This window comes from Gymnodraco acuticeps, unplaced genomic scaffold (assembly GCF_902827175.1).
Source record: "Gymnodraco acuticeps unplaced genomic scaffold, fGymAcu1.1, whole genome shotgun sequence".
NCBI classification, from domain to species: domain Eukaryota; kingdom Metazoa; phylum Chordata; class Actinopteri; order Perciformes; family Bathydraconidae; genus Gymnodraco; species Gymnodraco acuticeps.
This window is the reverse complement of record NW_022991435.1, coordinates 1,363,362-1,423,304: the sequence shown is the minus strand read 5'-3', so window position 1 is coordinate 1,423,304 and position 59,943 is coordinate 1,363,362. Positions and strand designations below refer to the sequence as shown.

General features: G+C 41.4%; 1 protein-coding gene across 2 annotated transcripts; it reads right to left on the bottom strand.

Annotated features, from left to right (window-relative positions):
• Window positions 1–1,033: 1,033 nt before the first annotated feature.
• Window positions 1,034–52,360, bottom strand: LOC117532669 (leucine-rich repeat and immunoglobulin-like domain-containing nogo receptor-interacting protein 3). 2 transcript variants are annotated; one of them, XM_034196075.1, is made up of 4 exons: window positions 52,215–52,360; window positions 9,616–10,225; window positions 8,562–9,305; window positions 1,034–8,393 (listed from the first exon to the last, which is right to left on the bottom strand). In XM_034196075.1, exons 2-4 carry the CDS (start codon window positions 10,168–10,170, stop codon window positions 7,824–7,826), a joined length of 1,869 nt encoding a protein of 622 aa, XP_034051966.1. In that variant the 5' UTR covers window positions 10,171–10,225; window positions 52,215–52,360; the 3' UTR covers window positions 1,034–7,823. The 2 variants fall into 2 exon arrangements, with proteins under 2 accessions (XP_034051966.1, XP_034051965.1); XM_034196074.1 differs by lacking the exon at window positions 52,215–52,360 and adding an exon at window positions 41,069–41,724.
• Between the last annotated feature and the right edge of the window lie 7,583 nt (window positions 52,361–59,943).

The window sequence follows — 59,943 nt, the reverse complement described above, 5'->3', positions numbered from 1 at the left end:
AATAATACAAGGAAGACAAGAGACCACATTGCGGAGACATTTATAATGTCTAATTATATTTTTAAATTTGAAAGGTGATGACAGATGATGGACTTTTTTTTGTTGAAGATATTTTTACTTTAATCTAAATTACATTTGTGATTGACAATCTTTGTTGTGATACTTTTATGAGCATAAACATTTATGTCATCAACATTTGGTTGAAAACAAAATAGGCCACCACAAACGTGAGCAAAAATAGAAAAATAAAATGTATTTCCCATGAAGGCTAAAAATTGTGTATTATTTCAGTCAACAAAGTTTGCCATCTTATTTAAATTGAAACATATTTTAAAATAAATTGTACAGTACATTTCGCTCTGGTAATCCACCCCTCTGGTGGGATCAGGATAATCCAGTGTTTTGGGATCAAATTGATCCCAATCCTGTGTTGTCGGTTTGAACTCGTTTTGAAGATTTGATCCAGATTAAAGCTTGGATTGGATTTCCTGATCTGATTGGATATCAAAGTGATCCTAATCCTGTTTTTTGGTTTTGAACTCCCCAAAATCCAAATCTGATCTGATCAGATAGGGATACAAAGTTTTGAACTCCTGGGCCCTGGTGAGGAATACTAATTCCTGTATGCCTTTAATGTTTGTATGTTGACCTAAAATAAGTAAAATACAACACTGCAAAGACCCAGTGTTTTTTCTCACTTATGTTTCTTAATTTTGAACACCCCAAGGGTTTCTTAAACCTCTCAGAAATAAATAAAACGAAATGACCTCAGTGGAAGGCCATGTTCAGTATACGATAGTGTGCTTCAAATGTAGCAGTAAAAGCACAGATGGAATGATGATATCAACGTCATGGTAGCCATGGTACTATTCTTACATTTTAGTTTTCCCAAGATGTTTTTGGACTGTTTTCCAATTTTTTTGATATGGTAAACCATCATATTTCTCATGTAGTGTAGCTTGCGTGAGAGTTTCTATGTTTTTTACGACACAAATGCTAACAAAAGCAGGAAACAAGAAGAGACACAGGACACTTTTGACAGAGTCACATCATGCTTTTATGACGAAAAGGAGTTAATTTACAAGACGGACAGTATATAAAACAAACATTAAAATAAAAAAAGGACTTATATGTTTGTTTTTTTATAGACAAGTACATTATTGTCTCATCCTTCCCTTTGAGACCAAGCAGCCATGGGACTGAGCAAAACATGGAGGATCCCTGGAGAAAAGAAGCAGCAATTAAATCGTATATTACTATTCCTACACTATTTACAGTTCAACAGTCATTGTCCTCTGTCAGACATGGCAAAGAGGTCTACAGATTTGATGACATGATATGGCTAAAAGATCTAATATGTACAGTTTCTGTTCTTCCCATCCAAGGATCCACTCATCGCAGGGCAAAATCTAAATGTTATGAATCAGTACAGTCACACGCTCTTGCAACAAGAGTCCACATTTGAGTTACAGCTTCTATTATGAGGCCGTCATAGCTTTAATGATTGATCAGTTGACACCGTTCAATGTGACAAGCTGAACAACTTGTAGGCCTACTTATGTTAGCTCTGCATTTAATTGGAGCGCTCAGCACCCATTCCTAGGTTTCAGGAGTCAGTAACGACCGTGTCAACAGGGAACACATATGCATTCGCTTAAAAACTAGGAGTGATTGATGAAAAGTGTTCTGAAATGTTTAACGAGGTCGGTGCCAAGTAAGTTGATAGAGAGAGAAAAGACAGAGTGAGACAGAAGAGAGAAAAGAGAGAAGGAAGAGAAAACGTTTTACCGTGCCAAATTGAGAAAGAGACTATATATTTTATTAGAGGGTTCCGACAAATGCAGAGCTATACGTTCGTGACAGATTCCTCTGAAGAGTGGAAGAGGTAAGACAGCGTTACATCAGCTAAGACCTGGGAGGAAAAGTTGAAAAGTTGAAATCTAGCACCATCTCGTTCTTTAAAGAGGGACATCATCTTAAAAGGTAATGAGGAAACTTAGGAATGGGTGCCAACCAGGTCTGTAAGAGCTGTGAACACCTCTTCCTTCTCCAGAGGGATTCTGGGAGAGTGGCAAGGTTCAAGATAGATCAATGAAAGTATGCCATTAATAATCCTATCCCCAGACAGCATTGATCAGTCCCACCATCCTGCTTGGAATATCAATCGTTTTATCTACAGCTTACACATCCCCTGTGTGGATAGATATGTGTAAAAGTACAATCATCCCGAGTAAACAAATGCTTATTCTGTAAGACGCACACTTCTTTAATGTGTCTCTGAATGCAGGTGCAAGTTATCATTAGCTCCTTTGCTTTGTTGTACCAGATTAAAAACACTAATGGTCCCACCTGCTCTTGCAGTAAGTCGGTTTCAACCAGTCCCATGGCCAGCAACATGGCACCCATAGCTCTCCGTACAGGTGTAGGGGAGAGTTTGGCAAGAGCAATCACTGTATACAAAAGGCATGCATAGATTAAACCTGCTAAGACCACAAGAAAGAACGCTTTTTTTTTTCTCTAGACAGGAATCGACCATTTTTCTGATTGGTCATATACAGAGCAAAATTGGTGATGTCTTATCTTTGTTTGTTACTGATCTCTGTGAAGGGGGTGAGACTGGCGGGGTCTGAAAGTACTCTTCTAATCTACAGATTGAGTGCCAGCTAACCAGGTCAGAACAATTGCTTCTGATTTCAGGTGGAGGCCTCTCCTCATAACTCTCAGCATACATCGCCCGCAAAGGGGGTCACACTATGGCTATAATAAAAAAAATCAGTGAAGTACTGACTTTTGAATCTAACAGTCAATTTGCTCTCGTTAGTTTTTCACTGCATGAGACGCATAGCTGTTTTTTTGTTTTCCCCACCACATACAATGACGCTGGTACATCAGCAGGATAATGGTCCCATTAGGTGCTCTTACTCACATTGACCACGTGGGGTCAGTATTGCCACATAGAAAATGGGGGAGGGGGCAGTTGCAATTGTTTGGTCAAGGTTATGATGAAGCAGTTGTGCTGTTCAAGGTGCTTTTAGACAATCCTTCAGTAATGCTCTACCACACGTCTAATTAAACCTGAATCTGTTTACGATGACTGCTCTGTAAAACCATATTTTTTGTCCAATTAAAGGAAAGTACCATTTTAATATTTCTATCTCACAAATTTGTAAAAAAGAAGAAGATGCAATTACACCATGAATTGAGCCTCCAGGCTTTAAGTGGCACACTGCTCTGAGAGGTCTGTTATGGAAATGGGACTAATAAGCCAAGTAATGACCCAATCAGCCGAGCTCACTTCTTCGTCATCCCATTACTGCTCCTCTCAGCTCCGATAATTCAACTCAAGTCTAATCCAATCAAAACAGCAGCTGTAAGATCTGGAGGAGGAGATGGATTTATTTAGAGCTAATATGGAGTAAGAAGTAACAGGAGAATCAAAGGAATGGAATGCAGTCTCCTCGGATAATAGTGATAGCAAAGCTAAGACTGCTCTTTCAGTTGAGAAATATAGGAATTTCTTCATTAGATTGTCAAAAATGGAATATTGGAAATATTGCATTGGAAACTGTTACATAAATAAAAAACTGAATAACTAATCTGGTAATGACGGCATGACTTTTGACGTTAGGTTATTTTAGTCTGCGTCTTTGACAAGTTCCCCTGTGAAAGGTATCCTAAAAGTGAGGTTGCTGCTGCTTTACATGGGGGTGTCTAGACTAAAGTACACCAGGGGTGTACAAGGGTGAGGCGGGGGAGGAAACGGGGGATTGCTCAGCCCACTTTCTCAAGTATCACGGCAGAGGAGATGAATCAAGCTCAAGCTTCACTACAAACACTGAGAGTCTGTCAACCAGAGAGAGGCGATGACTTGGCTGCAAAGCCGTGTGTACTGGCACTTTGGCGAAGGGTCCATCAATTAAAATGTTAAATGTGTTTCTGAAGCCTGTGGTACTAGATCTAATTGAAGCTAGTTTTCAAGGATTTGTGGGGCTTGAATAGTTACAAGCACTTACTGTATTTTCAACCCTGACCAACATGAACTATTTTCAGTGAATGAACTGTGTCCTTGACAAAAAGTGAACCACAGTTGGCAGAAAGTGAGTGTAGGCAGAGAGTCACTGTATTAAAACAACACATACCCCCTTTCAACACTTTTGTAAGTGTGGCGAGATATCAGAGAAAATACATACAGTACAGTCCGTTTGGTTCATATCCGGACAAAGGTCCCAGAACGGGAAAGTTCCAGAAGTGTTTTTTCAGGAATGAGTAGGGCGTGAAATGAGAACCAATGGTTATTTTTCTTATTTTTCGGGAACCTGGGTCACCCCTTTCATCTTTTGCCTCCACTGATCCAATCAATGCTGCTCCGTGCTTGATGATATCATGAGGAGCAACTAATCATAACACGACAACACTGAGTCACCGACCACATGTACGTGTCTACTACCACACACCCATAATCCAGCCTAATACTGTGAACAGGGACAACGAGGGGTGGACATGTTAAGAAGACAGGGAACAGGAAGAGGGGAGGAGCACAGTAAAGGGGAAGATAATAAAACGAAACTCACCCTCATCTACGCTTACAGTTGTGATTGATGATTGCACAATAACATCATCAACGGTCACTACAGACATTCTCACTGTCATCCAAACCCTATGTTCTACTAAGAAATACCGGGACATGGAAACAAAAAAGGGTTGGCTGGGGGAGAGGAAAGGTCCATGATGAAACGTCCTGTTCTCAACACTCAAATGGGCTGCGACTGTAAAATAAAAAATAAAAGAGGCTGAGACAATTTGTTTCTTCAATTCTCGTTCGAAATCATTAATCTTTAACAGCTGCTGAGTTATTCATCCTGAAACAGAAACTGTGGTTTCATCACCCCTCACAAGGGACAAAAATTGAGTTTCAGAATTTATTTTGCAAAAGTTTGAAGAGTTTATGGTTCTCTCTACCTGGGGCAAACTACACATTTGTCTAAATAGGTTCTACATTTGCTGTAGGTATAGTTTGGATTAGTTATTCCAGTAACTATAACAAAAGGACTCCTAAAACTGAAGGAATTTGTTCCACACACGTCAATCACACAGCTTTTCATAAATCAGTCCCTACATTTGTGTGCAGTGTCCTTCATAAACTCTTATTCACTAGCAGCTAGTTTCAAAAGAGTGATTTGGGAAACAAGGTTGCCATTTCATGTGAGTAAGGTGTAAATGGACTTTTTGAAAATATTGTTAAGTAAATAGTGTCCAATGAATAGTGTATACAGAGTGTAGGCTACAGTTTACACCACCAGTAAAATGGCTTAAAAATGACATCATAAAAAAGAAAATAATTTTTGGTCCAAACTATATCAAGTTCAACTGCTGGTCCTTTGTAAATGCATGTTAAGTTCAACATACACAGACATTAGTTAATTTACATTAGGTGAGTAACATTTACGAAGTTTTAAATGATGCGTAATATCTTGTAATGCTCGCGTTATGTCTCAGCTTTGAGTATTTCAGTCACCTCTTTTACTCTTCACTGTGAGTAAGTCATATATAAGCGAGCTAGCATTAGTGTTCTGTCTGTAGTAATACATACCTTTAACTATAGGTTAGGTTATAAAGAGGCTAAGTTAAAAAGAAAACCAGAAGATGTAAAACTTAGTATTTTAACCATTTCAATTATTCCCTAGATAATCAGAAAAATAGACCATCTTGATTTTTCTTCTTTCTTTTTTTGTCGACCATCTGGTGACTCGCCAATTTACCCTGTGACTCTTGGTTAGTGTACGACGCTTTAGATCCTGTCTCATTTCTTGATGTCTGCTTCCCAATATGCACTCTGAGATGCAAACAGACACAAGCACTGTCCAGTGTGTGGAGACTTCATTAGGTGTTGAGAACAGAACAGTCCCACATGGAGGACGGGGAACATTAAAACGGTAAACAGCCAAAAGGTCACGGAGAACAACAACTGAGTAAAATAAAAATGGAGGACAAAAAGAACACTTCAAATTAAGTTTTTTGTTGTTTTTTGTTTTTAAAACCACAGTACTACTCTCCACTATACGACGCACATGGCGTGGGTAGGGTTAACACGACTTCATTTACATTTTATAATCCTCGGTCTCCAGCCAGGGACCCCTCCCAAAGGAGGACCCAGTGGGGGTGTGTGGGGGTGTTAGGGGTGAGTAGGGGGGATGCACTGGGCTAGGGGGGCAGAGACATTCGCACACTGACCGTCTCAGAGGCAAACAGAGAGCAGACGCGTCACACTTTGCTGTGGCACTTCATCAATCTGTATGTTTATGCATGTGTAAGTAAATGCACATGATTGTGTGATTGTTCTTCCTATCAATCCAAGGAACCTTGATGAGGTTTCAGCACTCCTGTGTGTGGTGTGGTGTGATGTGTGTGTGTGTGTTATGGGCTTGCAGGGTGCAACTTTTTGCAAGCCCAGCGACAGCAGATGGTCTTGTGATCATCACACCAACTTGTAAAATGGTAGTAGCAATAATTATTATCATTTAACAGAATCATGCACAAGCTACCGTATAGAAAAACCACCTAAACATACTATGGCTTTGTTTCTTCACTCAAACATTTACATTAATGTTGGCTTTATGGCTCTACTTACAGTATTGCTGGAATGTAATATTTAAAAAGAGCATGTGTGTCACTCTGTAGGATAGTTATTTCACTTTTCCTGAGAAAAGGTGCTATGAAAGTGTATGTTTTCGATGTGAAGACCACAACAGTGTTCCTGTGTGTCCTCCGTTTGCCTCTGAGTTTGACCTAACGCTCCGGGCTGCTCCCCCCGGGCAGCGCTGGGAAGGTCAGGCGTCCACCAACGCAGCAGAGGGCGGGACAAAGGGCGGAGGCCGGCAGGTTGACCCTCTCCTGTTGATGAAAGAGCATGATCGGGGCTTGTGATGTACCCAGCTAGCCTCCTGCGGTCATCAGCCCCAGTCCCCATTGCTCTCTACCGTGTTGGTTGCTGTGGTTACAGTGGCTGCCCGCGTCCGATGGTTTTGACTTCCTAACCAAACCCTCCGGGCCGCGGGCAGCCACGGCAACCCTCGGTCAGAGCGCTCGTCCCAAACTCACACAGCTTATGTTGTTGCAAAATCTCACAAAGAAGAGAAGGCCAAGTGTTTTTGTAATTTATATGAATGGTCCAAATCTAGAGCTTGTTAAGAATAAAGGAATCTGTCTTTATAGAAAAACATATTCAATTTAAAACAATTTGTTTTATTCTGTGAATTTACAACTTAACTTCTAATTGCATTTGAACATGCGTGATTCTTATCCAGGCACACTTTAGAAGAGCATAAATACAGGTTCTATAAATGGATGGTAGCCAGGTCTCTGATCATCACATTTATTTTAAAATCCCTGACTGCACAAAATACAGTAAAGGGACATTTTAATTAAAGAGGAATTATTTTTCATTATCTCATAATTGTAAGAGAGAGAGAGAGAGAGAGAGAGAGAGAGAGAGGGCTACCGGTGTCCCACAGCTCAGTTTACATGCCAATTCACAAAACTAGCTTTAAAACAAATTTTACAGTATTATTCAGACATGATTTTCACAATAAGCTGAATAAAACCACTGACAGTGAGATCAGGGTCATTTTATTTTCATTCACAAACCAAATTGAGTAATAGCTTCAGTTTTGAAGTGGGCGCTTAATTTGTAATAGAGCCATAGACAGAAACGTATTGTGCTTTCAACCTTCTTTGCGAGTCAGTAGCTGTGTGTGTTTGCGTGTGTCAAACACGTTTTTGGGACGTGCTCATGCCTCCCCCAAGGGACCCCTGGCTGCGTTGTTTCATATCATTTTCATGTTGAACTTCCTGGTCCCTCCTGAGGAGCTACCAGTGACAGGTTCAGATTTCCGGAAGGAGTACTCCACTGTGAAGTTGTTCTTGCGTTGGCCGCGTCCCCGGCTCCACACGAACAACAGCAGGAAACAGAAGAGCACTACCCCCAGGAAGGTGATGCAGCCCATGGCCGTGGAGACCAAGATGGTCGTCAGGTCCAACGTGAACTTGAGGAAAACACGCGTGCTGTTCAGATTTGTGTCGTTGAAGAACTCGCCGCCGTACAGTGAGCGGTTGAGAAAGAAGGCTGAGGCAGAATCTAGCGGGTGGCCGCGCACTGTGAGTGTGGCAAAGTAGGTGTCATTGCCTCCGGCGTTACTGGCGATGCAGATGTATGTACCGCTGTCAGTGAGCTGGGCGTAGCGGATCTCTAAGGTGCCACTCGGGAGGACAGTAATGCGCCCTGAATTCTTAGCTGTGATCCGCCGGCGCTGTGGGGAAATCCAGATAATAGCAGGTGCAGGTTCTCCTTCAGCTCGACACAGAAAGCTCACAGGTTGGCCTTCACGAGCAACGACCTGGGGGAGTGGGAGGAAAGGAATGTACAGACCAATGAAAATACAGAAGAATAGATGGACAATAAATCTGTCGGTAAAACATGTTGTGCTTGTAGAATAAATTACAGTTACCCTAGTTATCAATACATCGGCATTTATACATTTTTGCTAGTGTATCATCTTCTTTACCTGCTGCATCTTACGGTTGCGAATCTTAGGTTTCTGGCATGTAAAGTGATCGAAGAGTGCAGAATCGGTGAAGGTGTTCAGGCTGACCCCTTGCACCTCCACCGGCCCCGCACACACCGGCACTCTGCCGTCAAAGTTGAGGGTCTTGCGTCTTTGCAGGATCCACAACAGACGGCAGTCACACATCAGGGGGTTCCCGTCCACTCTGAGGGTCTCCAGACTGTTCACAGAGTGGAAGGAGCCCTCTTCCAAAGTCTGCAGGTCGTTGGAGGAGAAGTTGAGGACCCGGATCTGTCGAAGACCTCCGAAGGCATGGAGCTCCACTGTCACCAACCCTGTGCTTACCATGATGAGGTCCTTCAGCCTCAGCAGGTCCTTGAAGGCCCAGGGCTCCAGTGTGGTGATGGGATTGTAGGACAGGTTGAGGTGGGTGAGGTGCACCTGGTTCTTGAAGGAAGCGGAGGGGACAGAGGTGATGTTGGTATTGGTGATGGAGAGCCAGCGGAGGTCCAGGCCCTGGAAACTAAAAGGGGAGATGTACTCCAGGTACTGCCAGTGATCGATGTCCAGGCCCCGCAGGTTGGAGAGCTTGCGGAAGTTCTGGTCCTCCAGGGCAATGATGCTGAGGTGACGGAGGCGAAGCGTCACCAGGCTGCGCAGGTACGACAGCGTCTGGCCAGATATGGATGTCAGGTTGCAGCGCTCTATTATGAGATCTTCCAGACCCAGCAGCCCTGAGAATGCCTAGGAATCAGGAAAATAAAAGGTTAAATAACATAACATTTGTATTTATTTTACATATATGCATGATGACTAGCAGTGGGTGTTTGATTATGATGTTAAACAAAAACACACTGATGCTGTCGTAAGTACTGGGAAAAGTGCTCAACATATATTTTAAGTGTATACAAAATAATATATTTCTGAAGTTTAAGCTTAATTTATTTCATGATAAACATTATCTTCATTTGTTAAAGGAATAGTTCAACATCCAAATATCCCGTTCTTCATTAGTAACACAGTCATGATACAGACAAGCTGCTGGAGAGCTTACCTTGTGGGAGATATAAACCAGGTCGTTGTCTCCCACCTCCAAATGTTTCAGACTCCTCAGATCTTGGAAGGTGTAGTCCAATAAAATCACCATCTTGTTCTCGCTCAGGTCCAAGCTGGTCAGATTGCCCAGTTTGGCGAAAGCCCCCATGGGAACTAGCTTCAGCTGGTTCCCCCTCAACTTCAGCACTTTAAGACTCGGGAGGCTGGCGAAGGCATTGGGCTCTAATGTGGCGATGAGGTTCTCGCTGAGGTCCACTTCCTCGAGCCGTGGGTACGGTGCCAGGTCGCCTGCTTGCACCCAGCGGAGCCGGTTCTTGCTGAGGTCCAGGAGTTGTGTCTCTGTGGGGATGCCTTCTGGGATGTTGGTGAGCCGCCGGCGCTGACACGACACCGACCTCAGCTGAGCCGAACACTCGCACCGTGGCGGACAGGCCTGGCTACTTCCTGGAAGTGTCAAGGTTATTATGGCAACCAGAGAAGAAACCAGGACCCATCCCCACACCCTCGGCCATGGCACTAAGGCACGCACACCAGGGCCAGGGGAGCCAATCATGGCCCTGGTCCTCCGACTCCTCGCCTGTCACAGGCAGGGTCAGTGCACCATACACCTAAAAGAGAGTGGAGAAATAGAAAAAAAATATACGGAGATTGATTAGAGACATCATACTAGAGAAAGGGGATGTGAAGAAGATTATCTCTCTGGCTCATAAACATCCACATGGCTGTAAATGATCTGTTCCTGTTGTTTAAGTAATATTATACCAAAAGAGAATTGAGGAATACCATGACAGGGCACTAAAATACAGCTGATGACACCCCATTACAGGAGCTCATTCATTTATAGTTTCCAGTTAGGAAACTGCCACCCTGGGAGCTGTTTCTACAGCAAGGGAACTTCAGCTGAATTCATGCATGTTGCATCTCCTCGGCTCTCTTTGCAGCTCTGAGACCGTCTGCTTCATTTTGACAAACACAATGAATTTATTATCACCACGCATAAATACAGACTGAGCTACTCAGCAATCACATTCTGCCTGGAAGCCACACACGCTACTGCTATAAATCGTGAGGCAAAATGGGCGTTTGAATCACTGTGTGCTTAAGTCATATTATATGTTTGATTTGCTATGTGTTGATGTATGTATGCGTAGGACTTGGCATTTTGGTGGGTATGAATTAAAAATCGTTTTGGTCCTCCTTGCGCCGAGATGAGATGAATCACTCATGCTCGAACATTGCTTCAGGCAACCTGTCATCTCTCCCACACACAGTTTTCAACTTAGAGACAGTCAAAGAGCACCTGGCATTAGATCTGAAACACAGCTCAGTGTCCATCTAGTTAGCAGTAAGTGGTACTACTTTAATACTTTTATACTCTAAACTTGAGCAGAGTCTTTTGCTCTCATGCTATAAATGCTCACCAAAACCCCCAGAATTTGGACTCTTCACAGTTGTTTGTTTTCAGATGAAGTGGAAAAAGAGTGAATATGTCATCAGCACCACCAGGGAGAATAATGTGTAAATGCACTCTGATGGTGGAGGAAAACAGAGACAAAAAGATGTATTATATATGGGCTGGTTTGTGTTTAATAGGCAGTGATCAGAGGGCGAGTCTCAGCTAAAAAAAAACAGCCAAAAGTCACCATTCTCTCCCTTCGCTACGGGCTTTGCCTCGAGTCTCTTTCTAGTAAGATGGATTTGGGAAAACAGCCTCTTGAACGGCTAATCATATCTGACTGTTTCAATGCTTTGGCATCAATAGGATCAAACAGGATGAAATGGAATTTAAAGCTCAATTTAAATGATGGCAGACATAAAATCTTCGCACAACACTCATATTTTCATACATGGTCACACACACAAACTGCAGCAAAACCCCCGGAGATTGTGTCTCATCTACTAAGCCTCGGGTGGATAAGTCCCAAATGTTTTTAAAAACCCTCTGTTTACAGATCTCATATCTGAAAAATCTGGTTAAAACCTGGCACAATTTGTATATTCGCCAAGAGTGACAAACCCAGGCAGAGAGAGGCTGCTGACCCACTTCTCAGCAGCAACTTAGCCTTGCACTATCAACCAGCAGCAACTTACCATGACCACAACAACAGAGCGGCTAACCACAGCTTCTCAGAGGAGAAAAGCCCAGGAGAGAAGCTAAAAACAAACACAGCAAGTGGACAGATGTTCCCAAATAACTAGCTATTTATATGACCAAATCAAACAAATGAGTTCCCCTGCAAGAGAATGCCTGTAACTGACATGATATTTGCTATTCTTGCACCTTTTACTTCTTTACTCCCCAAAGGATGAATCCTCTGTCTTTGGTAAGCCCCTGATTCTGCATCATATCTCAATGTCTATTGTTTAGTTTGGCACAAAATATTATGCACATTCATGATACAAAGATGATGAATCATACTGGCTTTGGAGACAACCTGGCCATTTCTCTAGTGCAACCATGAGGAATTATATATACTGTATATCATTTTATTAAGACATTAGGGAGTTAAATATCTCTTTACAGACATCCAAGGGCCTCCTGAGGATCTACATTAAGCCCCTGACCTTTCATCCAGCACTATCTTTAGGTCAATATTCTTCAGGAGTATTTTCTAAATTCCAAGGGTCAGAATTGTTTCCCACATAGGACCAACCAGGTTTATTAACGGCTGCAAAAGTATAATTGCCGTTAATTATTTGAACCATCTGCCCTCTCTTTTATTGGACAGTCAAGAGGGATGCCATTAATGTCAAGCTCATAACTCATACTGTATAATTTAATATATTTCCGAACATTTCTTGTGTGAACATCATCCACATCTTACATATATATATATAATCTCTACTCAGTTTACCGTCATACTAAATGTGAAAAATACATTATGTGATTACAAACAGTGGCTGTGTCTTATATTCTGAGTGTATGTCGTTTCTGTGTGTGTGTCAGTGCACATGTGCCCAGCTCTTAGGCAGTGTGATTGATGCAGCCTGTCTCAACGCCCCCCCCGAGAGTCATCCTACGGATCAGTGGCAGAGTCGCAGCATGAATCAGTGAGCTGACATTGTGGAGACACACAAGGTCCACACTGCTGGACTCAAGGGCGGGCAGGAATCTTTGAAACACACACACACTTCATCAAACACACGGACCCTGAGGAGTCTGGTGTGCAGCAGACAAATAAATAAATACACTTTCTCTCACTCACATGGCATGGTGGTTGTTATATTGTTGCAGCAGGTGGTTTTATCTGCAGCCTGTCTCTTTATACGGTTTCAGAAGAGTTCAGAGTTGTCTTACATCTTGTTCCTGCATCTGGACATTCAACACACATGAAATCACACCATAGTCCCCAAATCTACTCCACAAAATGTAAATTAACATTTGCCAGATGTTAAGTCTCCACAAGTGGCAAATCCAATAAGTATCCAGACAGATTTTTCTGCAACCGGACAGCTGTCCAGGGAGAAAGGCAAAGAAAAAAGGCCCTAAAAATAACAAATTTTAGGGACCTGACCTAGTGAACAGATGTTGGGGAAAAACATCCCCGTGCAATCACACATGCATTATCACATTCACAGGCACAACACTGAAGACCATAGCCAGATGTTTCACACATAGGTGCTTTTCACACACAGGATAGCATAATTCAAACACTAAGTTGCCAGTAGAATTTCATTATCACTGGCCCCACCATTGTAACCACTGGCCCAATAGCATTCGTCCAAAGTATCGACTAATAATGAAGAAAATGAACACATTTGTTGCAATAGTAATTTAAGCACAAACTACATTACTACTTGTACTACAACATTTGAATAATCAGTTCTTCCTCATTTTCCTCAATTGTTCATATTTGGTTTATTAACATTACATTGCATTTAGCTGCATTTATTAAAATTATTATATTGTGGTCATTGTTGAAAGAAAAAAAGGAGGGTGACATTTCTGCTATGAGTATTTTTATTTTTATAATACACTTTCTGCCTTCCTGTCATTATCAGGAGTTAGAAATGTAATGGCTATGTAATAGAGTAGAACCTTCATTATCCTAAACTGCTGGGACATTTCCCTGTAGCGAATATACCTTTATATTTTCTACTCTTCACTTACTTATCAGCATAGGTCGGCAATGATGTACAGAGCTGACAAAAGATCTTGTTTATATCATCATATTGAAGCCAACTCCATCGATCAAGCCGGTGTGGCTGAAACTTTCTCTCCCTCTTCTTCTCATACATTGTTACTCTCCTTTAACTCCTCTGGTGACTTTCTTTTATTTGAGCCAGGCGCTTGGCCGGTTATCGCTGGTATTAAAAACATTTTCGTGAATGGTTAGGTGGCGCGAAAGTCTGTAGTGAAGGAGCGCGCTCCCGCGAAATAATTTAACAAAATTGCTTGTCAAAATACCAATACCACAGGACAATGTAATTATATGTCTTACTATTTTTTTTGAATGGCCCGAACGGGCAAGTGGAAAGTACGTTATGCTGGCCCGGGGTGTCTAAATAGTGCTTCCGGGCCAGCGGGCCATTTATAATGTCTAGAACTTTCTCCAATTAAACAAAGACAAAACTGAGGTAATGGTTTTTGGAGCCAAGGCAGAACGTACAAAACTTAGCGCTGAGCTTCAGCCTGCAATGTTCAAAACAACAGATAAAGCCAGAAATCTAGGTGTTGTCATGGACTCTGACCTGAGTTTCAACAGTCACATTAAAACAGTTACTAAATCAGCCTACTATCACCTAAAGAACATATCTAGGATTAAAAGACTAATGTCACAGCAGGATTTGGAACAACTTGTCCATGCTTTTATCTTCAGTAGACTCGACTACTGTAATGGTGTCTTCACAGGTCTCACTAAAATATCTATTAGAAAGCTGCAGCTAATTCAGAACGCTGCTGCTCGAGTCCTCACTAACACTAAGAAAGTGGATCACATCACTCCAGTTCTGAAGTCTTTACACTGGCTTCCTGTGTGTCAAAGAATAGATTTAAAAAATACTGCTGCTGGTTTATAAAGCACTGAATGGTTTAGGCCCAAAATACATTTCTGACCTCCTGCTAAATTATGAACCATCCAGATCTCTCAGGTCTTCAGGGACTGGTCAGCTTTCTGTCCCCAGAGTCAGAACTAAACATGGTAAAACAGCGTTCAGTTATTATGCTCCAAATATCTGGAACAAACTCCCAGAAACCTGCAGGTCCGCTGCAACTCTTACTACTTTTAAATCCAGGCTGAAGACTTTTCTTTTTGTCGCTGCTTTTAATTGAAACTGAGCCGTTGTGTTCATCAGTAAAGTGGAACTTCTGTGTGAACTATTCATATCTTAAACTGCACTGTAACTTTTTATTCATGTACTTTTTATTCATGTATTTTTTCTTTTAATGTTTCTTTTATTATCTTTTACTGTTTTGAAATGCCTTTGTCTGAATGTCTTTCATTTTTGTAAAGCACCTTGAATTGCCTTGTGTTGAAAGGTGCTATATAAATAAACTTGCCTTGCCTAGCCCTGAGATGCTTCCGCTTCGGGCTTGGCCTGCTTCCACCGGTCGTGTGCTGCTGTGCGGAGGAGGATTTTACCACCGCTGGGGCCTGCTTTCCACCTGTCCTGGTTCTGCTGTTGCAGAGGCCTGCTTTCATCCCGGGGATACCACGGAGGGACCGGAGCACTTCCACGCTGCTGTTTTCGCCTGTCCTTTGCTGCTGTGCTGATTTTGCTCCAGGAACATCGCGGATACTGTGTGCTGGTCTGGGAAAATGGCCCATATCGGGATTCTGCTGTGCCTGTTAACTGTTTTGGACTATGAGAAGATCTCTATTCATTCTGAGAAGACTACTGGATTCAGGTCTGTTCTGCCACCTGCAGTGGGCATCCCCTGCAAAGGTTCGGATGTGTTGCTCAAACAATTACCGGTTGCCTTGTCACAGACAATCTGCTCGACAAAATATGTTTGTCTTTTTTATTTTCCTGCGATGATGGTTCTTCAGGACTGCTTCTTAAGCTCTAATCACACTCTCGCAGACTTTTCCGGTGTTTCTAAATTAGATGACAATGTATTTGTGTCAGTTTAAGAGGAAAAGATGCCTGTTTTTGTTGTTGTTATTACTGTCAGGAAATGTACAACCTAACCCTGGTCCGCCCAGTAGTAGTAGTCAGATCGCTACTCCTGCTGATTTTAAAGCTAGGTCTGGGTTGGGTTTCATCCACTTGAATGTGCGCAGTCTGTTAGGTAAACTAGATTTTGTCCGTATCTGGGCAAAATCGACTGACACTGACGTCATTGTTTTATCAGAAACATGGCTAAACAAATCTATTTTGGCCTCTGACATTGCCTTAAATGGTTTTAATGTGTATCGTACCGACCGGCCTAATAAAGGTGGTGGCGTTGCCATTTATGTTAAGAATAAGTTCAGTGTAACCACATTAGTTTCCAAATCGATCAGTAAGCAATTTGAATTTTTAGCCATAAATATAGAAGTGGCAAAGGGTCAACAGGTCATGGTAGTGAGTTGTTACAGACCCCCCTCAGCTGTCAAAGACTCCTTGTCTTCACTAGCAAATCTTTTATCACAACTAGACTACAAGGAAATAGTGCTACTTGGAGATTTTAACTGGGATTGGTTAACTGCAGTGTCAGAGGATTTTAAAATTCTTTGTATCTCTTTGAATGTTACTCAGATTGTTGACAGTCCTACTCGCCCAAATATTAAGTCCCCTAATAAATCCTCCCTAATTGATCTCATTTTAACTAATGTTCCCCATAAATATTCATCTGTGGGAGTATTTGCAAATGATCTGAGCGATCACTGTGTTGTAGCCACAATTAGGGACACTAAGGTCCAAAAGGTTAAACCTCGCATTATCATTAAGAGAGACAAAAAACATTTTGTGGAGCAGGGTTTTGTGCATGATCTGTTTGATTTTGATTGGGGTAAAATCGATCTGTGTGCTGATGTGGAAACCGCATGGTCTTATTTTTATCTTGGTTTTATGGAGATCATTGATAGACATGCACCCCTGCGTGAATTTAGAGTAAAGGGACGAAACAATCCTTGGTTTTCTGCTGAGCTGTCTAGTCTCCTTCATGAGAGAAACAAGGCCTGGGCAAAGGCTAGGCAATCAGGCTCAGAGGTAGAGTGGCTGCGTTTTAGGCAGCTAAGGAATAGCTTCACTTCAAATGTCAAAAGTGCAAAGTCGAAGTACTACTTGTCAGTTACCACAGAAAACCTAAATAATCCTAGGATATTTTGGAAAGCAATAAAATCGATATCCACCGGTGAGATCCGTAATGAGCTACCTCCGTGCCTTACCACAGCATCTGGCACTATATCGGACAGGGCCACTATGTTAAATTGCTTTAATGAGCATTTTGTGTCCTGCGGTTCTATGTTTGATTCTGTGACTAACTCTGCTTCTGTGAACACCCCAATCCGTGACTCTGAACAATGTGGTCTGGAAAACCCTTTCAGTTTTACTCCTTTTACTGTCAATGTTGTTCATGAAGCCTTATCTAAGCTAGATCCTAAGAAACCGGCTGGCCCGGACAACGTAGAACCTTTCTTTTTAAAGATAGCTGCAGATTTTATTGCTCTTCCTCTTACTACTCTTTTTAACCTCTCCCTCAGCACAAATGCAATTCCAAAAGTATGGAAGTCAGCTTATGTCTTGCCTTTACTAAAAGGAGGGGAGGCAACTATTTTAAATAACTATAGGCCAATCTCTAAATTGTCAGTTCTGGCGAAGGTGCTCGAACGCCTAGTGAGTGAACAGGTAAAGGAGTTTTTATGTAAAAATGATATCCCGTCTAAACATCAGTCAGGCTTCAGAAAACAACATAGCACCATCACTGCCACAATGAAAGTGGTGAATGACATTACGAGTATTTTAGACAATAAGCAGAGTTGTGCAGCTCTATTTATTGACCTTTCCAAAGCGTTTGATACCGTCGATCATCGCATTTTGAAGCAGAGGCTGGTCAGTATTGGCATGTCCAGCCAATGCAGTGGTTTGTGAACTACCTCTCTGAAAGGTCCCAATGTGTTCACTTTGATGGGCTGTCTTCTGAGTGGTTAAACATTGCTAATGGTGTTCCTCAAGGTTCTGTTTTAGGTCCACTTTTATTCTCCATATATATCAACAGTTTAGGTGAAAATGTGGATGAAGCTACTTTACATTTTATGCTGATGATACCGTGATGTATTGTGCAGGTCCCTCCATTAAGGAGGCTGGTGTTAAATTACAGGCTGTTTTTAACATTATTCAGACTCAGCTTGCTGAACTTAAGCTTATTTTAAATGTTGATAAAACCAAGGTAATGCTATTTTCAAAAGCTAAAAAGACACCAGAGCCTGTTTTGGATATTGTTACTATGCAAGGACAAGTACTTGAAGTGGTTACCAGTTATAAATACCTAGGTATCTGGCTTGATGATTGTCTTACTTTTAAACGTCATGTCAATAACCTGCTTAAAAAGCTGAGGGTTGAACTAGGTTTCTTTTTCAGAAACAAGTCCTGTTTCTCATTTGAAGCCAGGAAAAGGCTAGTCACTGTGACCTTTTTACCTGTGCTGGACTATGGTGATCTGATCTATATCAATGCACCTGCCCATTGCCTGGAAAAGTTAGATGCCGCCTATCACAGTGCCCTGAGATTTGTTACTAACTATAAAGCACTTACTCATCACTGTACCCTGTATGCCAAGGCAGGTCTGCCTTCACTAACTGTACGGAGGCTCAGTCATTGGTACATGTTCATTTACAAAGCCATGTTGGGTAAACTACCTTTTTATATCTGCTCTCTGATCTCTCGACGAATTGAAAGTACATATTGCCTGAGATCTCATGATGTTGTTTTATTAAATGTGCCAAGTGCTAGGACTGTCTTAGGGAAGAAAGCTTTTAGTTGTGCAGCTCCACTAAATTGGAACAGTCTGCAAACATGTTTAAAACTGAGCACTTTGGTTCCCCTGCATCATTTTAAAACTCAGCTGGGTGACATGCTGTTTGATACTCATGGTACCTGTCACTGTAAATAGAGTTTGTAAACTGTACCCTGTACATTATGTTGTATGTCATCCTTATTGTTGTTCTGTTGTTTTTATGTTACATGTGTAACTAATGTCCTGCAGGTCACCCTTGAAAAAGAGATCTTTTGATCTCAAGGGGCTTCACCTGGTTAAATAAAGGCTACATACAAACAAACAAATGACTTGTAAGGCTTCTATCTGTATACCATCTGGCTGGGGTCCAACCCTCTGATCTGAAGCAAGCTCTTCATTGTTCATGATAAAACATTATGGTGCTCATATTGTAACGTTTCACACAAACTGAAACATGTGCCATTTTAAAAACACATCACAGCCACTCTGCTTGAATCTGAACTGAAAACATTTTTTTTTTATTTATGCATTGTTCAGCGAAAGGAAATGGGCTCTGTAGTTGCTCCAACCTGCTCACTAATGAGGCAAAGTCCCATGATGGATAACAGGATGTGTATCAACTGCCATGCTGTAACTAGTGATTGCAGATGAATGTTAAAATATGTAAAACATTCTTTACTTTACTTTCAAGCCACATCACAGACAAATGTTCATCTATTTGTGATGGACAATTACGTATTCTCTCTAACTTTGACCTGCCCAAAGCTTGTCCATGCTGTGCGTGTGTTTGTTCATACGAGTCATAGCTACCTGTTACATAAGGCAGTATATGTTTGGAGCGTAGTGATAATGTGTGGGTGACTTGTGTTGAGTTGTAAACCAATATGTTCCCCTTTTAGCCCTGGCATTTCACCAATATCTGCTGACTTAGTTGAAATGGAGTTTTATGATTACGCCGTAACCCCTGAACCTCCAGATTACATGACTTAATGAAGAGTTGGAGGGGAAAAAGTGATGTTGGATGGTAGAAATAGTGTTTGCGGGTGCCCTAAGAAGGAAACCAATAGACGTAACACCTGAGCAGACACCATGTGGTTGCAGGCAAGGTTATCCATCTAATAAGCTCGATTCCCGGGCCGCCCTCTGTTGTTTGTTTACTACACTATATGAATCTGCCTGAGTGTGTGTGTGAGTGCGTGTGTATTTCTGTGTCTGTTTTCCCAGTATGTGTAGCCATGTGCTCGGGTTTGAGCCAGAGAAAAGCAGGTCAAAACCCTGCAGGGTGTCAGAATCATCAAAATAGCTACTGCTAATTAAATGTGCCAGTTCTCGAGTAAAACAAAAAGAATCCTTGTTGTGATCCCCTAAATGTGAGGGCTGCCTGGTTTGTTTTCAACATTTTACAACCTAAGATGGCCAGAGAAACTATTTACCCCTTCTCAGATTAATTGCAGACAATTTTTTTTACAGACCTACATGATCCCCTGAGGAAAAATGCTCATGACCTTGGTGTCCCTCTGACCTTTTTTTAGTGCCACCATGAGGTTCACATTTGTAAAACTTAGTGAAATGTATAAACAGCACAAAATGTTTATCTGCCAAAAATGAATATGTCCTTCAGCATCCATTGAACTTCATGTTTAGTGATGAACTAAGATGGTAAACAATTGCATGGTAAACATTATACCTGCTAAACTTCATCTTGTTAATGTGTCACATATGTGAATGTTAGCACTTAGATAAAAACACCACTATATAGCCTTACAGAGCCGTTAGTATAAAGCTTTTTGAATTGATATTACAGTTTTCAATGCAAATAATGCAGGTTTAAATATTTTTTTAAAGCATGCTTATAGGACAGGGTGTGTGTGTGTGTGTGTGTGTGCGTGTGTGTGTGTGTGTGTGTGTGTGTGTGTGTGTGTGATCAAATACTATTTGATTATATATCTTGATGCATGAATGACTTGGAAAATTACAATATACAGGTCTAAATATTGAATTTATTACGTGTCAAATAATATACATTTTAATTTATGTAAATGCATGTTTGTTCCATAACGGTCAGTAATGCAAGGTTGCCATAGAAATGCAACAGATGGTACACACAGGACTATGGATAAAACCATACATGTTTGTTCTAGTTTTGAAGAGAGCAAACGTCGTTTGAAGTGATTCATTGGATGCTGCAGTGTTCTGTTTTTGTTCTTCCCTTTAATCCCACCATCCCTCTGTGTATATTCATCACAACTGTCAAACACAGGACTCTCTTCAGCTGTCAGATTACACCCAGAAGAAACGCATTAACAAAGAAAGAGAAAGAAAGAGAGAGAGAGATTGTGTGTGTGTGAAGCTTTACTTGTAGGGTTACAGTTTCTTCTATTTTGGTTGTCCAGGGGATTCCACGTAAAGGTTTAAATACCAATGCTGTGAAATCTGAGACACTGAAAACTATCTAGCGCGTGGTTCGTGATGGGAATACTTTCGACCAATTTAAATGTTTCAGTTATTACTGTAATCTGACCCACTAGATGGGCTCAACTGTAACAGAATAAATGGTCAGGCGTTCTGCCGGGTGGATGGTTTAGAAAATTATTCACATAATTTCTCTTTAATGGGAGAAACACGGAGAAAATAATTAAAGCGTGGAAAAATGAATATGAAGATACAATCACTTCAGAGGATTGAAACATGCCTACACAAAAACACACACGCACACTTCATCTGTCATGGATTGGATGCTCTGGGCTGCACAGTACTGTTGCTCATTATGGCAGAGGACAATGCAAAGCCAGTTTTGAGTGGGAGCAAAATCTAGCAAGGAACAAAGTCACACAACATCAAAGAAGTTAAGCAAAAATATTTCTCAATGTGACACAATTTATACAACACCCTATCTGCTCAAGTAAGATATATACCGTGAGAAAAAACAAGTCTAGTTTAAGAAACAAAGAGTGAAAGGGTCATCCGCACCGAGACATTCAAAACCAATGAGGAAGTTGTTATACTGTCTTATAGTTCATTCATTGTAAAGGTTGTTCTCTCCAAAGTATCAACTTTGCATTCTTTAATTTTATAATCCATTGCTGTCAGCTTATTACATTTATTTTATTACATCTCTTAGCACAAAAAACTTCATTTTACAGCAAGATAAGCACTTTATTTATGTGTACATGTACATAGCAATCTAACTCAGGAAAGGCTACTAATGCACGGTTCATATTTACATACATTTACATTAAAGTCATGACCCTTTAATAAGTAAACTGGGATGGATAGGTAGATGGATAATTTGATAGATTTCAAAGGTCCTGTCCCCCAATGATACAAATCTGTAAATAGATCCTAATTGCACTAAATCTTACTGGTTCTTCGGTACATGGTCTTCTCTTGTAAATTTGTAACACGGTCGGGGGACCTGGTAAGTAGGTATCTGGATTGGATGAGAAGTATATGAGTACAGAAAGGCATGCTTTATATGATTTAGTCCATGTGACTAATCACTTTGAGTATGTTTGCTCCTGAAGTGAAACTGATACGCACCAAAGGGATCAGAAATCTGATCTAGTCTGATTTACCATTCAGACTCCCTGCTGTGCCAGCCACCCCTCACTCAGGTCTAGGTGTTGGTAAAGTTCAAAATGAAACATGTGACACACACACACACACACACACACACACACACACACACACAGGAAATCAACCTTTTGGGCTCATCTCCCTTATATTCAACTGTCTACCTTTAGCCCACACAGACGGCTTCTGTCTGAATGCAATAAACATTTATAGTGTGTGTTGTGGTAAATACATTTTTTTCACCAGTGACATTTAGCTCTGGAATAAAGGTGATGATGATTCAGAGATGAAGCGGACACGACTATGGCACGTGATTCCAACACAGGTGCCGCTGTGCTGCATGAACGTGTTTGTTTAAAAATCAAATGAAAGAACACGGCAGTTATGGAAAGTTATTTCTGTCTCAGAGAGAAAGATCAGCAACACGCGGTTTCTAAGACCCGTTTCATAGTGGAGACGTAATCACCTCTGTTTTCCAGAACTGTGCTGCATGCATCGTGTGTACGGTTTATACATAAGTGTAGTTGGTCAATTTGTTTTGTCCCAGTCATGGTATTAGTCTTTATTTTTGGAGATATAAGAAAAAAAAGGTCTTACAAGTTTTTTTTATCTTTGTACAGAAAACATTGAAGACACCCTGGTGGACATTTTTTACTTTTAGCAAGAGGAAAGTAAATAGTTGTGGGAGTGTGTGAGGTTTTTGCAGAAGTTATTTGAGGACTGGGAGAGACTCTTTCCCCTTAATGAACAAGCAGCACATAGACTTTTATTGTTTGTCTTGTGGGGTTTTATCTAAGCTTGTTTTAGCTTTTGTTTGTGTTGTTGTTCCTCTGTGGCTGTCAGGCGTTGTTGTTGATGCACTGTGCATCCTCTGCTAATGTTCCGTTTCAGTGCAGTTTTTGGCTGACTTTTAAGTTGGATGGGTCTGGAGTTTGGCTTCCTCAGCAAGTGCTCCTTCTCACTAACTAACTCTCTGCATTGGTGGCTTGTCACTTTTCTGTGCTTCTCAAGAAAAATGCAGACATGCTAACATCAGCTCAGAGAAATCACAGACCTGTGAAGTATTTTGGGACCACCTGGTTGGAGGGGAAACAGTACAGTAGGATGAGTCAGAAAGCATCTCTGGTTTTGTGAAACATCATCCCCTGTACGAGGAGACAGTCAGCTGCAGAGGGGTGATGCTTCCCTAAAGGATGGTGTGTGTGTGTGTGTGTGTGTGTGTGTGTGTGTGTGTGTGTGTGTGTGTGTGTGTGTGTGTGTGTGTGTGTGGTAAGCCTCTTGTGGCAGACTCATGTTCTCAGGAGTGAATGAGAGGATTGGGACTGACATTGTGGATATGTAACCTAGCATCCTCAGCTCAGCAGCCCGTCTACTCAGTGTACACCAACCCGTTCTCAGATGATTGGTTAGGACCCCTTGGCGTCACTTTTTCAACAGACTGGGAAGCCCTGCCTGTCAAACCACGACTCTTCACTACGGTCGCAGTTTTAAACCCATGTTTAACGTTGTAAGTTCAATGAACTACTAAGTTGGGTCAAAGAAAACATCCTGTTTTAGGTTAGAATACGTTTGTTATGTAAGTTATGTTGCGTATGTAGGTTAAGCAGTAAAAAAAAAACGAAGTATTTGAATATTTGTTTCAGACTGGACACAAACTGCGATCTTGTGGGTGAAAGTCATGCTTTTGTTTGACCCATCCATCCAACCCATACTCCTACATGCCGTTTGTCGCACTTTATACTAACTCACTTCCACAAGCAGTTGCTCTGAGCATCTAATATTGCTGTGAACAGGTAGATATACTTTAGAGTTGGTTGAGAGCCAGAGTTGAGAGTTCAGGCGATTGTTCTATAAATGATTGTTTAAGTATCCTGTCCAATGAAACTGCAGCAGTCAAGGCAAGGCTTGTTCCTGTTTTGGCTATATCAGCTTAAGGTCAAAGTAGACATCATGTCAGTGTCATTTAGTTCACACTTGCTTCCCCAGTGACTCAGAGTTCTTACTGGAAGAAGAAGCTGCTACGGTATGATTGCATGGCACAGAGCGCCATCGTCATCATCGCCCCTCATTGCAAAAAAAAAAAAAAAACTATAGCACACTGCAGCCCACTGAACTCAGATTGATGAAAAATGCTGTGGTTTATTGTCCTTGATGTAGATGATGTAAACAAGCGACCAATACTTTGTGAATGTTGACTGTGTGTTTGTATTCTGTTGATTCTTTTTTGTTCTTTCTGTTCTAGTTTTTTATTCATATTTTATCTTGATGTTCCCACCCCAAGTATTGTACGCTTCGTCAATGAGGGCATCCTGCTCTGTGAGCGACTACCAAAGGCTTCTATTTTTCCTGCCTAATTATAAAGTGATAAAACATTTTCTTTGTGTTCGTCGAGGGTCTAAGTTTGGGCGTTGTTGTTTTCTTTCTGTTTTTACTGACTTCATTATAATGCAGGCATTCTGAAAACTTTTGGAGAAAACAGGGGACAAACTAACTTGATTTCAATGTGCAGACTAAAAAAGGTTATTTCATTTAACCTGCTCAAGTTGATATTGCTTGTTGATTAATATGACTAAACAGAAAATTCCAGACTTGAATGAAAACCTTTATGAGCTTTTAAGAAATCAACCTCAGTTGTCTTTCCTCATAGTGTTCAAATGTTCCTTCTTTTTCCCATTCAGTGCGACTGTGTTAAGAAGCTGCTATTCACAGTTCACTTGGGCTTATAATGGAGTGACTAAGCACAGATTTAATATTGGACTTATAGCTACTTAGCAACGACGAGCATAAACTGTCAGCTTTTCTCTGAAAAGTGAAATCTTGTCAAGTTTGCACCCTGGTTTGTTTGCGACATTAAAATGTAAAAGCTGTCTCTAATAACCTGCTGACTGCTAGATGACAAATCATAAGAAAAAGAGATACCAGGGTTGGGGAAATCTACGCTCTGCTGACTGAATATAAAAGGCTCAGTCAACATGGATGACCTATTTACAGTCAGACACACTGCCACACAAAGACACACCACTGCTGAAGCTACTCAAATTGTGCACACACGCGTTTAAGCCTGTGTTCACATGGCTTTCTTAAAAGTGTATTCAGGAAATGCATTTAGTGTGCCAATTGTTTATCCTGGGATGTAATTAACCAGCAAGTCAGAGATTATTACAGTATTAACAAGAGGGCAAGTTAGAGATAAAGATAAGAATAGCAGGGAGATGAAATCATTTAATTAAACCTGACCCTTTTCTAGGGGAAAAACATTCACACATGCAGACAGCAATCATTTTGAGTGACACACAGTCTGACAAGTGACTGGAGAGCCTAGAATTAGTCTTCCCTTTGGGGATCTGTGGCCTTAATACTGATGTGGATTGAAATGACTCATTAATTATCTCAAACAAGATTCCAAAAAGCTTGGTCATCTCCTTGGGCTTTATTTGATGTTATTTTCTCAAGTTTATTCAATACTCACAGAATATTTATTCGTCTTATTTGTCCATGGCAGTGCAGAATTGTGTGGGTCATGCTGATGAACGAGGTCTCATATTGTTGCCAAAGAAGAATATCCTCTCCATTAAAAGCCAGCCATCACAGTTCTGATTACGGGGCTCCAGACAAAACACGAAGGGAGTTCATTTCTAGTGTCATTTCCTTTCTAAAGGCTAATGACTTTCCAGATAACAAATATGGTGGGGTTATCCCAAGGGCTGGTCATTGAGAAGTTAAATCACGTCTTCATTTCAGCGCCAACAGAGGATCCGCAGATTGTAATGATAGCAGGCGATTGCTGCTAAGTAAACACATTTCCCTGGAGACATCTCACCTGAAATGTAACAGCTCAGTGTGTGTGTGTGCGTATATAAGTTGGAAGTATGTTTTTATATCCCTTTGGTTTGGAGAAGAAGATAAATTGATTACATTCTCTGAACTGTTAGGTAGGTGAAAGCCAAACAGTGAATTTAAAACAAAGACAGTTGACGCCCCTAAATATACCACCGCGTATAAGAAGACCACAAGAAGAAGTGTGATGAAAAGAAATTGAATGGAGGAGATTGAAATGGATAAGCGCAGAGCTGCATAATATTCCCACAGTGTGAGCAACTGATATGAGATGGAGGAGATGGACATTGAGAAAAGGAAGTGGAGGAGTGAAAGAGGAGTGAAAGAGGAGTGAACACAGCGGAGGGAGGGGATAAGAGGGACACTGTCACTAATCATGGAGGAAGGTCAAAGCTATTCCACAGTTGAGAGAATCTAATGATGCAAATCAGGTCCGACTCTCAGGCAGATGCCAGAAGAGACGCCCAGAAATCCTGATGTTGCTTGATAACATATAGAGAGAAATTCTGCATTTAAAATATTCTCAGTCTGTAACAAGCAAGATGTCAGCGCCATTTTACTGAGTGAAAAGGCCACATCTGTCCAAAGAAGAAAGAAGGGGAATCTTGTGTAATTTGCACAGCTGAATGCATTCTGGCTGACTGACTGGTACAAATATATAACCGTCGATGTGGCAAGTAAACAGCGAGAAAAGAAATGAGTTGGAGAATAAAGGGGGAGGGGGAGAGTGTGACAGCTTTCCATCCCCAGTCTTTGAAGAGCAGCATGGTGCCAGAATGACATGGGGGAGAACAGTTCAAATGAATATGAACATAGCTTTGACCTGAATGCATGAACTGATTGCAAATTTACCATAAATCGCATACATTTCTAATTCTATTTCTAAAATTGCATCTGGTCTAAAAATGCACAAAATAAAATATGGAATACATTGACAAATATTCCCACAGCATGTAAGATGACTCTCTGTCGAGCTGTTGTTAATAAACCATATCGCCAAGAAGGATGTTCATGTAAAGGGAAGTGCAGTATAGGTACAAGGACGGCGAATACATTACATATGCATACATGGCAGGGATGTAGATGGCAGAGTAATTGCAGTGCTTCATGGATAATGATGACCCTGTTAGCCCGAAAGCGTATTGGCTGCCCGTTTCTCTGATTCCGTCGGCGCAACCAATGGGAGCCGTCGCTACCGTTTCAGATGTGGGGATGAAGGGGCAGAAAGAGGGGGGTGTGAAACACAGAAAAATAGAGGTGAAGGCAGAAAAAAAATGGGAATGTATGACGTGGGGAGAGAAATGGAGAGTGACAAGGATGTAGATGCAGAATAAAAGAAAGCAGGAGAGAGCTGAATCCTTTGTACTAACTAAACAAAGGTGACAATCCCGGAGCACTGATAAAACCGTTCAGCTTGTGGATGTTCAACACCAACAGAGCATGTGTGTGTGCGTGTGTGTGTTAGGGCTGTAGCGATACACTAATCTCACGATACGATACACGATATTCAGCTCACAATACGATATATATCACGATATTCAGCCAACGATACGATTCGATATAATTCGATACACTTATATCATTTTCTGAAAGATTTTAAAGAGACAGTGTGATTTTGGTGACATCTTGTGAGTGTTCCATTGACTTGGATTGAATTAATTCAACTGAAAACTGAAAGCATCAATTATATAATATATGGCAGAGAGTCTACAGCTTGCAAATGCTGGACAAAATGAATCAAAAGATGTGGTGAGAAAATGAGTTTCATTTATTGAAACAGTGCAAACTGTAGCTTACAAGCCTTTGAAACGTAAGTACATAAAGTGCAGTATCACAATGGACAATGGAGAATTAAAAGGTGCAGCAGGTGGCGGAACACGGGGGATTTGAATGGGACTTGTTAGAAATTAAAATCAATGTTTTGATGGCATAAAGTACCTTAAACATACCGTCAGTTTAAATGCTGTTTTATACTGAAAAAACAGAAGTTCTTGTGCACAACCAGTTGTTAAGCTTTTATTCTGAAAATCCTTCATCTCCGGTTAGCATTTAGCATGTGGCTAATATACCATTTACTATAGAGGTGAATTTAGTAGCGATATGACACGGAGTGTTGCACACCGAAACCTACTGATTTCAACACTACAACTATAGACGTCGAGATATTATTATTGCTGAATATTAAATTAAGGTACAGTTTATTTGAATACGTTTGTTTACAGACGTGGGTAGCATGAGACAACATCCGGAACTACCGGAAATGATACCAGCCGTGAGGTATTTTTGGAGTATTGATTACAGCGTTTAAAATGTATTAAATGAAAAGTCATGAAAGAGATAAGGAGGAGAAAATGCGTGTTTAGTTATATATTTAATGTACAATGTCTGAATCCTCTGTAATGCGCAACAACGAACATTAGAGACGTGGAGGGCCGGCCCCCAGTAGCGCCAACCGGCCCACAGGGAGGAACCAGCAGAGGATATTTAACAGCTGGAAAGGTGGAGCTCGCTCTCTTCCCTTCGCTCACGAGAGCCAGAACACAGCTGTTTTTCTGACTGAACCATCTTCTGCTTGTAACATTACCGCGCTTTTTATTAATTAAAGTATACATTTGAACCTTCTCAGAGACTCAATTAGTCTCCTTTTTAAAGCTTCTCTCCTGGACGCGAGAATAACGAACACAGTTATCAGACTTAATGTATCGATACCCGCGGCTGAAATATCGATACTTTCTCGGAAAACTAAATATCGATATATATATATATATCGCAGGATCGATTAAATTGCACAGCCCGTGTGTGTGTGTGTGTGTGTGTGTGTGTGTGTGTGTGTGTGTGTGTGTGTGTGTGTGTGTGTGTGTGTGTGTGTGTGTGTGTGTGTGTGTGTGTGTGTGTGTGTGTGTTGTTCAGCTCTGTGTATGTAAGAAGATGGTGCTTCACAGGACATACTGTAAGGCAATCATCACATTTCCAGGATGCTCTTCTCACTATAAACCCCAGAGGAGGATACAAAAACCCCCATATACACACGCATGTATACACACATACATGTGGCTCTGTAAACACTGTAGAGCAAGGTCATGATAAGAAACAGATCATTGTGAGGAGGAAGAGGAGGAGTGGGATCACAAGGTAGGACGTTTCTGGAAAGGTCATATAGCTGAAAAAGAAGTGTGTGTGAAAGCTAGAAATTATGAAAACAGGCAAATTCACAATAGCTGGCTGCAATTGATTATGCGCATGTACAACAAAGTAATGCATTCCCACAACAGTCCTTCACAATCACTTGACCTCCATGCCAAATGTTACTAGGGGAAAACAGTGGTCGTCTAAGGGTGGGGAGGGTTTTAAGACCAACCAACAGACTGATAAAAAACAGCACTATGGGAACATTTAATGTCAAGAATGAATTTATCATACAATCGAAATTATGTGAACAGCTACCAATGAAATTGCTTTGTCAACTGCTGCTTCCAATGTCAATAATTATCTCTCAATCTCAATATCTGTGTCTTGTATAAGGGAATATTGGAAAACTCAAAATATAGTGAGTGTTTGCTCCAATCCCTAAAGTTACAGGAGCTCCCACTACACAGCTAGTGTCAAGTAATGCGTCTGGAGAAGAGTTTAACTTACTGGGGCTCAGACAAGGCCCACCGGACGCCTTGATACTGTATATGTTAAAGCACACATGTCCTGTAATACCTGGTGAAGCCCCAAGCCTCAATTTGTTAATTTATTTACAACCTTTCTTCAACATAGCAATGTTGCTGTCTTCTCTGACCTCATTAAGTCCCCTGTTTATGCCAAGGACAGCTAGAACTACAAAAATAAAATTGCAAAAATATCCCTTTAAAAAACCCACACACTACCATAGGGATAATGTAGTTGAAACAGTGATCGCATTACTGATAACCAATAGTGAAATTTCTCCTCTGGTACCTCCTCTGCTCTGAAAGAATTGGCTAACGCAGGACGAATGTCATTATCCAGTGCTAGAACCGGATAAGAGAAACACTTTTCCACTGATTCATCAAAGGTTTTTTGTCCCGAAAAGCAGCTCAAAAGTGTGCGATAGCAGACGAGTTCCCCTGAAAGAATATCAGAGCAGTCAGGGTGCTTGAGCTACTGAAAAGAAAGCTATGGGACGCTAGCATTGAAGACACACAGAGATGATTGGAGTTCTCCCCAGGGAGCATCCGGTTAAAATTCAAGGACTCTCTGTAGCTCATTTTCGCCCCATCTAATGCTCATCTCGCTCCCTCTCTCCCTCTTAGCGAGGTCACGGCTGAAAAGTTTCAATGATGCCCCAGGAGGCCGAGAATAATCATCCAAGTGTGCATCTGCATCCATGTGTGTATCCAAGCGCATGATTGACCTTATGTGTGCACAATGTGCTTTTGTCCATGTGAATAGCATGTATGGATGTGTAGGTGGTTGACCGCTCAGTGGCCTCTGTTCCAGCCTTGCAGGGTAATCAGATCTCTGGCAGCACCATTTTGCTTCCCATACAGACCCTCTGATGTAAGGCAATAAGCACTTAAGCCTTTCACCTGTGATTTCCTCTTCGTCAAGCATCATGCAAACTGAGGGCTTGTGGAACTCCTTTTGGGGCATTCAATAAGTGTCACTCCACTTCTTTAACCGCAAACATCGAATGCGAGTCAAAGATAGAGAGGCAGCAAGCGCTCCGTAATGAGATCAATGGCTGTCTTTGAGGGAAAAGGCTGATGAAATAAACTGTCTGGTGCATGTTATGCCATCAAAGCTATTCAGCAGAAATCTGGAGAAAACAGCATCCATAATCACCACTTGACGTACTGACAAACATCCTTCGGGATTGGTACTGGAAGATGCACAAACCTATCAAGCAACACATTGTGGTGACAGCCAAGAACACACACACACACACACACACTGACTTGTGCAATTCCAATCCCATCCTATCTGCTTAGTACGCAGTCCTTCCCAAGGAGACAGAGAAGAATCTGTTCTATCTTCATGTGATAGCGCGCAAACTGGTGGGAGGAATGATAGAGAGCGAGAAGAAAAAGAGTGAGCACTGCAGGAAAGACGCTGACAGCTCGGCGTTCGAAAATAGCCCGAATAGTGCGGCTCCAAAATAATTCCCTTTTTTCCCCCCCCCGATCCTAACTTCAACCACGGTGGCTGAATTATTCATTCTAGACCAATGACATGCAGAGATGGGGACAAAGAGTCATTGCTCTATTTTGATTCATATAATAAATTCATGACTCCATTTTTAAAAGGAAGGAGGAATAGCAGGGGGGTGGGGGTGAGGTGGGGTTCAGTGGAGGGCCCAGGTCAGAAAAGTGTGAAACAAGGATGAAACAAGAGTGAGAGAGAGAGGGGAAACAAGAGATCCAGGAATAAAGACTTAAAAATGTAAAAGAAAGTGGAGGTGGAGATGAATGCCTTCAAGTAGCTGCTCAGTAAAACCCCACACCCACAGGTGCAGCTGACACAGCATACTGTATCAACTGAGAATAAAGCTGACAGGCTACGAAGAAAACCAAGAAGGAGAGGAATGAATCAAAAGTTTATAAACACTTTATTGGGATAAATACTGTACGTGAAAGTATTTAGAGTCATATCTGAATACTAGACATTTAAGTATTCACAAAATCAGATATATATATGATGGTGACACTGGCCCTACAAGTGTTGAGGTGGTCCACTTTAACATGCATGAGATTCCTCGGCTCTCAAAAAATCAATACCTAACAAGTTCAACAAAGTCAATCGCATCTATTACAGAAATCTTTACAAAGAGCTCAAAACAAAACAGTCAAATGCCAACACCAGAGACAATTTTATTGCTTCAAAAGTCTGACGGGAGTGTGCCGGAACAAATTATACTATGATGGAAGTATTGCAAGTTTCCCTTTTACAGGTAAAAGGTTTATAAGAATTAGGATTATCTTCTCCCCTAGCATTATATTATCCTGGGGAAACTTTCCAAACAGGACTGAAATAAACTGTTTCTTATCTTGATCAACTTTTTACCAAAAACAGCTGTTGGACAAAACTTGTCATCTTATGATCAGACTATTACGGTTAGTTAGAGGAACTAAGGTAGCAGAAGGAGAACCAATAAGAGAAAGATGAAGAGAAATAACTCACCACAGGCTTTTGTCCTCTCTAAACAAACAAGTCACTTTAACAAGCAGCTGAAACACACGAGTCAGGGAACACAGGACTCCACACAGTCAGTCACGCAAGTCCATCCAAACTCTTTACTTCAGTAAACAAAACAAAAATCAAAAAATAATTCAGCCCTCTTTTCTCCGCTTGTTTTCTTTTTTGTTTTAAACAAAATAGGAAGTTCTCTTGAATTTGCTTTCAAATGCTGCTTTGCTAAAACTAGTGAACACACAGAGGGCACCACGCAGTGAAGCACAAGATGTTAGTAAGTTTGCTGTATACACGAGAAGAAGTCAAGCAAGGAGAGACTTCAGTTTAAAGAGGCGACTAACCTTTAGCAGATACTGTATACATTCACACAGTTACTCAACTACTGGCCTCTTTATTATACATGACACTTATAAAGGACAAAGCGACACATATGTGCTGGCATCCCCAAGTGACTTCCACATGCCTCAAGTCCTGAAGGGAGGCTGGCGCACATGTGTGCCTGCCTGAATGAGTGTGTGTCTATGTGTGTGCGTACACACACACCATTGGTTAACAGTCCCCGGGCTTCTCCAAGCCTGTTTGTGTAGCAGTGACGCAGAAATAATGTCTGAATCTGTGCTCCCTCAGAGCCAAATGTATGTGTGTGTGAGTCTGTGTGTGTGTGTGTGTGAGTAGAGTGGGGGGTCAGTGCTGAAGGACATAACAGAAAATCTGTGCATCTACACATTCACCCAAACTAATTATTCCCACAGCAGGGTGAAGGAAGATTAATGTGGTGAAAATGAACAACCACATTAAATGGACAGAAATAGAACCCTTACATGCACTGCATTTGAGCAATTCCACCAGTAAGGGAATACAAATTATAATAAATGTTTTCATGGCTTAGTGGAATACTCAAATCTGATTGGCTAATGTGGATATTCCAGGATATTTTTACTAACAGATCGCTATTAAAGAGAACAGACCGTTAGCAAGGATAATCCAGGGACTATGTGCAGTTATAACAATCCGCAGAAATAAATCTAGTAAAATTAACATCAGCTGTGGACAACAAAGTTTAGTTTCCTCCATCAGAGAACAATATGGAATACTTTTTGAATATTCTTTTTTATATTTGTGGAGAGCACAAAACTTTGGATTTATGATTGCTAAACTGTCCCAGTAAAGATAATAAAAAACAGCAGATGGTAAGAGGTCAAAAGACAGAGCACTGGAAGTCAAAGAAACCACCCCTGAAAAAGGGTTAGGGTCACGAAGAAAACACCAACGGGAACACGGTTTGGGCTCTGGAAGTGTTTAAAGACTGGTAAATGGAAAATAAAATGTCAGAGGACTTGGATATTTACAGAAAACCTTGATCAGTGCTGCCATCGCTTTAAGTAACGTTGCTGTCACCGTAGCTCCAGCCCTTGGTAAAACGTTAAACATACTATTTATTTTCTTAGCAGAGGCAATGCAATTATTTAAAAATGTAAAGTGTATTGTGTATTTAATATAAAAAATGAACACCGACAGTGATCGGTATCCGGATGCCTTGCTGCAAATTATTCCTTACTTATAACATATATTTCTGGAAATATTAGTAAAAAGTCACTCCTCTGGGTGGTACCCAGTAGTAATTGAAAAAGATCACATTATTTATAGGGCTGTCAAGTTAACGCGTTAATAGCTAATTATTTGAACGTGCGATTAACGCATGTGTATTTGTCCTCGGCCCGCCCCGTAGTTTCAGAGCCCAAAGGCTTGACGTTGTTGTTGTTGTTAGTTAGTTGGATGGTGGGAGATTCTAGCGAGAGATATGGATACAAAAAAAGATGTTTTAAACAGCAAGCCAAGCACACAGCTTATGCTGACAGCTCGCATGCGGCAGACCACGCTTGAAAGTTTGCCAGGGAGACGCCTGGACAACAACAGCGATAGCTAAATGGGTGGCTACAGCTTAACATTGAGGACGAGGGGCTGCGTTAGATAATTCAGATTGCATCCAACGTGTCGACTGCACATCACAGAGCATTATTTTGACCCACAGTGAGAACTTCAGTCTCATTCTTTATGTGGAGATGAAGACAAAGGAGCGGCATTTCGCCGACAACTGTAAACAGGCTTGTCTGTTTGAGCAACTGGCTCAGTGCAAAGAAGTACACAGGGTTGAGAGAGAGTGAAGAGAGAGAGGTTCCAGGTTGTTGTGTTGTTCCAATGATAATAAACAAACATTTGCATAAAGCACATTTGTCCACTCATATGTTGATAAGAGTATTAAAAACTTGAAAAATATTCCTCTAAGATACATTTAGAACAGATAAAAAATGTAATTTGCGATTAATCGCGATAAACTATGGACATCATGCGATTAATCGCGATTAAATATTTTAATCGACTGACAGCCCTAATTATTTAATAATGCTGTAAAATGCCCATTGGGGTGTTTTATCACTGTTTCAGCTTTAAAAAGGCAAAACATTTATTTCCTGACCTTTTTACTTCGATCTTTCATAGAGGGTAGCACATTTTAATTTATGCCTCGAGCAGAGAGCAGTGTTCAAGAAATGATACTTGAATCATTAAAATCCAATTTGCAGGACCGGGTCACAACACTCCATCATGGCTATCAGCTAAGCCCTCCTTTCCACATTGCACGAAAACCTGGTTTGTATTGCGAATGAACAAACCGAGGGATCAGAGGAGAAATCAATATCAATACAGCATTCATTAACAGAGTCCTTACGGATCAGAAAGCTGTTCATCCACTCAGAAACACAGATGAAACAGCGAAAGACTGCTATGGAGAAAAAGACAAGGAAGAGGAGGAGAAAAGTTAAGCATACAAGTGAGACTGATTGACCTTATGTATGTTAGGAGACTAGGAGTGCAAACACACACACACACACTTCGATAGTGCTCTTGCCTAGAAGTCATGCAGCTAAATCTAATGAATAACGTCCCCCCCTGGCCCAAAGGTCTGTTCTACAGATGGCATTCGATGTTAAAACACACACACAAACCCATACATCATCATTCAAACCAAACCAGCATCTAAGGTACTAAAAAAAGACATGCTCACACATGTACACACAGCAGATAGGAAAACAGAGTAAAAGAAAAGTGAAGAAAGTAAAACTCCTGCATCCTGTGGGTGGCCCTTATTGAGTTGCATTATTAAGAAGTAAGGTGATACTATTTAACCTGCATTAACATTCAATGAATGAAGGCAGATATGGACACAGGTGCACATTCACACACACATACAGTGGGGCAAAAAAATATTTAGTCAGCCACCAATTGTGCAAGTTCTCCCACTTAAAAAGATGAGAGGCCTGTAATTTTCATCCTGTACACTTAAACTATGAGACAGAATGGGGGGACAGACTTTTTTCCCACTCGTAAAAAAAGGCGTATTCGCCGTGTGACTGAATGGGTCGAACCGTGACGTCCGAACCGCGACGGTACGGGACAAATACGGATACCGTTACACCCCTAGTGTAAAGGAAAGAATGAATGGGGCCATGTATCGTGAGATTTTGAGTGACAACCTCCTTCCATCAGCAAGGGCATTGAAGATGAAACGTGGCTGGGTCTTTCAGCATGACAATGATCCCAAACACACCGCCCGGGCAACGAAGGAGTGGCTTCGTAAGAAGCATTTCAAGGTCCTGGAGTGGCCTAGCCAGTCTCCAGATCTCAACCTCATAGAAAATATTTGGAGGGAGTTGAAAGTCTGTGTTGCCCAGCGACAGCCCCAAAACATCACTGCTCTAGAGGAGATCTGCATGGAGGAATGGGCCAAAAATACCAGCAGCAGTGTGTGAAAACCTTGTGAAGACTTGCATAAAACATTTGACCTCTGTCATTGCCAACAAAGGGTATATAACAAAGTATTGAGATGAACTTTTGTTATTGACCAAATTTTCCACCATAATTTGCAAATAAATTCTTTAAAAATCAGACAATGTGATTTTCTGGATTTTTTTCTTTCTCATTTTGTCTCATAGTTGAGGTATACCTAGGATGAAAATTACAGGCCTCTCATCTTTTTAAGTGGGAGAACTTGCACAATTGGTGGCTGACTAAATACTTTTTTGCCCCACTGTATATTACATTACATGTTACTTGTTAGACGCTTTTATCCAAAGCAACTTACATACTCAATACTGTGGACAATCCCCACAGGAGCAATTTGGGGTGAAGTGTCTTGCCCAGGGACACAACAACATGCTGACTGCAGTGGGGTTTGAACCTGTGCCCCCCTGATCCGAACACCAACGCACTATTCACTGCGCCACACGCCTCCGCGTGAAAAGGGTAATCTCATTGACATCTGCAGAGGGGCGGGAAAGCACAGGTGAGATGAGCCACAAACTTCCTGAACCACATCAACATTTAATGAGGCCTGAGAAACACGAGTCTTTAATTCAAGAAGGGCAGGTGATGAGAGGTTTGCCACACACACAGTTGCCGGACATAACTCCTCTCGAGGCTCCTGCCTTTGCAATTGATATTTTTCACCAGCCTACACCCACGACTGCAGATATTGTTAGGAGGCCAAAGGTATTTTTTAAAACTCTCAAAGTTCTCATTTAAGTCACATGTTTTAGGAGAGAAGTTAGTTTTTTAGAGATACATTATTATATTTGTAGCAACAAAAACCTTCTGTTCTGAATGTGCCTGAATTCCTAACCAAAACTGATCATAAGAAGAAGTCAAAATCACAAGGTCTGAAGAAATTCAAACTCAAAAGTTGGTCAAATAAACACAGACAAAATGATGATGTTATATTATATTAACATTTTAGAAAGTAGTATTCCGCATCATCTGCAGCTTGACAACTAGGAACTTTACCTGTACTGATTAAACAGAGAATTATAGAGAAGTCCAGCTAGCATCAACATGTGTCTGCTTCGCTTGAAGGTCAACAATTGTCTGCTCTGTCTAGTTTCCATTTTAAGAACCAAACTGGACTTTTCACTGAGCTGGCACATTTTCTTACAATTGTAGTTTGATGATAATGACTGCTGCAGTTATGTGATGTGAAAAAAAGACTGTTCGTCTCAAATAGTTTTTTATTCTGTGTTCTAGGGTTAAAAAATAATTGTTATTATGCAGGCTCAGAGAGAGGTGTCAAAGTAAGAAGCTTTATAACTGTAAACAGTTACTATGATCAGCAATGTATCATTAAAAGAATATTTACAAATGTAATTTGTACCAGTCTATAGACAGTGTCCCATTTTGTTGAAGGAAAAGGGATGGACAAACCTGCTAGGGCAATTTATCTCTGAACAAGCAAGGATTTTTTATAATTTGAAAGGAACAATTTGATCACCAATTTCCATTTGAGAGTCTATTTTGCATTTATTTGCAAATTAATTATGAGGCGAGAGATGCCCCGGGGACCTTACATTTTTCCCATAAGAACCAAGCAGTTGAGAGAGAGCGAGATGGGAAATATGGGAAGCTTAGGATGGCAGAGAGAAAGACAGAAAGACGGACAGAAAGTGTGCGTGGAAGAACGAACAACAGAATCTCAAGGCACAAGGGTCACGTCTGAGAAAATACAGCAGGGAAAGTAAATTAAAGTAAGCGAAATGGAAAGTGAAAGGGCAGAACGGGGAAATCAGGGAAGGTGCAAGAAAATATAATTTATTGCGAGGGAGGGGAGTTGTAATAGAGCAGTGAGACTGCAGAGGAATCATGGTTACCACCTGCTGGCTATTTTCCCAGAGACAGAAGCCCACTTGTTTGTTATTGACTGAGATCATGCCCTTTATTCCACACTGAGCATGTGCGACAACACTCAGCTGACATCTTAAAAGCCTAATAACCTCAGTACACACTCATGGTGTTGGACTAGATGATATTGGAAGCAAGACCATTACATTCAGTTTTGTGAGTGACCTCTAATGCAACCGAAAGCCTCTCTGCTATAATTCAACAGTTTAATTAAGGCCTTTGTTTTTATTGTGTGTGTATTGGCATGCAGGTTGTGTGAGTGTGTACCGGGAGATAGCGGTAGGTGTTGTACCCTTCTCTGTTCACACACCTCAATCACCATTCAGTATACTTATAGCAGCAATCCTCCACAAAGGACAACCGTTAAGACCCGCCTTGGTGCATTTCTCAAGGTCAACCATCATACATGCACACACTCGTGCACACACTGAGATCCTTGAACACTCCCACACACCTTCCCAATCAAATCCTCTCACTAAATGGCCCGCCGTAGCTCTTTCTCTCCTCTCATCGCACTCAGTTTTCCCCCTGAAGTCCTAACCTTCTGTGTTTCAGTAACTACCATGTTCCCCAAAGTCCCTGCTCCGCTGAGGCGTTAAATCCTTAAAAGGAGTTCTGCTTTCATGCAACCTGTGTCTTATATTCATTGCTGTGACCATCATTCATTACAACCTGCAGTGATAATACAATGTTCAAATAAAAAAATGTCCTGTTGGTGACACTAAGCAGTCCATTTAAACATGTGGTGGTCCTTCCATCAACAAACAGTACAACAATGCAGAGCTATTGCTCTACTATCATGTTGGTGAACAGTTATTTATTTATATATCCAGCAGATATAAAACAATATTATCCACTATTTGGAGTCATGTTTCTGGACAAATTACAAATGCAGGGCAAACTATTAGCTCTATTGTTGTCCATCAACTAATGAGGTAAATAAAATGCTCTTCAGCTGTTTGATACTTCACTATGTTTACAAGTTTAGTATAGCTAACTGTGTCTGTGACGAGGAGTCAGCTCACAGACACTTCTTGGATCTTTCGTGCTTAAAATGTCCTGAGAGCCACTAAAACGCTCTAATGATAATCATTGTCTGCATGTTCATCACTGCGAATGACACCTTTCACAATACAAACAGTCATCTGATTAGGGCAGCTTTAAATGCTAAAGGCGTTCATGCTCATCAAATGTTGTGTTTCTCAGTCGTTACCCAGCTAGCTCCAATTTGTTACACGATTATATGGACAGAGTTAAATGTGCATTTAAATAAAAAATGGATAAATGTTCAAAACATTGAAAAGTGTTAAATTGAATATGCATAGTTTTCCTATTCAACTAAAACAAATGACGATAATTTGGCTAACCTTTGTTGTTTTACAATCTCAGTGTGTGTCTAACAACTCATGTTCCTTTCCCCACATGAAAACAAAATCAACCAACGTCTAATGAGCTGCAATTCTCCTTCCAGGAGAAGAGGCAGAATGCTTTTATGAATAAATGAACATCCTCCGCTTCCACTGGCAATCTGTGTCTTTCTTCACCTTTTCCCCCCAGGGTTGGCTGAAAACTAACAATTTTCTGCCGTGTCCATTCACAAGAAAAAGACATCGCACCCTTCAACACCGAGGCCAAAATATCTTGCCCACATGCTCTCATATTTTAGTCAGGACTATTTTTTTTTCTCAACATTCTTCACTTTCTTCCATTATTGCCTCAATCTTCTCCTATTTAATTTGGTCACTATTCCCATCTTCCCCCTTCTGTTAATCATGTCCTCATCCTCTTGTTGTTCTCATCAGTAATGCCTTATTTCAAGCCTCTAAATACAGCTGAGTTTTTCCCACTATTAGCAGCAGAAAGGACAGTGATGCTTTCCTTCAGGAAGCTGTCACACTGCTGTGCTAAAAGGTTTATACTTGTGTGTTCCTGTTTTCATGTAAATATGTGCGTCTCTGAAGGAGTTGTACAATTGTAGTAAAGAGGTTATAAAGGGTGATTGTTGCCAGTGCGGATAAACAGAAAAAGCTAGAAAAAACCTATATGTATCAATAAAGTATTGAAAGTATTGAGCTGTATGGGTAGTATTTATTTTTGATGCACCAAAAGTTTGCTGGGAGCAATGTGCTGTCAGCTCTGTCTGCGTATGTTTTTTTAAACGTTGTGTTGTCAGAAAGACAAAACTGCAGACAGCGATAAAGTTAGAAACCCAAACAAGTTAATGAGGACCAGGCAATAATGAGCTGATTGCTTGATTAGAAGCATAGAGCCTCCACAGCTAAATACTATTTACATATATTTTCTGAACCAATGAGAGCAGCACAAATATGTGTGGCTAACGTGTTGACGCTATTCTTTGCTCAGGTTGGGCAACTTTAAGACAATGGCCATGAAATCACCACCCATCCTTTACTTTGACTGTCAAAAAGGTGGACAGGAACCTAGCCAGCCATGCTGTCCGGAGGGGTAGAGTCAGGTAAAGGTAATTGCTTAGCAAGAGAACGAAACAGGAGATAGAATCAGGAGGAAAGGGGGAGAGGTGACAGCCTATAATTGGAAACGGAGACAGATGGTGGAAGAGGGAGAAGAAAGATAGTTGGGCGGGTAGAATGAAAGAATGAACAGTCCTTTATAAGCCATATGCATCCTACCACAACATGACATAACACATTGCCACGCATGTCATATACATGGAACCCTGCAGTGTAGCGTTGGTAAACAGAGTTATATGTGTCTCAGATCAGAGTGCACTAATAAGTCCTAGCTACAATCTCTTTTCAGCAGCTATATAAGTTATACCTTTCAGATTTTTTGTCACAACTTATGACTGCACATAACTCGGGCACAAAGTTAATGTAATGAGCAATGCTACAGCCACCAAAAACAAGTGCTGGGATGAGAGTATTGCTTAATTTGTCCGGCGTCATGAATCATGGCAACATTTCGCCAGTGGAGGTTTATTTACATGAATCACTCTGACAGCTTACGAAACCCTTTTATGAAATGCCTCCAGTGCTTTACAATACCGTTAGAACGGGATGTATATGGTAAGAAAGCATGACCAGGGACACAAACACACACAATCTCTCATCCTTCTTCCTATGCTGAAAGTAACTGGGGGCAAGTAGGGAGACTTGTCAGGGTGGGTAGTCGTCAACCCTGAAGATCTACAAACATGCACTGTTGCGTTTCAAATGTCTGCGTGCTCCATTGCTAAAAACACAGCAACCATTGAGAATAAAATGAACAAGTATGTGTGAAGTATTAATGTACATACCCAGGACTGAAGCGTGGTCCCTGATGCCTCCTCATCTGTCCAGCTGTGTGCGTAGGTAAATCTATTTTCCTCTCCTCTTGGCACCACAAGTTGCAGACGCTGCTCCACACGTGCCGGTCCTCCGCTCCTCAGTCTGTCTCCGCCTCACTCTCAGAGCCTGGCATCTGTACTAAACCTGTCACTCATCCTCCTCTTTCTCTCCTACTCCCTTCCTCCGCCGGCAGCCTCGTTTGCTTACACACCTCCTTTCACTCCTTGTTGGTTATTGTCCAAAGATATGATCCAGGCACTCGCCGGAGGGGGTGGTGGGTGGGGGGGGGAGATTTCCCTCTCCTTCAAACAGTGCTCCTCAGCGGGTCAGGGCGCCCTCCATCTCCCCCGGCGTGGATGTGGGATTATGAGAGAGGAAAAAGAGGATGGGTGAGGAGCGGGCTGTTGCTGTAGCTGTTGCCTGCTTCAATGTGAGCGCCTCTCTCTCGCTAAGCATGGTTTTCATCGCTCTCTCTCTCTCACTCTTTATCTCCCACTACCCCCCTCCCCCCTTTCTCAGTCCATGTCTATCTGCTGCTGCTGCTCCGGCTGTTTGGATTCACAATTCAGTGTGCTCTCGGGCGTGCGGTTTAGGGAGTCTCTCTAAACAGCCAGGCAGGAAGAAAAACGAAGAGACTGAGAGCAGAGATTGAAGAGGTGGAAAAACAGGAAAGGAGATGATAGCATTTTGAGCCTGAAAGAGAGGAAAATATTAAGTTACTTGGGGATTTGCAATAGACAAAACCAAGAAATATATATAAAGATAACTGTTAAATAAATATAGATAAGTTAGATTTATTAAATTACAATTTAGGAATTTAAAACACATCCAATAAAAGCACAACGTGACATAGCACTAGTTTGTGTTCCATCAATGTACCAAAACTACATTTGAGTCACGGAGAGGCTGTTTTTCTGAAAGCGGCTTTGAAAGTAGCCTTTGAGCTTTTTGCTAACATCAGTATGCTAATTTGCTCACAATGATAATGCTATAACAATGATGATATTTTGCAGATAAAATATTTACCATGATCACTTGAGCTGGCTAGCTTTTGCACTATAACCTTTTTTAAACCCCATTTCCAAAGATGCCATTATCTTAAAGAACATCAGTAAAATGTGTTAACTTAAAATCATCAAGGTTAAAAAAAGATCAATAGCTTCCAGAGAAAAAGAAGCTTAGCTATGTGACAATCAAGAGACACAAATCAAAACTTAAGAGACAAATAATAGCAACTATAGACATTATTAGGAGCAATCCAATCACAAAATAACTGGCTTACCTGATCTACTCCAACAGGTTGTTCCAGATTCGTGGAGTCGTGACTGCAAAGGTCTCCTCAGGCTCATATGGGGTTAGCAGGTCAAAACCGAGTCGATCCCATTGGTGGTCATTAGGATTGTAAAACTCACGAACAAGTACAGGCTGCAAACTGAGAAATGCTTGCATTTTAACCTTTTATCTACTGTGTCTTATAGGGATGTAACGATACCAAAAACTCACTGTACGATAATATTGCGATAACAAGTCCACGGTACGGTATTTATCGCGATATTGAATAATAAAGGAGAAAAAGAAAATTATATATTTTTTTTTCAATAAAAAAATGTTTACTCGGAAAATGTTTCTTTATTACATAATAAATCTGATTTGTACAGCATTTTAGTAGGATAACAGTATTTTAAAGTGTCAAAAACAAAGTGACAGTAACAGACTGGAACAAGAAAACCAGTGTTTTTGTACCTATAGTACTACCAAACAAAGTAGGCATTTTCTTTGTGCCACTGCATCTCACAAATAAACAAGGACATTTAATAATCAGACCCTGCAATAAAATAAATCAAGTTTCACTTTAGTTTTTCAAGTAACTCAACTCAAACTCACTAGTCACTCACTCAGCATCATCAGACAGGTTTTTAGAAATATGAGAATGTCCACATTTCCAGGTAAACTGGGATGTTTGGACATTTACAATATCCCCTGCTCTGGAAAAAAAACTCTCTCGTTTGGTAGGCCTACTGATGTTGCTGGGACAGCAGTGGTCGCGTTAACCGAATATTTTATTTAACAATGACGGAAAAATCTGAAAGCAGTCTGTCATTTTGACAGATTAGAACAAACTCGGAACAGCGCCAACGTTTCCCCGCAGCGAGGCTCTGGTGTTATGCATGCCCTCCAAAAGGAAATGATATTGTTTCCAAACCGTACTTTGCCGTACAGATCAATACATGTCTGGGAGGTTTTGCTTTACGATGTGTGCGCTCCCGCGAGGTGCATGCACACACGGCATAACACCGCCCCCCCCCCCCCCCCCCCCGTTGACAGTTCACGAGCGTGCTCTCTCTCTCTCTGTTCAGACCCGACGGGTAATAACATTTTACGATCCTGTCTGTCAAAATGACGGACAGCGAAAAAGTCTAACGCCACCTCAGCGGGGAGATATGCTTTGGCCATGGGTGACAGCAGTGGGTCAAACCGTGCATTGTCTCTCCACCACTTCAAAAACAATACAGTTTTTGCCAAGAAGGTGAGGCTTATTGACAGGGCGAGATATAAATATACTGTTGGTAGGCTACTTGTCAATGTCTCTAGGTATGTATGTAGCCCTGTAAATACGATGTCCTTTGTGTTCTGGTTGTAACCTACTTGCTGCCATGTTGGACAGGTCTCTCTTGAAAAAGAGATCGATGATCTCAATGGGACCACCTGGTTAAATAAAGGTTTAAAACAAAAAAAAGTGTTTTAAAAAAAATATATTTAAAAAAAAATGTATTTTAAAAAAAAATCGCGGTAGATTTTGTCAGTCTCACGACGGTATTGGGACGTTTATTTACCGCGATACCGCGATATTCGGTATATCGTTACATCCCTAGTGTCTTATGAGTAATATTGCTCCGGCTTTCTGAGACAAACAACACCAAAATGTGATAATGAGAATAGCATCCAAAATGGGGATTTGGGCTCCAAAATTACTCTTGGGAATGTCATCTCTTTAGTTGGTTTATTATATTTAATCATCTCCCCCATTCAGCCTGAAGCATGCAGAGAGAGAGGGAGCAAACGAAAGAGGGAGAGAGAAAATAGACATTTTTATTGTTCGGTCGTCTTGCCTTGTCAGGGTAAATCAGATCAAAAGGGTAGTGAGGTTCAAAGACACTCACACACAGGAACACACACAGAGAAACACACTCTTCTAGCCTGACTGATTGACCCTGGGGTCAGTTAACAGCTCATTGCAGGAAAGGAGAAGTCTGGCCTGCAACCCTCGGGTCAGGGGTCGGGCATGTCATGATGACTGGTGGAGGCCAAGTCCAGCAAAACACCCACCACTCCAACCACTGATCCAATCCCACCTACACACGTAAACATCCTACAGCACATGTTTTTCCTCTGCTGGAGCCTCAGTGCACCTGCCCATTAAGCAGACAAAAATGTACCTTCTCACTAACTTCTCCACTAAATGTTATAGTTTTCAGGTTCTGGGATATCCACCTCTTAAGATTCCTCTCCTGTGGTGATGTTACTCAATGTTAATTCCAACAAACCTCTTCTACTCTTGCAGCAGGACTCAGTTCTGCACTGTGTTTTAATCTCTGCCAAGGAAAAGAGGAATATCACTGGTATTGGTATTAACTACATTTCTGGTATTGTGACATTTGTACTTCATACAACCCTACTTCCAAAATCCCAAACCATGCCTTTGACATTACTTTAACCAGATAGTTGAAAGAAAAATATGAATGTCATATTGTGTATTTCACCCACAATTGCTGAAACTGGAAGCCAGAAATCTTGTACTTCAAAGTCATGAAATAATTTGCTGCTCCGTTGACAATTCTTTTTTTTTTTTGATGGCTCCACCTTGAAAAATGGAAAATATATCCTGGTGGATGCACAGCGACTGCATACATAAGATGTCTTCAGAATGGGTGCAGGGCATGTTAAAAATGATGGTTGCAAATGTATGTAAGAATTTAATACCAGCGTGGGTCTTAAACAGCAGCCAAGTGACAGTCTCCTTGCTCGAAGCCTTACTTTTGGGAGGACTTTCATTTGCGCTGACATTTAGGATAGAATAGGATGACATTTGAGTTTTAGAGTATGTGGGACGTGGGTCGGACATGAATGCGTCAGATCGCTTGGATGGAATAAAGTACGAGACTAAGTGGCACAAATCATACCTGTATATGAGAGGAAAGAATATGCGATAAATGGAGCTATTAAGTCTATTGTTGCATACTCATCAAAGTAAAGCTTTAATATCACTTGGAAATAGGGGTGTAACGGTATCCGTATTCGTCCCGAACCGTCACGGTTCGGCACATGCAGTCACACGACGAATACGCCTTTTTTTTACGAGTGGGAAAAAAGTCTGTCATTCAGGGCAGTATCCATTACACTATATATAATCCAGGGGGCGGTATTGCGCCTAAAAGCTGTTTGCCAGCCGCCCTTAAACAACAAATGAAGAACAAGAAGAAGTACAACAACAAAAAGAACAAAATACAAGAAGAAGAACAGTTAGTATGGAGAGTTCAGATAACACAGGAGCTAGAACCCACCTGCTTCTTTTAAATCAGCTGTGTGGGAACATTTCGGGTTCCCTGTGGACTACGATAACGATGAAGTGTGCGAGTGGTGGATCGGACGAGGACGGTGTGTCGGCGTTGTTAGACAGCGGTGCGGTATGCTAATGGTAACACACGACAAACATGCTAAATCATATCAGAAGGCATCACCCAGATTTGCCAATCACCGGAGCCCGGCAAAAGACAACAGCAGTTCAACAGCTTATCCTCGCTGTTTTTAATGAACCAATAGACATAAAAGCTGAGAGACCAAAATAAATAACGGTAGCTTTTGGCATATGTTTTTCAACGACTTTGCGCACTGGAAACACTTTCTTATTATTTATGATGTAATATTTCCAAGACATTCTTTTTAGTTTTACAGCTTGATGAAACCTTTTTGTTTGACATCAGCCATTATAAATAATATGGCCATCTGAGTGTGTGTGTGTGTGTGTGTGTGTGTGTGTGTGTGTGTGTGTGTGTGTGTGTGTGTGTGTGTGTGTGGTTTGTTTTTAACTGTTTAATACAGTTAATTATTCAAAATGTCAGAGTTCCTTATTTTTAAACTGAAACTTGCACTACTGTTCAAAATAAATAACAATAAACCTGGAATTATGCATTTGGGGCTTTTTTTTGCTTTTTCTTGTTGTACCGAACCGTGATCCCCAAACCGAGGTACGAACCGAACCGTGACTTCTGTGAACCGTTACACCCCTACTTGGAAATGATTAATGCTCACACTTTCCTTTCCTTGTCACCTTGTGCTTAAGCACCTAAAGATATGCTAATCAAATCCATAACAAGAGCAACTTCTCAGTGATTGAAACAGGAAATTTGATTGAAACATGCATACATTATGGATGTCCTTTTTTGTCTAGCCTGCATGCTCTCTATCAGCAGCTGTGTCATATAACTAATCACAGCCTTGTTCATTACTGTTGCATTTGGCAACTTCTCTGCATTTCAGCCCGTTCAGTCAGACAGGGATGAGCCAAGGGGAATTACATCTCGGACTGTGGTCACACTCACACAAATACCACATGCTTCTCATATGACCTGAGCTATTTCCCATCAAGTAACTCTATACTGAGGATGAGGGGTCTGAAACCCCGAAACATAAAGCTGTTTGTAAATAATTTATACATGTGACATCCAAGGGTTCAAATCTTTCAAGTCTATCAAGAGTCATTGGTTGCTGTCTTTTTTTAAGTGTTCCTTTGTCCCAGTGTAAGAGATGTGGGACAATATGTATAACAAAGTTCAGTTAAAGCTATCAGCAAGTCAAATGAGTCCCAAACTAAATATGTAAACTGTTGCTTCACTTCAAATATGAAATTGTCCACAATATCTCCACAATATGCCTGTGTCATTCTCAAGAATACCTACATTGATGTCGGATAAAGTATTAATTCAGACCTATTGTTTTTTGGTGCTTGAAAAACTCAGTGTGGTTCACTTATGGCGCGTTTCCACTGCAGGCCTCGCTCGGCCTCGCTCGGTTTGGTTAGGCCTTATTAGGCCCGGCTCACTTTAATGCTGCGCTTCCATTACAGTTTAGGAACTGGGGCAGTTACTATAGTAACGCAGTGTAGGCGGAGCCGTGACGTCATCTTCATTGAGAGCTCCAGAAAAACAACACAGCCGTTAGCTCTTAGCACTCAGAGCTCTTCATATCTGTTCAGAAACTAGACAAAAGTTAAACAAGTACAAACCACAGACTGCCTGTGTCATGGCGAATACAGTCGCTGGTTTATTTATGTCTGTATAGGCCGTTGTTGTGAGTGTGGACGGTCGGAGCATATATAACGTTAGCTTAGCCAAGCTATATTTATAAAACACGCATTTTAAAAGGGTTTTTCGCCTGCCGTCTGTCTGCAGACTTGTCAAAGCATTAATTCATGGTTTTTACTAACCGGTATCAGTATGTTGTTACTTCGGCATCATTTTTGAAACGTGTATTACAATTAAATCACGGTCAAATATGTTCATCTTGTTGTAGTTGTAGCCCCCTTGCCAGCGATTCTCTCTCTAGTTTAGCATACTCAGCCCGACTCAGCCTGGTTGTTCCTGGCCCTAGAACCACGATTTTATGGGGCCAGAAAAATTGTGAATTAGGACCCGCTAGCTGATACTAGGCCAAGTGAAAACGCAACCAAAAACGGGCCCCGCACGGCTCGGCACGCTTAAAGCGAGCTACCCGCTGCAGTGGAAACGCGCCAAAATAAGCACTTTATCTGTGTGGAAATACAATAAACTGAATCCCCTGTAGCTTGGCCTGTGGTCTTAGACAGAGGACCTTATTCACAACTCTCTCTACCACAGCCGGCCATTCCCTGTCAGGAAATAACTTTGCTTGAAATGCAGTGCCAAACAAAATGGATTTACAAAAAATAAAAGATCTTATGTTCCCCCTCTCCCTCGATCATTTTATTCCTGGTCTAGTCACTACCTCTATTTGGCTCTGAGAGAATGATCACTGATGACACATTCATTAACGATGATATTAGGAAGAGAGGAATAGCAGTTAACTGTGATGCTAACTGTGTTGGAAATCACGTTATGTTGGCAACATCGTTATCTGTTCCTCTGCGTGTGGGTGTTACTGAGAGTCTTATCAGTGGAAACAGACCTGGACGTGAGCTGGGTGGTGAGCAGCAGGAGAAGGATGTGCAGGGGGGGGGGGGGGGTAGGAGGAGTGGTGGGGAAGGGAAAGCAACAGTGAATTTGAAGGATAAGAAAATAAATGGGAGACTGGAAGCAGGCAGAGGCGTGGAGATAGACGATAGACACATGGAGGGTATGAAAAAGGGATAATGTGTTGTGAGCGAGTTGAAAGCAAGATAAAAGACAAAAAAAGAGAGAAACAGAAAGCAAGTGGGACGTGATCCGGGTGGAAAGTGGGAGCAGAGGGAGGGACTGGGAGGGAAGAAAAACAGAAGTTGGGTGAGTCAGGGAGAAGATGCCTAAAAGGTGATAAGTAGAACTGGGCAGGAGAGACATGCACCATAAAATACGTTTTTGATGGACTGATCTTCCATGCAGGTACCTCAGGGTGTGCCTCTAATCTCTTGCCTTCTTCTCTTTCATTTCTGGTTTATATCGGCTTGAAGGCTATGACATAACATCTGGCATATTCTGAACTTTCATATAAAAATATGGTGACCGCTTGAAATTACATCAAGCACTCTGAGGCAAATCACTTATATTTAAAGTAGCAGTATTCAAAGTTAAAAATATGCCCTATGAAGTGGCCCTCAAATCTCAAGATGGCAGAACTCACTCCCTCCCTACCATCCCAAAGTTGGACAGTTCTGTACGACTGAACAGGTTCATGACTCAATGTTCGAACAGCCTGAAGTCTGTAAGTTAGAAAACCGTTGAGGACTGTGTGCACTTTGTGTGTGTTTTACAGCCAACACATTCAGGCTTAGGATACTCAGAAATACCAATAAAACATCCGAAAGTAATGAAAACATTTCTGCCAACACACTGGCATGTAGAGCAATCATCATCTCACTGCCACATTTCACTAAAATTGTACTCCAATCAAGTTGTACATGCTTGCTTTTTCTAGAGTGTACTCAGTTGTACATTTCATGTTTGATGTATTTTATCCATTAGTGTTTGTTTAATAAACTGTGTGTGGTCAAAATGTTTACCTTGTGATTGCAAAATCTGTGGTTCAATTGTGGCATTTCTTTGGTGAATATCATTGCCATTGATTTCTCCGTGTGTCATCCTCACAGTCATCTATGATAATAAATAAGATGCCAGTAAGGTGTTCCTTTCTTTAGGCTGCTGCTTTGCAATAACTAGCAGTAAAACTTGTCTGAAGTGGATGTAAATCTTCAGCATGGCACAGACCAATGTGTTATTTTCAGTGACACCATCAGAGAAAAAGTGGCATTATAAGCCTTTCGAAACTACAAATGCTCTGCAGCTATCCAGCGCGTTAAAGGCACTACAAACACACATTGCCGTGCTCATAAGCCACAGCAGGGGGCCAGAGCCGGTGTGTGTGAAGTCCAACATAAAATAAGTCACAACAAAAGCTTGGACATGAAAAGAGGTAACCTAAGGAGAGGAGAGAGGAAAAGGAGTGTCGTTTTAAAGTGAGTGAGACACAGCTAAGAGGGGTGGAGGTATTTTAGACGAGATTGATTGAAAAGTAGAAAACAGATTAGGGATAATCTTATCCGGAAGGGAAAGAAAGATAGAGTGTGTGCCTCACGAATGTAGCTTGAGAACGATAAATGATAGAGAGGGGGGAGTGTGATTGTGTTTGCATGTGAAATGGAAACAACCCTGCAAGGTGGGAGAGAGAGATGAAGTGAGTGTGGGAACTAAGAGATATGGAGATATGACAGAAGAGGCCTTGCAAAAATCAATACAGCTATGACTGGAGAGACCTTGAGTGGATTGAGGTAAAACTGGGGCAGGGAAGGAGAGAACACGGTGACAATGAAGCTGAGAGAAGGGAAAAGGAGGCGGGGGGAAGGGGCAAGATGGGGAATGAGAGGGTGATAAAGAGAAAACTAGTGAGAGAGGGTGTGATGAATACAAGAGAGCGCAAGATGATGTGAGAGGAGCTGTTGTTTTTCCTCAGGCTGCTCTCTTCGAGGAAGGAAAAGGATGTGGGGGTGGTTAGCAACATTTACTGACACAAACTGAGAGCGTGTGTGTTCATTTTTCACAGCAACCAGCCACCAATAACATTATATAAGAATGATCAAAACAGAAGAAACCATGGCAACTGTAAGCCAACAGCCACTAGCTTTTTTTTTTAAAATGAAGGGTACACACTAGATTAGGTGCGACAACGCAAATACCGACGCTATATCTCTTTCGAGATATTACGGCAAATCTGTCTTTAAAAAATCCACGCCAAAGAAAATCTATTTTTTACAATGAGAAGAGAAGAGCTTGCAGTCTAACAGGTAAGATATGTTTTTTTGTATCATGCCAATGCAGACCATAGGGATATTAGTCAGAACATTCCTGAGGCATGCTTCTGGGAGCTGAGCGTATTTCAGGCCTGAAACAGAGGCATGATGGACAGAAGATCAGGGCATCTGGGTCATCGGCCCAAATGACTCCCTCGCTTCCAAAAACTCAGCCACAAGCCTCAAACGACTGTCTGGATGCCTAGCTTAGGAGAGGATGAGGGGATAAATGAGGTAGCTCCAGAGAATGTTGCTTCACTAGCCACAGCTTAAAAGCTCATTTACATCTGTTTCACCCTCACACAAGGCTAAACTAGGTCTTGGATGGCCTAAATACCAGTTACCCCACCTGTCTTTACTTTTTTTTTAGACCCAAGGACCATGAGAGTCTCAGGCCACCAAGCCTGATATCTTACTGATGGGTTTCTAAAGCTTCTGATGGAGCTAAATATTGAAACTGGGATTCTAAGCTATTGAAAAAAAACATTTCACATTTCAATAAAAACGGTTTTTATAACAATATTAGAATAAAACAGAACAAGCTCTAAAAATACAATAAAAATGATGTCTTGTTTGTCCAGTGTTATGATATCTAGTATTTATTTGGAATCAATGAGTGACATGACATGGACAAGGAATGAGATCTCGGCCTCACTTCTGACAGTCTGTGAAACAGGGAATTAAGACTTCATGTCAATATCCAATATAAAATTATGCAGAATGGTCAATTTAAGAACCAGATATTTGTTATTTTAATGTGTTCACCTCTTCAATGTTGCTGCACGTTTACATGGGGTTTATTTGACTAACTTTATACTAGGTGGCTTAATTTAGTAACTCAATCTGTACAATGTAGAAGGCATTGACAAACAGATGTTTATTTGAACATTTAAAAAGTAAAATATTTGCTTACAAAATGTAGTGGAGTAAAAGTATCAGGCAGCAACATCTTGTGAAAATACTCAAGTTAATTACAATTACCTTCATTTTCTACTTAGGTAAAGCACTAGTAAATGCACCACTGCCGTTTGAATCCTTTGTTCGTGTGTGTGATTTCAATTATCAATAAAAATGTATAACATTACATTACATTGCATTTAGCTGACGCTTTTATCCAAAGCGACTTACAATAAGTACATTCGACCAGGAAGACACAACCTTGAAGAAAACAGAATCATATAAGTACATCAGGTTTCATAGAGCCAAACATTTCAAGTGCTACTCAACTGGCTTTAGGTAAGCCAGTCCTTTATTAGTATAAAAGTGCTTCGTTAATAGTTCTAACGCTCGAAGTGGAGTCGAAAGAGATGAGTTTTCAGTTTGCGCCGGAAGATGTGCAAGCTATCTGCCGTCCTGATGTCAATGGGGAGCTCATTCCACCATCTTGGAGCCAGGACAGCAAACCCACGTGTTTTCGCCGATGGGAATTTGGGTCCCCCTAGCAGCGAGGGCGCAACGAGTCGTTTGGCTGATGCAGAGCGTAGTGCACGCGCTGGGGTGTACGGTTTAACCATGTCCTGAATGTAGGAAGGGCCAGATCCATTCGCAGCATGGTAAGCAAGTACCAGTGTCTTGAAGTAAAAACAAAAAGTATTACTTACCTCCATGAGGCTACTCCAAACCAGATGGCAATTAATGAAGAAGGTCCTGAGGTCCTCATTGAGGTGCATCTGAACTTTTCCTGATCACCCAGTGCCTGTTTTGTTTCCTATCGTCCATTGTCAGCTGAAGGTTAGCACCACAGCTAATTGATACGGTGGCCCTGAAGTGCAAGACGCCACAGCATTTCAGAAAACGCCACAGCATTTCACAAAACACAACAGCATTTCACAAAACACAACAGCATTTCACAAAACACAACAGTATTTCACAAAACACAACAGTATTTCACAAAACACAACAGCATTTCACAAAACACCACAGCATTTCACATTGGACGGAAAGGGTATTCCTTAGGGACAGGGGCGGACTGGCCATCGGGACGAATCCCGATGGGCCGGTACTGAAGTGGGCCGGTCGGACGATGTGGGCCGGCCGGTAAGCCGCAGGGCTCGACATTAAATGGCCCGCTGCCCGCTGGCCCGGAAGCACTATTTAGACACCCCGGGCCAGCGTAACGTAGGCTACTTTCCACTTGCCCGCTCGGGCCACTAAAAATATTGCTTTAAAATTAAAATTGTCCTGTGGTATTGATATTTTGACTAGCAATTTAGTTAAATTGTTTCGTTTATCAACGCTACAACATAGCCTTCCGTGAGTCGGTTGTCGTTGTTGGGTGAAAAGCAAACAGCTGTTTGCTGCGGAGCGGGAGCGGGAGCAGGAGCAGGCTCCCGTGAGCGGGAGCGCGCTCCTTCACTACAGACTATCGCGCCACCAACCTGATCTCACCAGAATGCGTGACTCCACCACGACTCCTTAACACCACAATGCGTGGTGGAGTCACGAACTTTGTTACATTTACCTGTCGGCACCACGCAAACAACCCCTATGTAAAGTGAATGAGGCTCCTTTGTCAAGCTAAGCACATGGTGTAGTCCCAAACGATAGCTGAAGATTCTGGGTAGTGTAGTGTCTTCTGCCATCCAAAAACTCCGAAAAAATATTTGTTTCTCCGAATCAAAGGGGGAAAATACAAAAGCATTGTACACAATTCAAACCAATCAATGTTGTGTAATTAACAAGGACAATTTGATGTTTTTTAGTCGATGAGTAGTGCAGATATCACTGTAAAATCAATCGACAGTAAGGAGATTATTTACTTCCGGGTGTAAAATTCTCCGTTATCCAATGGGAATGGACGCTCGTAATACAATACAGGGGACATGATCATTATCTTTTAAATAACGTTAACTAAAGGGAACAATCTATTTGACACAGCTGAAGCTCTGGCCTTCCTTAAAAAGTAACTAATTTAATAAAAATCACAGTTGCATTACACACAATGCACTGTTTTTTGAGAACACAAATTCGTAACTAATGTAATTCTTACATTCTGACGAAAAATAAAAATTGTTATGAATACAAATAAAATAAAAGAAGCCTCCCGTGAGTTACTACAAGCTATAAAGTAGATTTAAAAAACGTTTTATAGAATAAAAGCTCACTGCGGGACGTTGTAGAAATGCGTATGTGCACCACGACAAAGGAGTCTCATTCACTTTACATTGGGGTTGTTTGCTGGTGCCGACACGTAAATGTAACAAAGTTTGTGACTCCACCAGGCATTGTGGTGTTAAGGAGTCGTGGTGGAGTCACGCATTCTGGTGAGATCACCTACCCATTCGCCAAATGTTTTTAATACCAGCGTTAACCGGCCAAAAAACAATCTTCAAATCAAAGAAAGTCACCGGAAGAGTTAAAGGAGAGTGACAGGGAGTATGGGAAGAAGAGGGAGAGAAAGTTTCAGCCAGCTTGATCGATGGAGTTGGCTGCAGTGACGCGTCCTAAAACCCTTTTATAATCTATCGATTAGATTTATGATTCGAACATTATAAAAGTAGGGTAGACATGTGGAGATTATCCGGCTGAACAAAACGTGCATTTATCAAACAGGTTTGTTTTCCACAGACCTTATTTCCAGCTATTTTCCAAAACCCTTGTCGAGGGAACCAGCAGCTTACTTCCTGGTTTTATGACGCGTCACTGGCTGCACCTCTCAATATGATGCCAATATAAACAAGGTATTTTGTCGGCTCTGTACATCAATGCCGACCTATGCTGACAAGTAAGTGAAGAGTAGACAATATAAAGGTATTGGCGAAATGTCCCAGCAGTTTAGGATAATGAAGGTTCTAATCAAATCAATTACATAGCCATTACATGTCTAACTCCTAATGACAGGAAGGCAGAAAGTGCATTATACAAATAATAATAGGCTACTCATAATAATAGCAGACATTTTTTAACAATGACCACAATATCATTATTTTAATAAACCAAATATGAACAATTGAGGAAAATGAGGAAGAACTGAAAATGTTGTAGTACAAGTAGTAATGTAGGCTAGTTAGTGCATAAATTACTATTGCAACAAATGTGTTAATTTTCTTCATTATTAGTCGATTTTTTTTTTGGACGAATGCTCCGGGCCAGTGATAATACAAGTCCACCGGCCCGGAGGTAGACATTATTTACCCTTAATGTCTACCGCTAGTAAATTGTCTACCCCCCGTCGACAATTTACTAGCGGTATTTACTTGCAGTACCGCGGTGGGCCGGCGGTACCGAAGTGGGCCGGTCGAGTGTCCCGGGCTGATTTGTAGTCCCAGTCCGCCCCTGCTTAGGGAGAACACTTATTGTTTGTGATTGGACAGAGCCAGCCATAGAAGCACTGCTGTGATTGGTTGTTTTTGCTGCCAGTCAAGAAATGACGCTTCGTGATTGGCCCAACACATCAGCCGTTAGCTGTTAGCACACACTCAGAGCTCACAGCTCCTCATATCTGTTCAGAAACTGGACAAAAGTTCAACATATAAAAAACACAGACTGTCTATGTCATGGCGAATACAGTCGCTGCTTTATTTGTGTCTGTATGACGTTGTTGTGAGTGTGGACGGAGCAGCTACAGGTTAGTTTAGCCTGATCAATCCGATTCCGATAGGATTTACATGGAGATACGGCCCGCCCCCTCTCCAGCGTCTTGTTTGAATGACAGGAGTAAACACATAATGAATGCTTTATTAATTCATGGTTTTTAAGGGGCTTATCTCCATGTAAATACTATGGTAGACCACCCAATATTCGCATCGCTCTAATCGCTGTGTTTGCTCCTGTCATTCAAACAAGAGGCGCTGAGAGGGGGCGGGGCGTATCTCCATGTAAATCCTATGGGAAATACCAACTACAACAAAATGAACATATTTGACCGTGATTTAATTGTAATACACGTTTCAAAGTGATGCCGAAGCAACTACATACTGATAACAGTTCGTAAAAAACCATAAATTAACGCTTTGACAAGTCTGCAGATAAGACGGCAGGCCAAAAGCTTTTAAAATGTGTGTTTTCTGAATGGAATCGGATCCATCAGGCTAAACTAACCTGTAGCTGCTCCGTCCACACTCACAACAACGTCATACAGACATAAATAAAGCAGCGACTGTATTCGCCATGACACAGACAGTCTGTGGTTTGTACATGTTTAACTTTTGTCCAGTTTCTGAACAGATATGAGGAGCTGTGAGCTCTGAGTGTGTGCTAACGGCTGATGTGTTGGGACATATTTCACTGTCGGGTGTTGACCAATCACGAAGCGTCATTTCTTGACTGGCAGCAAAAACAACCAATCACAGCAGTGCTTCTCTGGCTGGCTCTGTCCAATCACAAACAAGAAGTGTTCTCCCTAAAGGAATACCCTTTCCGTCCAATGTGAAATGCTGTGGTGTTTTCTGAAATGCTGTTGTGTTTTCTGAAATGCTGTGGCGTTTTCTGAAATGCTGTAGTGTTTTCTGAAATGCTGTGGTGTTTTCTGAAATGCTGTGGTGTTTTCTGAAATGCTGTAGTGTTTTCTGAAATGCTGTGGCGTTTTGTGAAATGCTGTAGTGTTTTGTGCACTTCAGGGCCACCGTAAATTGAGTCCAATATGCTAGCCTACGGTGGCCCTGAAGTGCAAGACACCACAGCATTTCACAAAACGCCACAGCAATTCACAAAACACAACAGCATTTCACAAAACACAACAGCATTTCAGAAAACACCACAGCATTTCACAAAACACAACAGCATTTCAGAAAACACCACAGCATTTCACAAAACACAACAGCATTTCAGAAAACACCACAGCATTTCACATTGGACGGAAAGGGTATTCCTTAGGGAGAACACTTCTTGTTTGTGATTGGACAGAGCCAGCCATAGAAGCACTGCTGTGATTGGTTGTTTTGCTGCCAGTCAAGAAATGACGCTTCGTGATTGGCCCAACACATCAGCCGTTAGCTGGCTCACAGCTCCTCATATCTGTTCAGAAACTGGACAAAAGTTCAACATATACAAAACACAGACTGTCTATGTCATGGTGAATACAGTCGCTGCTTTATTTATGTCTGTATGACGTTGTTGTGAGTGTGGACGGAGCAGCTACAGGTTAGTTTAGCCTGATCGATCCGATTCCGATAGGATTTACATGGAGATACGGCCCGCCCCCTCTCCAGGAGTAAACACAGAATTAATGCTTTATTAATTCATGGTTTTTAAGGGGCTTATCTCCATGTAAATACTATGGTAGACCACCCAATATTCGCATCGCTCTAATCGCTCGAGTTTCACCGCGGCTGTCAGCTGTGTTTGCTCCTGTCATTCAAACAAGAGGCGCTGAGAGGGGGCGGGGCGTATCTCCATGTAAATTATATGGGAGATACCAACTACAACAAAATGAACATATTTGACCGTGATTTAATTGTAATACACGTTTCAAAGTGATGCCGAAGTAACATCATACTGATACCGGTTAGTAAAAACCATGAATTAACGCTTTGACAAGTCTGCAGACAAGACGGCAAGTGAAAAGCTTTTAAAATGCGTGTTTTCTGAATGGAATCTGATCCATCAGGCTAAACTAACCTGTAGCTGCTCCGTCCACACTCACAACAACGTCATACAGACATAAATAAAGCAGCGACTGTATTCGCCATGACACAGACAGTCTGTGGTTTGTACATGTTTAACTTTTGTCTAGTTTCAGAACAGATATGAGGAGCTGTGAGCTCTGAGTGTGTGCTAACGGCTGATGTGTTGGGACATATTTCGCTGTCGGGTGTTGACCAATCACGAAGCGTCATTTCTTGACTGGCAGCAAACACAACCAATCACAGCAGTGCTTCTCTGGCTGGCTCTGTCCAATCACAAACATCACTAAAGGAATACCCTTTCCGTCCAATGTGAAATGCTGTGGTGTTTTCTGAAATGCTGTTGTGTTTTGTGAAATGCTGTGGTGTTTTGTGAAATGCTGTGGTGTTTTCTGAAATGCTGTTGTGTTTTCTGAAATGCTGTGGCGTTTTGTGAAATGCTGTAGTGTTTTGTGAAATGCTGTGGTGTTTTGTGAAATGCTGTGGTGTTTTCTGAAATGCTGTTGTGTTTTGTGAAATGCTGTGGTGTTTTGTGAAATGCTGTGGTGTTTTCTGAAATGCTGTTGTGTTTTCTGAAATGCTGTGGCGTTTTGTGAAATGCTGTGGTGTTTTGTGAAATGCTGTGGTGTTTTCTGAAATGCTGTTGTGTTTTGTGAAATGCTGTGGTGTTTTGTGAAATGCTGTGGTGTTTTCTGAAATGCTGTTGTGTTTTGTGAAATGCTGTGGTGTTTTGTGAAATGCTGTGGTGTTTTCTGAAATGCTGTTGTGTTTTCTGAAATGCTGTGGTGTTTTGTGAAATGCGGTGGCGTTTTGTGAAATGCTGTGGTGTTTTGTGAAATGCTGTAGTGTTTTGTGAAATGCTGTGGCGTTTTCAGAAATGCTGTGGCGTTTTGTGAAATGCTGTAGTGTTTTGTGAAATGCTGTTGTGTTTCGTGAAATGCTGTGGTGTTTTCTGAAATGCTGTAGTGTCTTGCACTTCAGGGCCACCGTACTAGCCCTTAACTTAGCCGAAACTCAAACTAAACTACAACTACGTGAAAACACTTCGGTAAATCACTGCGACCGCAACTTAATGCATTTCTTCACTAATTAACACTCTTATCAAGTTGACATTAACATTACACAACACATTTCTGGAGTTTCTCTCAGTCCTATCAGCAGCTAGCTTAGCACTGACAGACCATTGTATTGCTTCCGCCTCTGCCGTTGTTCTCTCGCCTCCCAGCCAATCAGTAACTCAGGAACTTGACGTTGCTCCAAGACTGACTGGGATAAATTAAGCAGGCTAGGTCTAATACATAACCCACCTCAACACGTGTAAACATTGTACCTTTCAAACAAACTTTTGCAGTCCGTTAATTACCCAACTCTCAATTTAAATAGTAACATTTAAACAACCTTTTAACATATAACACGCCTTAACTGTAGACAATAGGCCTACCTCTCCCACTCAAACCTTCCTCTATCAACTCCCTCGTCCTGCCATCCTAGAGGGGCGGAGCCAACCAATCTATAACGGCAGGCATTTCACCAACACAGAACTGTCTGGCCTCATGTGGTCTCCTCACAATCCAACTGTTTGTCAGCAAACAATCAGCAAACCCAGAGCCCTAGAGAGATAAGAGATAAGTATAGATTAGTATCTCTAGGGCTCTGAGCAAACCATAAGATACAATAAAACAATGATCGGGAAATCCTGCCATTGCGTTGATCTCCTATCCTTGAACAAATTATTCTTAACCAGATAAATATTCTTCATGTACATAAAGAAAAACATAGCAAAAGGTTTGTAAACCAAATAAGCCTGCATGACGGATACAATTAAACTTTGACCTGTTAAAGGTGCTGGGTGAGCCATGGCAAGTCAAGTCGATCAGATGAATCCTATGTGTACCATGAATGTCTTACTAAAATTTCATTTTACATTGCATCAGTCCATGAGGTATTTTTCCTGCAACAGGGTAAGAGGTTTAAAAAACTCTTTTAGTGTCAGACTAAAAAAAGAAAGGCATGGCTGCTTCTTGATTTTCATATTGATGCTCTAATGGTTGGGAGTCCTGTGGGCCATCTCATTGAAAAAAGGGAATAGAATGCTTGAAAATGAAGTCAGTTAGAAGGTCCAGTGAGGCCTTAGATACGATAATTAAAACTTTACGATCAAATTTGAAAATCACTAGAGGCCACTGCAGAGAGAGCATCAGCAGAGTGCCTTCTGTCGGATGTGTGTTTAGATGTAATCACTGACACACACGTTGAGCCAAAAGATAATTAATCTAGTGTCCGTCTCAGCTTCCACATCTCAATTGTCCAGCTTGAGAGATGTAATACTATTGACTCTGAAAACGTTTCTGTGGATGGAGTGTCTGTCGGCGGGTCGATGGTGGGTTTGTGGCTGGTTGCCTACCTCTTAACATCACCTGCTGATTTAATATTATCAGAAATGTGGCGGGAATAAACAGAAGGCAGAAGGCATTCTCCCTTTGAAGCAACAGTTCCCATTCAGAGCCAATAATAGGGCATCTGTCACAGTAGCTCATGCAATATCCCATCACATAGTCGCTCTGGACCATATGCGGTATAGGCAGATTCTCAGTATTTAACCAAGCATTTCATTACAGTATGTTGTCCTTCTGTTCTAGATATAGTTTACAATGATTTCACATATTATCCATCACCTGTTTATTCTTTGCAGGGTCAGCAGACTGGAGCCTCGCCAAGCTCACAATGGGTGAGAGGCGAGGTACACCCCGGACAGGTTGTTGTCTGT

Bases quoted from the DNA above. Each gene is read 5' to 3' on its own strand.
- LOC117532669 (XM_034196075.1), bottom strand. From the start codon at position 10,170: ATGATTGGCTCCCCTGGCCCTGGTGTGCGTGCCTTAGTGCCATGGCCG. The intron at 9,306-9,615 runs GTAAGCTCTCCA...CCTGATTCCTAG, and splicing joins TGGTTTATATCTCCCACAAG to GCATTCTCAGGGCTGCTGGG. The intron at 8,394-8,561 runs GTAAAGAAGATG...CCACTCCCCCAG, and splicing joins GCAACCGTAAGATGCAGCAG to GTCGTTGCTCGTGAAGGCCA.